Below are 72,089 nucleotides of genomic sequence, written 5' to 3'. Positions count from 1 at the left end.
TAATCTGTACATGGCAGATCATCCAGATTGCCTTGTACCTGTGCATGGTTGCTGCCCAAAACGAGGAGGGAAATAAATACCATGCTTAATCTATGCCGATGATCTCATGTTAATGAACTACACATACCTCGGAATTAAAGAAATGTTTGCAACACTCATCAAATATGCAAAAGAAAATAAGCTAAAGATAAATATGGGAAAAACTAAAATTATGGCATTCTCCACATCCAGATATGATCACAGAATTAGGACAGATAGAATATGTGAACTCTTATCCGTACCTTGGTTTAGATGTGAGCAATGATAGAGGTTATAAAAACATAATTGAAAATAAACAAATCAAAGCAAAAAAACGAATAGTTAATCGTAAAATGTGTGAGAGAAACGGTTGGGTTCACAATAGAAGGAATTAAAATTCTATACAAGCAATGCTTTAGCCCGATGATATTATTTGGGCTGGATGCTCTTGCTATGGAAAAACTAGAATGGTTAGACGTACTAGAAGGCCGGTTCTGGAAAAGACTCCTCAAACTGAACCCAAATACACCAATACAATATATCCCCCTAGAACTTGGACTAAAATCGTTAAAAAGTATGGTTTGGATAAAGAGTGGCTCATTTCATCTAAAAATCCATTAATCTCCGCAATGCATGCTGCTGGGCCTTTTAGATGATAGATCCAGCAAGAATGAAGTATTTGAAAATGTAAGCGAAACAGTATTCAATACAATACAATGGCATCCATTGTATCACAAAAAGACCTCATATGTAAAGTGAAAACAGATATATGCCAACAAGATCAAAGCGTGGGATTGGATTAAGAATTATGAGCACATTGAACAACTAAAGAATTATACCTTTGTTTTGATTGATTGATTGATATTTTATTTCTATCGCGCTCGTACACAAGTGTTTCAGAGCGCGACAAGGCAAGGGAGGGGAACAGGGGAGAACAAAACAGCGATCTTACTAGGCCCAGTGACATTGAGAACGCGCAAGTGCATGGGAGAGGGGGAGGGGAAAAGTGCATGGAAGGAGGGAGAAGTGGAAAGGGCAAAGCAGAGGAAAAACAGATAAATAACAATAAATAAATAATAAAGGCAACAAACAGTGGTAATGCAGCCAGCAATTTCCAAGTGCTAGGTTTAAGGCAGCAGACAGGGTAGGTCTGATAAGTGCAGGAAGAAAAAAAGGGGGGGGCTTTATGGGTACAGATACAGACCCCAGTGCAAGGGGTGGCCCGGAGGCAGTGCGGGAGGTTGGCAGGGTGAGCAGGTACCTGGGCCAGAAGGACAGAGGGTGGCCAGGTGCACAGTGCCAAGAGAGAACAGATCAGCAGGGGAGAGGGGGAGTGAAGGCAGAAGAAAAGAGGAAGGTCTTGAGGTGCTTCCGGAACCGGAGATGGTTCTCCTCAAGTTTTAGAGTGGCAGGGAGGCTGTTCCAGAGGGAGGCCCCAGCTGAAGACAGAGATCTATCGCCAGCTCGTTTCTTTGAAAAACGACTGACCCTGAGGGAGTTGAAGGTAGAGGAGCGAAGAGCTCGAGAGGGGAGGTATTTGCGGAGGGATAGCTGAAGGTATTTTGGACCCAGGTCCCAGAAAGCCTTGTGGACAATGCAGAGGGTTTTGAATGTAATCCTTGCATCCACTGGGAGCCAGCTGAGAGATTTCAGGGCTGTAGAGATACGATCCCAGGGCTTGAGGCCAAGGACAAGTCTTGCAGTCCTTTTCTGGATTCGTTGCAGAGGGCGGAGAGTAGAGGCAGGTAGATTTAGAAAGAGGCTATTACAATAGTCCAAGTTAGAGAGAACCAGAGCTTTGGATACCATGAGCTTCTGGGGGAAGGAAAGGAAAGGCAGAGTACCTCTGAGGAGGTGCAGTCGGAAATTTGACTTTTTAGAGACCTCAGAGATGTGGGCGGAGAAGGAAAGGGTGGAGTCAAAGATGACCCTGAGGTTCTTAACCTCGCAGGTGGGGGTAAGAGGAGGGCCAGGGGAGTCCGGCCAGAGAGTGAGGGGAAAGGATGGTGAAGGTGTGCCGATGAGGAGGATCTCCGTCTTGTTGGCATTCAGACAAAGATCATTGGCGGCACACCAATCTTGAATGGCAGTTAGGCAATCAGAGATGAGAGAGGGAGAGGAGGTGGAAGAGGGCAGCCTGGAAATGAGTTGAGTGGCATCAGTGTAGCACTCGTAATTTTAGCAGAAAATGGAAATGCAGTGGGCAAGTGTTGCCAGGTATTGGTTGAAACCCTGGGGAACACCACTGGTAGAGAGGAAGATAGATGAAAGGAAGGACCCAAGTTGGACCTGGGAGGGTCGATCTGAGAGGAAAGAGGTCAGCCAGGCCAGAGCCTGATCAGTGATACCCAGGTTTTCACAGAGACGGTTGAGCAGGATGGTATGGTTGACCGTGTCAAAGGCAGAAGAGAGATTGAGGAGGATGAGGACAGAGGGAATGTTAGAGTCCAGGTTGGAGAGCAGATCTTCACAGATGTTCAGGAGAGCAGTTTCCGTGCTTCTGGCAGCTCTGAAGCCAGACTGGTGGTCATGGAGACAGCCAACAGAATTGGAATGAAGGTTAAGCTGAGAGATGGCCAGCTTTTCCAGGAGTTTGCCAAGAAAGGGGGTAATGGAAATTGGGCGATAGTTAGCTGGACAAGAAGGATCAGCTGTGGGTTTCTTGAGAAGAGGGTGCACAAAGGAATGCTTCAGAGGGTAGGGTAAGGATCCCGAGGCAAAGGAGTGGTTGCAAAAATCAGCAAGGGCCAGAGCAAGGGTGTCATTGTGGTCCTTGATGGTTTTAGAGGAACAGGGATGAACCTGTTTTGACGAGGCTTTCATAGATCGGCTTGTCTGGCAACCTCGTCAGAGGTGAAAAGAGGAAAGGACGAGAAGGATGGTGGGAGGGTGGCTAAAGGAGAGTCAGCAAGCACAGATGACGAGGGGAGAGGAGAGGTGTGGGTGGAGATGTCCTGGGTTTTTTAAATGAAGTGAGAAGCAAGGGCATTGCAAAGAGCCTGGGAGGGAACAGGAGGGGTAGAGACTGCAGCAGGGTTAGCCAGTTCCCTGCAGATTTTAAAGAGTTCGGCCGAGTTGTTAGATGCTGCAGAGACACAGGCTTGAATGTGGACTCTCTTCTTGGTGAGGACAGAGAGTCGGTATTGCCTTTGTAGCAGGTGACAGGCCAGTTTGTCAGAGGATGAACAGGAAGTCCTTCATTTCCTCTCAGCTGCCCTACACTTACGTTTAAGTGTAGCTAGGTCAGAGTCATACCAGGAATTGCACTTGGCTTTGGACTTCAAACGGATCCTCATGACAGGGGCAAGAACATCAAGCGTATCACAAATTGAAGAGTAGAGCAGAGACAGCGCTGTGTCAGGATGTGAGACAGCCAAAGGTGGAGGGGTGGGGGAGAGAAGGTGGCAGCAAAAGCCTCAACTGACACACGCTTCATGGGCCAGATGTCCGAGAAGGTAGGTGGCAGTGTTGGGGTAGGCTTGGCTTGGAGGTAAGAGAGGGAGAGATGAGATGAGAGGAGGGAAGCATCGCTCTAGGAGAGAGGAGTGGTCAGAGGGATGGAGAGGGGGAGGTCATAGGATATCAAGACATCGAGTGTGTGCCCTGCAGAGTGAGTCGGGCCAGAGGGGAGGATGGACAGGGAGAGGGAGTCGCAGAGGTCATGGAAGAGTACAGAGGAGGAGCAAGGAGAGTCTAAATGTATATTTAGGTCACCGAGGAGGAGGAGTTGAGTGGTAGATGCCAGGAGGGAGGAGGAGAGGTCTGCCCCACTCAGAGAGAAATTAGGTGATTTGACCAGGAGGCCAGTAGATGGTAACCACAGTAAGAGAATGGGTAGGCAAGAGAGAATGCCTACAGACAAGGCATTCAAAAGACGAGTAGGTCTGAGTGGGAATGATAGAGGCAGGAATCCACTCAGGAAAGATCAGGGCTACCCCCCTCCAGACCGGGAGGATCTGGGTGCTGAGAGGATCTTGCAGCCATCAGGGAGGAGAGTGTCAAAGCTCGTGACAGAGATGGCCGTGAACCATGTCTCAGTAAGACCATGGACATCAAGGTCTAGTTCTTCAAGGAGGTGGCAGATGTCAGAGGAGTGTTTGACGGCAGAGCGAGAGTTTAAAGTGGCAATATGAAGAAGGTTGCCAGCCTTAAAGACCTTCCGGGGAGGGGTACAGATCAGAGGTATGCCCTGCCGAGGAGAAAGAGCCCTAGGAGGGGCTGAGGAGGAGGAGGAGAGAGAGGAGAGAGAGGGAAAGGTAGCAGGAGATGAGAGGAAATTGATGAGGCAAGGGAAGCGCCTATCAAAGAGGAGGAGAGTGGCCTGAGGGCCTGAGGGCCTTGGACCATGACAGTGCCATTTAGGTAGACATTAATGATGACTTTAGAGGGGTCGAAGGAAGCCATGAGAACTTCCCAGCGAGTGCCACCATTAATGGGAGAGGAGGATATAGGGCAGAGCACAAAGACCATATGAGGAGTCCATCGATCTGGCGAAGGAACGACAAAGAGGATGTCGGTAAGGATCTGTCTGTCTGGCGGAAGCATTGGAATAGGTGTTGGCTATAGGAAGACCAGGGTTAGAGGGCAGGATATCCTTTTTGAACTTCTTCCTACCAGACTTAGTGAGAAGGGAAGGATAGTCAATGGAGAAGCAATTTGAAAAGATAGGAGAAACAGAAAGCGCCATTGGGGTGGAAGTGAGGAGAGGATGGAGATACTGGGAGGGCTAAGGCAGGTAGGTGTGGGACAAAAGAGGGTGGTGAGGTCACTGGGCTGGCAAGTTACAGAGAAGAAACAGTATACAAGCAAAATACAGAGAATTTTGCAATGGGCAGCAAGATTTGACATTTAAGCACAAAGCAAAACAGCAAGATTTGACTTTTAAGCACAAAGCAAAGACAGCAAGATTTGACTTTTAACCACAAAACAAAAACAGCAAGATCTGACTTTTAAGCACAAAGCAAAAACAGCAAGATTTGACATTTAAGCACAAAAGCAAAAACAGCAAGATTTGACTTTTAAGCACAAAGCAAAGACAGCAAGATTTGGCTTTTTAGCGCAAAGCAAAAACAGCAGGATTTGACTTTTAAGCACAAAGCAAAAACAGCAAGATTTGACTTTTAAGCACAAAGCAGAAACAGCAAGATTTGACTTTTTCAATCTTGGAATCGGATATTATCAAAGGGTTTTAGGAAGCACTGCGCAGCAGGATGACAACATGGGAGTAACAAGCAGAAAGAACAGTGATAGTCAAAGGCAGTATGAGTGAGTCCATAAGGAGGGCACTAACCCATAGTTCTGGAGGTGGCAAAGTCAAAGCAGTCTGGATTTCTTAGAGGAGTGAGGTGGCAGCATCATTGTGGTTAAGGTGCAGGGAGGACCCCAATTAGTGTTCCGGAAACGGAAAGGGAGCAGACAGAGGCCTTGGAAGTGGGTCTTTGCTGAGAGGGCCGGCTGAAGCCTGCCGGTCCCTGATTAGATGGAAGAAAACACTCAGCAACCAATGGGAGTGCCACACAGGGAAAGGTGGTTCAGCACAGCCTGCCAACACAACAAAGAAAACCACAGCGGCCATCTTGGAAGGGCCAAAAACAGTCAAATAAGCAGCAATAGTAGGGGAAAACTTGTGCTTTCAAAATAGCAAGGGAGCTCCAGGTATTAAAAAGTTCAAAAAATGGTTGCACAATGAAAATGCCAAATAAAACAGTCCTTTCCAACAATGTTATGCACATTTCCTCTTTTTTTTTTCTTTATCTTCTTTTTTTTCAAATTTTGATTTTTTAGGTTCAATAATTCCCCTGGAGGTGTAGTAATGCACAGAAAGTGCACCTGCCTAATGGAATGGTCATCAGCCAGGCACAAACTCCACATGTGCAGGAGAACAACAGATGGCCAGGAGGGTGGAAACAGGACCTCACTCCCAGTGAGAAGCAGATGAAAGAATTCTGGGATAGTACACAAATGCCTACAATTAGAAACATACTTAATAAAATTCCCAAGCCCAGCTGTTAGATATTTTCAATTAAGGATGAGAACCAACCAACTTCCTTTATTGACATTGATGGGGGCACAACAAAACATATTGCAAGAGGAATGAACATGCAGAATATGCAAAAAATCTAACACTCTGGAATCCCCCCAACATGTCCTTCTACAATGCCCTGAATTGAGCACAGAATATATGATAAACCTAGGTCCCGTAGCACGCAACTATGACCATATCAAAAGTGATGCCTTTTGGGCATACTGCTTGAACACTGAGTCACAGACAGTGCACATCAGTTTGTATAATCTATGGAAGTGCATTAAAAGAAAGCTTGAAAATGAAAAGTCTGACAATAATGTGACAAACAAGTATGTCACTTAGATGATCTAATACAAAGGCAAAGACAATAAACGGTAAACAGATATGGAGTAACTCAGATCCAGTTGTAATATAATGGTATCTCAAAAATGTGAACATCAAAGAATTTTGACAATGGTGTATCGTAAGTTTGTAACCAATGATGATGTTTTTAACGATGCTATACATGTATGTACATGTGATTTTAGATATAAGAATTGTTTTTAAAATATAGAAATGTATGGATTTTTAGATGTAATATGTAATTTCCTGTAATTTTTCTATAAAATTTGTAAAGTTTTTCTAAAATTAAACAAAAAGATTAAATACATTTCAGAAATCAACCAATGTTTTCTCTTTATTACAGCTTCCCTTCCAGGGTCCTGGAAACAAATGATCTGGCCCCAAATGCGTGAAACCCACAATCTGATTCTAAACATGTGTGTTAGTGCCATCTACTGGGGCAGAGCAGTATTGTCACTAATTCTTTTTAATCACTTTCACCAGGGGGAATTCAAACTGGGGCAGACTTGCAGTTCTCCCAATCAGGGGAACATTTCGGACCCTGCTGAGGCAGAGATTCTACTAGAACCGACCCACTTAAAGCATTGGCTGAAACACAGAGAGCCTGCTCCAGCCTCTGTAACAAATGCCTCTCCCTCGATAAATGAAGATGGATGGCCGCTTAATAGCCGAGACCCCCACTTCTTGGTTTAACCTGGTAATTATTATCTATCTATCTTTTTATTATATTCTTATATTGAGCCAAACATCCATGGGCCTCAAGGCGCTCATTATGTCATTAACATATAGATGTGTCCCTACAATAAATTGCAACATGGAATGTATTCCTACTGTGTACACATGTAAGTAACCTTTGCCTCGGATGTATGGCAGGTGCCTGCAAAAGAGACGTATGTCCAGTAAAAGCTTGACAGACAAATGCTTTAGTCTACTAGAGGTATCATCTTTCAAGATTGGCCACTAATCTGGAGCAAAACAATGGCACAGTTTCCCTACAGGAAGCCCTGCTAAGAGTCATTTCCTTGTCTGCTTAATTGAGGGAAATGGCACCGCAGCCACAGTCGCGTTCTGTCTTTGGAGAATGGAGATTACTGACAGAAATAATATTGATTGTGACTTGGGCAGCGATTTTATTCCACTAAAACAACTCCCTCTCCTTCCCCTGTGTGCTACAGGAAGCCGGCATTGACAGCCTTTGACACAACCACCCACCTCCCATTTTTGAGACATGTTCCTCCATTTTATCCACCCAGATTTGCTTATAAAATGCTTACACTCGAGAACAGATAAGAGAACAGCGTGGACTATAGACAGACTAGTGATATCACGTTTTTATGTAGTGGTTCATTTTGGATCCCTCCTACTTTTAAGCACTGTAATCATACATTTTAATATTACCCTGTTGAATTGTACTCCTTTTTATGAGCCCCGACTAGATTCAATACCTGACCATGGGGTGCACAGAGAAATCTGAGGTGAGCGGTTAACTTGCCAAGCTATTTTACCAGCATGAGTATTCATCAAGATCTGATGGATTCTGGCCCCAAAGGGAAGTGGAATTGGCACGTTGCCTGCACTCAGGTAATGTTATGTTAATGGGCTTTTACACCGCACCAAATCACCACCATAGTAGTCTCAGAGTCTGCTGGAGGAAAATGACTGAATGAAGGGAAGACTGGAGGTTGGGAAAGCGGGAAACCGACACTTTGACCACAAGGTGTACATGGAACATCAGGGCACTGAGGTTCTGGCTGCCTGTTCGCTGCCTGTTTCTCTGCTTGTTGTGGGCTGAGCAGGGCTGAGCAGGGGACACCAGGCACTGACAAAAGCTCACATTAGACAGCTTTTGGCTAACAAATGTGCCACCTTTATTGCACCTTTATTGCACAGCAAACAACTTAAATGCAATATAAAATTCCATCATAACAAACATCTCCATCATGTACACCCATACATACACAAGCAGATCATTACCTGAATCCCTTACATGAAAGGTGACCCCCCAATCCTCTAGGCCGTGCATAGTGAGGTGATGTCACTGCCTTGCCCCATGCCCTTTTAGGAGTGGTACCAGGAGGCCGCAAGCCCATGATCTATTGCAACCGCCTCCTTATTCCACTCACCCGTCCCAGACCCCGTGACCCCTACTGACCCGCAGTCCCCCAGAGAGAGGCAACCAGCCTTAACCACCGGCCGAGCAGGCACTGGGGCTCCTCGGAGGAGCAAATCACTGTCCTATAAGGTGAGCACCAAAACACCACCACGCAGAGCTAGTCTGGGAGGCAAGGAGCTTGTCCGGGAAGCAAGGAGCGGGATGGCGACAGGATCACAGAGGGGGCAATGCTCACCTCCTCCTCAGCCACCCCTTGAATGGCGGCTTTCCACCACCAGACCGCCTACCCGTTCCCAAAAAGGCCCCCTCAAATTCCCCTCCCAACCCCGTGCACCAAGCCATTTCCGGCCTGATGGGCCACGTCACCACTGTGCACTGAGGAGAGAGGCAGGGCTGCGGGGGCGTGAATGACTGCCGCATACCCACTGCCCAACCCACCCCCACCCTCCCAGCCCAGTCACCCCTCCATTCGGTACGGGGTTTACCTCTGTAAGCTGTTGCTGGGTGTTTTCGTGCAGACTGTGCCCCTGGAGTGATGTAGGACAATGGCTAAGGATCTGCTAAGGTCCACATGGTGAATGGATTTTTAGTTGACCTTTTTAATGGTAGCCAAGTGGTACTTGGTTGTCATGAAGATGGTAATTCACTAGGGGGAGTTGGAGTAGTATAAATATAATGTCATGATTTATTGAGCAGTCACTCTCAACTCGAGGCATTCCCCCCCTCCACCCCCAAGCCAGGTGGCCCACAACAAAGCACTTTGCAGATTCAACTTTAGTGAGGCCTCCAACCTATGTCGTACCACCAGCAAATACCCTCTTTACCACCAATGAGCTAGGAAGCAGACCATTGTATAGTAAGAATATCTATTAATTTAAGGTTTGAGAAAGAATATTAGGACCATCAACAGGACATCAGCCACCAACGCTGTGGCACTACAAAATATCACAGTGTCAAATTACTTGCACCAATTGACTGACATATATGTCTAATGGACCTTAAAATACTACAACACACAGTTAACATTTAGAGATTGACATATTAATTGCTTTGGCATATTTCCATATTCAGCTGCTTCCACTTCAACAATATAACTCACAGAGTGATTGCTTAGTCTGTTATCAAGCTCTTTTCTCCCAGCAACCCCCCACACCCTCAGGCATCTGTTATATATATAACCTCTTATTTTGAAGGTAAGGTACTGGGAGTAAGAAAACAGTAGGACAATCGTTTTGGCTTTTGATTAGGAAGGCTGTGTTTGGGGAAATAAACACAATGGAAACATTGTTTTATTTGAAAGTCAAAGTTTGGGAATGGAACTCAATGGAAACTTGTTTTGGGCTTTTAATTTGAAAGGTAAAGTTTTGGAAAGGAAGTCAATGAGAAAATAATGTTGGGCTTTTTTTTATTTGAATAAAATGCAGAGGGCCTTGGGATTCAGATTTGGGATGCAAGTGAATAAATGGGAAATTTCATTTTGCACATTCTACATTAACTTGAAAGCCAGAGTTTTAAAGTTACTTATTTGGGAAGTATGGATACCCTCCTTTGATAAGGAAGACAGGGGTTTCAGAAAGGTAGAGTCCCCCAAATACTTTATTGTCTATGCCAGCTCTAACACACTGGTCATGACGATTGTTGATTTCGAACTATAACAGCACTCATCCAGTGATTTTCAATATGGAAATTAATTGATTTAACTTTATTTCAATGCGCTAAGGGTCTACACAGTGTCACCCCTCCCTCACAATTTAATGGAAAGGATTAAGGCAGTAAGTTCCCAGCCCAATTCATTTTAATGGATAGGGTGTTTTTCTATGGGGGCATTAATATGAGCTGTATTAAATAAAATGTGCCAAGGTTCTCCCCAGTTCCACCCCCACCCGCTTTGTGAGATGGAGATTAAGGCTGGCAGATTCCACCTCCCCCCCCCGACACTTTTGTTGGCATTTGGATTAATCTACTTACATGGGATCCCTTGGTAACAGGAAACAAAACAATAAGCAGGGCTCTTCTGAGTACAGCACAGATCTGCTCAAAGACTTTGGTCAAGGATAGTCCCCAGCATCCAGCCTTCTTCTGGCTCTTCAAATGGCAGGCCCAGGTAGCTTCTAGATGTCCCAGTCTCTTTCTCCTATGCAATGTTTAAGGCCTTAGTAGCTCTCCTTGTCCCTCTGATAGTTGTTCCTCACAAGAGTCCAGAAGTAGACTACCTCCAGCAATAGAGTGGGAATTCAATCCAAAAGTCCCTCTCAGATTGAAAACTGATCTCTTATAGGGCTGGTGAGACTCCATTATTATCATAATCCCCATGATATGGATTGACTAGCTCTCTCTCCCCCCCAATATGCCTATTGCCTACTGATAGGACATGGAGTTGGGAGGTGGGGATGATGGAGGCTGAGGCAAGAGAAAGATTTGAAAAAGAGAAAATTGGACGGATATGGCACACCCTATTAATGTGGGTAATAGTGTATTGGATTATTGTCTAAGTAGGACATTTAAGGGAAATAGAAAATAGATATGAGGTGCAGAGGAGAGATAGGCAACCTTGACACCTAGGTTGCACAAAGTAATAAGAAACAAGATACGTTCCCAATTAAGGAACTCACGTCCCCTGCACACTTTCCAATGTCTGGAAAACCAGACCAACAATTAATTTGTATTCTAAACAGTGTTTCTAATAATATCTTTTGAAACCTTTGCATTAAACCAAGCTCAAAAAGGTCAATTATTAAAGAAATCAACATTCAGGCAAAGTAGGTCACAAGAACCAAAATTCATATTTATTCTTGATGTGGAAACTGTGGATGGCCCAACGTGTTTCGAGTGGTACAACACTCTTCATCAGGGGAAAATCAAAAATTCTAAGGAAAGATATGTACAAAATTTACATTAGGGTGATATCTTCCATTAATAACAATTTTGCAAAACAAGTCGTTTCAACAAACGTCAACTGGTATATAGGCTAATTGAATGAGCATAATTAACTCTAGATATCCAAAGTTCTCGGTACATTGACGCAAAAAATAACATGTTTTAACTGGACAGCTACCATAATATTTCTATTAGAATAAAAGCAGTAGGTCGGTGTCGTGCGATTACTTTATAAACTGTGCTGTGCACAAGGTGGACTATATGATCATGGAATAGATATAACAAGTGTGGACTAAAGAGTAACAGCAGATAGAAGTAGCTCTAACCTTGTGAATTTAGTAAAATATCTTCAAGCAAAGAAGTAGTAGGTCTGGGAAGAGGATCCCAGGTAATCATTGAGACAGTACAAGATGAGTATTGTCAGCAGACTCATATCTGTAAAAGAGGAGTGAGTATCAGAAGCTAGTAAGAGGGTGCAGGAAGAAACAACTAAGGCTAAAAAATACAAAATAAACTTACGACTGATGGCGATCTATCTGGACTCTGAATAATTGTTTTAGCCATGGTATAGTTCCCAAGGTTCTTAGTGGTCCAAGGAGGTGGCTTGAAAAACCCAGATTGTAGCCAATAACTTTTTCAAATGTTCAGCAGGCATCCACTGTCACTAAAAGAAATAACAATGGGAGGAGTAGAAGAAAGGTACAAGACTTAGAGGGAAAAAATGGGAAGAGTGTAACTAAGGAGGTGAAGGACTTAGTGGGAAGGAGGTACTGCACAGAGAGGGCTCCTCTGCATATCAAGAATTCCCTTGGGTAGGGAAGATCTTATCTGTTTAACAATAGTGCTGCCAAATGGAGACCGGAGCTCAGAAGGAAAGCCGACGCCCTTTGAAACACTGTGCGTGTTTATATTGTGTTCTAAGGCATGACGTCATCACGCGGATGCGTGTGACGCGGCATACTCTAATTAGGGTATAATTAGAAGATATGCCATGAGCATTATCTGGGGAGGACATCACAATAGTGCAACTATTGTCACTGTCACAAAGTAAGTAATTGTTGCGGAAAAGTGTGAGGCAGAGTAACGGGTAGCCCGGGATGTTGATAACATGACGTCATCACGTTAGCGCGTGCATGACGTAATGTGTAAACAAACCCGAGCCGGCAAACTTGCAATCCCTAAAAGGCACTTGGGACCACATAGATTTGAGTATAAAGGCCCGTGAAAAAGGTGCAGATAAGCAAAGTACTTCTGATTGGGCTGAACAAAATGACAAGTGGGTCTAACTTTTAGTGTTCATAAAAATCTCACACCATCGCAGCTACCCTAATTTTTCCAATACTGCAGGCACATATATATATTTGAGTTCTATATTTTATGGTGAGTCGGAAAATACTCATCTTATTTCAGCACGCCCTTCCTGGGAGGACCTACCGTTTTTTTCTCAATTTGCTCCTGAGCTAAAATAGTTAAAAATCTTTTTTAAAAACTTCAAGATTCAAATATGAATATCCCCCTCTAGCACCACACCAACTTTCCATTTCCTCTGAATTTGTAATGCATCTGGACTCCTCGGGAGCGTAATACCTTCGTAGCCTGTGGACCTGATACCTTGGAGCCTTTAGGATTCTTTTTCTGTTTGAACAAACAAATAACAAAAATAGAAATGCTATTAACATCTATTATCTTTGATAATACTACAAGAGATGTTTATTCCCTTAAATCACTCCCTTCAACTCTAGGGCTGAATTCCCTTCTCACCTGTGTTTTATTATTGTGGAGCTCTCCATCCTGCTTTTCTACAGGGGTGCGTTGAGATGGAGAAACAATGGTAACTTGGGTTGTTGATGAACTCTTTAGCTTCTTGCCTTGAAATGTCTATTCTTTTAAAAATGAGTCTTTGGGTAAATAAGTAGGTGAAGATACTGTAATCTGTAAGGGCTTAAATTGATTCTTATGTTGGAGAGATCTCTCTTTCTAATTACTTTTGTCTTTTTTCTCTTTTTGGCAGGTTCTAGGAATTTGGGAAAATAATTATGGCTGCGGATGGCTGCAGAGTTACTCAGGATGTGAAAACATTTTAAAATGTAAGTTTGCCAATACGGAGTAACTGCAGCCTTCAAGCGGGAGCGCAGTAAAAACTTTGAGGTGAAAACTTGAAGAACCTTCAGGTACGTAAACTCTTAAAAAATGTCTCCTCTATTAAACTGTTAAGGTTGTTTTTTAATTATATACCTCTTGTATTGTTTGCAAGTTTTCGGAAAGCTGAGGAAAAAACCTTCGGAAGATGCAGTGGCTGTGGAAGAAACTTCTGACTGAAGATGCTGCGAATGCGAGAAAAATCTGCTGACTGAAGATGCTGCGGCTGTGAGTGAATCTTCTGATGGAAGATGTTGCGACTGCGAGCGAATAAATGTTCGTAACTGAAGATAACAGCGTCAGAGATAACTTCTGTCGGTAAGTCTCTTCTGTGAACTACGATACTCTGTAGCTTTTCATAAAACTAATGTCTCTATTATCTCCTTTTTCACAGGTACTGTGAAAAGAAACACCAGTAGCGTTACCCGCTGTCAGCGGAGAAGACGCGAAGCGCACGTTCCAGCAGAGGCGGGGTTTACGTAGCTCCCTCTGCAAATATGAATAGAACCGTGCTGCTACTTGTAAATGGGTTTTGCGGCGTCCATGTTAAGTGTATGAAATTATTGTTGAACATCACGCGCGGGACCCTATGTAAGTAGATGCTGCGAATGGTGTAAATGCCATATGTGCCAGGCTAGCACCCACCTTTGACCTGCTGATTGATATAATGTTCCCTGCCTAGCCTGAATGCCTGAATGAGGGCTATGCTCACTGACTGGGATCATGACAGAATTATGAGAAGACCAGAAACATAATTCTCTCCATAAGTCACATTGCATACATCACACAGAATTCATATTTACATGGTACTGACAGGCTTCTTATCCCCTTTAATTTGATATGGGATGAGCTCCCTGGGACACACGATGCTCTTTTAAGGAAATGTAATTCTATGTTAATCAGCCAATGTTTCACATGAGCCCCTCCGTTTTAAAATAGCCCCCACCTTTTCTTAAGTTTCATTTCACTTCTGTCACATGGCATGAACATCTGTAGAGGGTTTGATGATCCATTAATGGCTCTGCAGGCCATTTCTTGAGGTCGAGTCAGCCATAAAAAAGTAATTTCTGTTGGCCGCTAAAGCACAGTGAATGGGGAAGCCTGACCTTATAGGTCATTTCTGCTGGACGGCTTATCCACACTCCGCAATTCTGATCTAATTCTCTGTACTTCTTAGCATTTAACTGAACACCAGGCCTGATTTTCCTGGTGGGCCCAGCCAAAAGCCTCAAGGTCAGAGTTTCAGTTCAGTGGGGAAAACAAGCTACATACACATTTCTAAAAGGATAGCATTTTAAATTGAAAAGATGTGTTCAGCATGACATTTATGTATCGCATCTAGTCCTGCTGTTTGTATCTACAATACAATATTTAAACAGATATAAGTTCACTTTTGGTATTATTCCCCCATAGGCCACAGTGAACATGGGAAACTAGTGTTCACTTCTACAACAAGTAGGCCTTTTCATGTAAATGGAAGTTTGTTTAAAGTGTCTTTCTCCAATATATGTCACTTGGATTAACTTTTTAAATGTAAGGCCAAATTCCCCATTTGTATTTTTCAAATGTACAGCATTTCAATGTACCTTTTCCCATATGCACTTTTGCAGTTTTGAATCTGTCAAAAAGTGTGTTTTCCCAATTTACACAAAGTCAGCACCTGCAGCGCCGCCTGTTTATTGGAATCCATTGGACAGAGTTTGCACTATTACCGTTCTGAGGCACACTCTCCTTCAGCTGAGTGTCTTTCCATTTTTGACAAAGTTGAGGGAGGCCCATTTTTCTTCCTTCTATAGGCCTTATCTCGGAAATTAAAGTTTGGAACTGGCCTGCATTTTCCAATGGGTCCCAACATCAGCCAGCTAGTCTCTCACAATAGGGGCCTAGCATGGCCTTTCAATCTCTGCCATCATGGGGCTGTATTTTCACCCAGCAAGTCTATCATTCTCAGGTCCCTTGCCCTTTGCATTGAGTTTGAGACTGTACTCACAGTCTGCCCCCCTACAAAACAAGAATCAACTTTGGCGTTCAGCAGCCACTTTCCACCAGGGACGACAACTATCCTACGTTGAAGGATTCCCATTTTTTCAGGCAAGGGAAATAAGGCATAGCTTTCAATCCATAGCAGACTGGATCGTGAACACCCCATCATTGACTTAGGGAGCAAGCCCCACTAGTCACGGAACAGTCTGCTTCAAAGTCTATAACTCATGAGCCAATCAAAACAAGGACAGACTTCCACCAAAACACTACACATAAGGTGGATACGTGCGTTGAAGGCCTTGTAGGTGACATGTGGAGCTACACAAAACACGTACATACAAAATAATAAATTACAAATGTGCATAGCAATGTGTTAGGACATACATGTACCTGCATTCCGCTGATCTGAAATGAAAGGCTCCCCAATTTTGCTAAGAGCCATTCCACAGTGCAGAGTCCTAAATGGGTAGCAGTACCTTGAATTTCAGAGCAGAACTTGCAAAAGAGGATACTCACTCTGATTAGATTTTGTAATTAGCCAATCGGGTGCGAGTAATATAATGTTGTGATTCTCAGGTTCTGCCATTGTGAACCCTAGCGACCGAGGCTGTATCCTGCAACAGGCCTAAGTCACTTATTTCATAGGTGTTTCTGAAGCTTCTGGAGAAACCTTGGGAGTCAACAATGACAGTAGGGTTGCGCCCCGAGACTATGTGCAAAAAGGGGGATTTGTTCTCAAAACCAATGCCACTGGGACTCTTTACCTTGGACACGTCTCTCTACCGTCTACACCCTTCCAATGGCACACCTTTAACTCTCACGTTGACTAATAACTATAAAGAACTGATGAACCACCAAGATCGTGTCCCCCAAAGGGTCTTCATGGCAAAGTAGGCTGCAAGCGCAAAGTAATGCATATTTCAACAAGCGCAGGACACAATCTAATGGACAATGCTACACGCCACTCTGGGTATGTGCAGTGACGCCTAGTGGCAGGTTCTGCAAGGTGTTTTTCTGCAACTCCATTTGTATAATGTAATGCAGTCTTTTGGTGATGGTTTGTACATCATTCTCCTATTTATAGAAAGTCAAAATAAAAGAAAAAATAGAAAGAAAAGTGTAAAGAAAAGAGAAAGAGACAAGAAAACGGAAAAGAGGAAGATAGGGAGAAAAGAAAAGAGGAACAGAAAAGAAGAGCAGGAAAAAGAGAACAAGAAAAGAAAAAAGAGGAAAAGAAAAGAGGAAGAGAAAAAAGAGAAACAGAAAAGAAGTTGGTAAGTGAAAAGAGGAAGCGAAACGAAAAGAAAAAAGAGGAAGAGAAAAGAAAAATTAAAGGAGAAAGATAGAAGAAAATAGGAACAGTTAAGAGAGAAAAGATTAGAAAAAAAGAGGAAGGGAAAACAAAAAGAAAAGATAAAGAAAAGAGATGGGAACAGAAACGAGGAAAAGAAAGGAAAAGAATAAAGAGGAAAAGAAAAGAGGAGCAGAAAAAGAGAAACGGAAAAGAATAGAAAAAAGAGGAAGAGAAAATAAAACGAAAAGAGGAAGAGCAAAGACGAGAAGAGAAAAGAAACTAATAAAGAGAAACAGAAAAGAAAACAGAAACGAGGAAGAGAAAAGGAAAAACCAAAGAGGAAGAGAAAGAGAAAAGAAAACAGGGACAGAAAAGAATACGGACTGAGAAAAGAGGCAAATAAAAGAAAAAAACGAGGAAAAGAAAAGAGGAAAGGAACAAAAACGTACAAACAATAAATAGAAAACGATAAGAAAGAACACAGAAAAGAAAACAGAAAAGGTTGACACGCGCGTGACTCGACCCCAGCCCTGCTGGCTTTTCATTGACACATCATCAAAACTCGCACATGTCCTGTGGGCAGATCCAACACTGCCCTGCCAGCACACAGGCAAGCTCTCCGTTCTCTGCGCCCCCTTGCTTCGCATGAACAGGCAGAGTCAGAACAGTTAATCCTGCTTGGAAGCGAGCGCTGGGTCCTTATTGGTCCCCAGTGGCGCTCCCTGCAGCGCTCCTGCTTAAGAGCTGGCAAGCGCCCCCCGCAGACTCGGAGCCTCCCAGAGTCATTAGTCCTGTTGACTTTGCCTATAAGCTCTGCTGATGCATTTCTCAAAGGCTAGGCACAGCCATTTGAACCTCGGCCGCCCTCTCTCTCTTTCGCTCTTGCTGTGCATTTTTCCCTTGATGATTCAAGTGCACGGAGGAATGGGAGATTAATAATAACGCGCCTGTGGCTGGGGGCTGGGGCAGGAGGGGGGACTGGCATGCTCCACTGAGCTCAGAGCACTGATTCACCTAACAAGTGATCATAGCAGGATGGCCCCTGGGAGGCTCCCAGCGTGCGTGCGCTGTGAGAATCTATGGATGTGATGGGGAATGTGAGCAGCTGACATATATCGGTGTGTGGGTGTTCATGTCTTTACATCGGTTGGGTGTTTCTCTGTGTGTGAGATCTGTGGCTATGGGGGAATGTGTGCGTATGTGGCCAGCACACTGTGGCTCTTTGCTTCTGGAGTGGCTAGCTTTCTCGTTCAGGCCCCTTTTAAAAAAGAGCATTAAGAACAGGAGTGCCTAAAGTCTAACACTTTCAGCAGTGACCCTAAATAGGAAAGAATAGGAATACCAAATAATGAGTCTTTCTGGAATTCTACACAATAATGTCTAGACTCATTAAAGGTTTATTTCAGGCACACTTCAGGGGGTGAGTCACGGATTTCATCTGTTCTTAAACCCCTCAACTCATCCTTCTGGGGTCGATAAATGAGTACCAACCCAGGTTGGGTGATATTGGGTGTATATGTTTTCTATATAAAGCGTAAGTGCTATATAATAACACATCATTATTATTTGGTCATGGACGCCTGCTTGCATTCACAGTAATTTGGTAATATGGGCCTATACGCACTGATCTTAACGATATATATGGTGATCCATTCTTGTATGACATGTACATCACATTATAGTGATATTGTAACCATATTTTTCGTAGTGTACAATACTATGTGATGCCACTTCCTGTTTTGTCAGCGGGTGAAAGGTTGTGTTCCATCGCTTCCCGCGATATCACTTCGGGGTGGGGTCAAATTTCATCACTTCCAGTGATGTCATCAGGGGGGTCAAGGGTCGTGTGATGTCACTTCCGCTACCCCTGGCATTTTGGTGAAATGACGTCCATGCTTTTCATGGGTGCCGACTTTTGGTTTTTAGTATGGGGGCAAGATTGTTTTTCTTTTGCAATCCTGAAAACGTAACCCTAATGTTGCTGAGGTTGGCACGATTTGCACCAAGTTGTAAACACCTTAAAATCGAAGGTTAAAACAAAGAATTCTCTTATACTGTGTCTAAACCAGCATAGCATAATGTTTTGTGTTTCTATCAGGAGGCAAGCACAACGCACTCAGAATGTACAACACAGTTGAAATTGCAGCTGTTAGTGCCAATCCTTCAATACACGTGTGTTTCCACCTACAGTTGGATCCGATCATTTCATCCATAATGATGTCTTGTCCAAAAGGTGCAGTATATCAGAATGGAATGAACATTTTAAGTCAAGGAATGCTGACGACCCAAAATCTGCCAAAAAGTGGTTGTCAGTGACGTAGGCCATAATGCATGTCCATTCGCGACAGCTAACAATGAGGTTTTGGTCGGCACCAGTGTGCCGTGATGTGATATAAAGCACAGGCCTGCCCGCTGAGAATGGAATCTTGTGTCACACATGGAACCATTCCTAAATGTCTATCACACCTACATCAATCAGTGTCAAACCATTGACTATGGGTTGTAAGTGCGGAAGGGTTCGGAGAAGGAAGCTGCAGGGCGAGCTGAAAATGTGTCAGGACTAGTGGGGGCCCATTTCAAAATCCTATTCTGGAGCCCCTTTCACTACAGATGGGAAAAAACAGTGCAAAGCACCGGTGGGGGTGCTTAAACTAAAACAGAGTCAAAAGAATGCATTGATACCTGCAGATTACCATGGACAGGTACGCCAACGGGGAGCTGAAACACTAAATGTCCACTCTAAAGCTATTAATCACTCTTGGACAGCAGGGTCTAATGTAGAAGAAACAAGTAAAAATGAAACAAGTTGAGAAGGTTGCTTGACATTGCAAGAGGCCTGAGGAAGATGATGTCCAGAATTCACCAGCACATGCAGTCTGTAGCATATGCACTGCAAAGCACACATTTAATTTCACAAATTAAAGGGGCATGTTGCTATATCATAAGACTGCCCATATGGGACAGCTTCTTGGGAGCCCCCTGAGTTTAGGGCCCATTTACCCTGAAAAGGGTGAAAGGACCTCACGTTGTCACTGGGAAATGTACAAGAACCTCTGTCTGTCAGGGTTACATTCGAGAGATTATTATAATAATAATTGGGTTTTTTTTACGCACTTAATACCGAAGTGGTTTCTAAGCAGGGACGCAGGATTCCAACCTGTGTTGCTCTGCGTTGTCCTGCTTCCAAGACTAGTATGTTGCCACCGAGCTATACTACCCGTGATGGGGCAAACACTACAAGGGCTGCTTGGCGTCTTCTCAACACTGTTACAAGGAGGGGCTCAGGGTGACCTTGCGCTTCAAATATCCTGTGATTCTGCTGCACCAGTTGGAGTATGGCAAATCTCTTCTTGAATCCCTCCGGCTTCTGTGATATGATATGATAGGTTATTTATAACACGCTTAATACCCAGAGGTTTCTAAGCGCGGACCCGGGGATCGAACTTGTGTTGCTGAGTGTCATCTTGCTTCCAAGGCGAGCATGTTGCCCCTTAGCTATCCTCCCGTGAGGGTATTGATTATTTTTCTGCTTTATCCCTGTCTAGCTCAGTTTTTCCCCCTGCCTGTAAATGACTGGGGACAGAGGTCCTGAACCATGAAGAGCCTCTTTGCATATCTACACAATCCCTGCATCCACATCTCTGCACTTGAATTCCCTTAACTCCTCCAATCTCACTCCTCCTTCCAATGTCCCTCCATCCTCCCATCGACCTACGCTCTACCTGCACGCCCTCTATTATTTCCAATATGTCACTACCTCCTCTTCTCCTTCCTCTCTCCTTCCCTAATGCTTACTTTTGCTTCTTCCTTCTCACATTCCCCCAATCTCACTCCCTCTCATCTTTCCTCCTCTCACTCGGATACCCCCATAATTCTTCCTTCCTTGCTCACCCCTTCCCAAACTTAGGTACCCACACTCCTTCTCCTCAAACCTCACTCCCTCCTCAACTCTCCACATTTCTAACCCTAGACTACTCCATGCCTCTTTCTCTCCACATCTTTACCTTCCTTCCTCTCTTTACTTTTTTCCATTCCTTCTCTCCCTATCTTTAATTTTCTTCAAGTCTCTTAGGTAGTTGGACTCTCTGGTTCCACATAGCGTTCCACGGTAGGTGCATTTGCAGGTCGAGCTATCTAATTGGAATATGAATCTGTAGATTCTGGTTTAAAACAGCCAGGGACATGTGGCCCAGCTTAGGGTGGGGGCTGACTCACAGCTTAAGAGAGGGAGAAAGAGAGATAACAGCAAAATCATTGGGGAGAGGAGCCGGATGCAGATGAAATAGACAAACACATGGATGGAAAAAAGGATTCAGAAAGAAAGAGAAATTCAGGGAAGGATGAATGGAAGTAAATTTAAATGCAAAAGGCCACTCACCATTCCCAACTACAAACTCCAGAAAGCAAGATACTCACCATTCCCAACTACAAACTCCAGAAAGCAAGATACTCACCATTCCCAACTACAAACTCCAGAAAGCAAGATACTCACCATTCCCAAATACAAACTCCAGAAAGCAAGATACTCACCATTCCCAACTACAAACTCCAGAAAGCAAGATACTCACCATTCCCAACTACAAACTCCAGAAAGCAAGATACTCACCATTCCCAACTACAAACTCCAGAAAGCAAGATACTCACCATTCCCAACTACAAACTCCAGAAAGCAAGTTTCTCACCATTCCCAACTACAAACTCCAGAAAGCACGATACTCACCATTCCCATATACAAACTCCAGAAAGCACGATACTCACCATTCCCAACTACAAACTCCAGAAAGCAAGATACTCACCATTCCCAACTACAAACTCCAGAAAGCAAGATACTCACCATTCCCAAATACAAACTCCAGAAAGCGTGTTACTCACCATTCCCAAATACAAACTCCAGAAAGCAAGATACTCACCATTCCCAACTACAAACTCCAGAAAGCAAGATAATCACCATTCCTAAATACAAACTCCAGAAAGCAAGATACTCACCATTCCCAACTACAAACTCCAGAAAGCAAGATACTCACCATTCCTAAATACAAACACCAGAAAGCAAGATACTCACCATTCCCAACTACAAACTCCAGAAAGCAAGATACTCACCATTCCCAACTACAAACTCCAGAAAGCAAGATACTCACCATTCCCAACTACAAACTCCAGAAAGCACGATACTCACCATTCCCAAATACAAACTCCAGAAAGCACGATACTCACCATTCCCAACTACAAACTCCAGAAAGCAAGATACTCACCATTCCCAACTACAAACTCCAGAAAGCAAGATACTCACCATTCCCAAATACAAACTCCAGAAAGCGTGTTACTCACCATTCCCAAATACAAACTCCAGAAAGCAAGATACTCACCATTCCCAACTACAAACTCCAGAAAGCAAGATACTCACCATTCCTAAATACAAACTCCAGAAAGCAAGATACTCACCATTCCCAACTACAAACTCCAGAAAGCATGATACTCACCATTCCCAAATACAAACTCCAGAAAGCAAGATACTCACCATTCCCAACTACAAACTCCAGAAAGCAAGATACTCACCATTCCCAACTACAAACTCCAGAAAGCAAGATACTCACCATTCCCAACTACAAACTCCAGAAAGCAAGATACTCACCATTCCCAACTACAAACTCCAGAAAGCACGATACTCACCATTCCCAAATGCAAACTCCAGAAAGCACAATACTCACCATTCCCAACTACAAACTCCAGAAAGCAAGATACTCACCATTCCCAACTACAAACTCCAGAAAGCAAGATACTCACCATTCCCAAATACAAACTCCAGAAAGCGTGTTACTCACCATTCCCAAATACAAACTCCAGAAAGCAAGATACTCACCATTCCCAACTACAAACTCCAGAAAGCAAGATACTCACCATTCCTAAATACAAACTCCAGAAAGCAAGATACTCACCATTCCCAACTACAAACTCCAGAAAGCAAGATACTCACCATTCCCAAATACAAACTCCAGAAAGCAAGATACTCACCATTCCCAAATACAAACTCCAGAAAGCAAGATACTCACCATTCCCAACTACAAACTCCAGAAAGCAAGATACTCACCATTCCCAACTACAAACTCCAGAAAGCAAGATACTCACCATTCCCAAATACAATCTCCAGAAAGCGGGAAGAAACAGCTTCCCAGTACTAGCAGCTAAACATTGGAAAGCTGAGATCTGAATCCTCCTTCTGGATATTCCGCAAAAATCTGAAACCCTGACTATTCACTTCAGAGCAACTTATCTAACCCAACCACATATCTGATACAGCCCACCCGCCATACTTGTCAACCCCCTTATCTGCACGCTCTCTCAACGGCTGTTCCACAAAAAGCATGGCTTCTACCGACCTATATTGTCTACGAATATTGTGCCACAAAAATATAACCTAATGTTCGCAAATGTATAACCTGCTTGTGACCTCATCCTATACCTACTCTCCGCATGTCTATGTATGACTATGTATATCACCTATGCTAACGCAACTGCTATTGATAACATGTATGTACCTCCTAAGAATTTCAGCGCCCAGATGCCTTAGGGTTAGTGCACTTTAGAAATGGCCAAATAAACAAACAAACAAACAAACAAACAAACAAACAAACAAACAAACAAATAAATAAATAAATAAATAATAAATAAATAAATAAATACAGCAAGGCAAATTAAAGAGAAAAAGTAATACAAATTAAAAATGTAACACAGCCTGGTATGCCCAACTGCTTTGGCCTGTCATCCCAATCTAGACTGAGATGATAATCTTGTGACAGTCCCAATTTGAAGTGAGCAGCACTTGCTAATTTTGCAACATGCCTTCTAACACTTCACCAAGCTAGAGCCCAGCAGGAGCCTGAAGCCCTGCCATGCCCAATACGGCTTGACTCTAGATAATCACAGTTTGCCTGTCTTCTGAGACACTTATTTTGGTTTTTGGCTGCACTTGCACAGATCTTGCATGCAAACACTTAAATAATCACCACGGGAGCAAAACGACACTTCTCTCCATTTGTTCAAGGAGAACGGGACCAAGTGCCCTCTTTGCCCCCATGTTCTCGGCACCTATGTGCCTCTTGGTGAAATACATATTACTGAACACCACGAAAATCGAAATGGCATGATACGGTATTTATCTGGGGACCATTATTCCATTGATTTTTGGAACAGAGAGATGGAATGAGAGCTTGCTCTGTCCACTCCATGCATCAACTTGGTATTGCAGTACCTCCAGAAAAAACAAAAATAGAGAGAATCCAAATGGCGAACATTTGAACATTGTAACCTAGACCGGTACAGTCAAACCAGGGGAGTATCCAGCATTGCAAGAGTGGGGGGTGGGAGGGGCGAGCCATAAAAATCGTCCTGCTACTTTTCCCCAAATGCATTGCACTCAATTCCATATGGTCTCATTCGCACCCAAAAACCGCCCATATCTGCCCCAATCTACTGTTTTTGGTAACATTAGTGGGAGATGGCATTTTAACACATAACAAAAATAAATAAAAGTGTAGAATCATTACAAATGCAGGAAACCCATCTGTTGCAGCTCTGTCCAGGCGCTCCGGGGAAAAATGCATGCAAAACTCTTAATTTGCATATGGATTGTACCAACAGAAGTGACTTCACAGAAATTGACATTTCAAAGAGTGTCATCAGTCTTTGATACTTGAGGGCACCATGGAAGTGACTTTAGAATAATTTGCCATACGTAAGGCAAGTGGCAAATAACTTTGCAGTGCAAAATACCTAAATTGCACTATTGTTATATATGGAGCAACTCTATAGTAAGGCTTTTTTAAAAATAACAGCATGATATAATAACATAAGCTCTGAAGTGAACCAGAGCTGCAGATAAGACACAGTTTGATTGAATGATCTGCCCAGGATCACACACTTTGGTTAAATGGCGAAAACGGGATGTGGACTATTTAAGCAACTCAGCACATCTTAACAGGTTTAGTTGATATAGATATGCATTCAGGTTTCATTTATCATTTTATGTGCTTCAAATAATACTTTATTTATAGCAATGCCTTGGAAGCAAAGCACATTACACAATAAACTATCCTTTCATAATTAACTTTACACTATATCATCATCATAAAAACATGTTGAGCAATAAGAGGATGGCTTTTAGTTTTCCCATTCTGCATGCAAGGCCACAGTAGCATCATGCAGATTAATGTGAGCCTACCAAATCCCCCCTGGGTAAAGCCATAGTCATTATTACATAAAGCCGGCAGCATTATGCACCCTTCTCACTGCTGATCACTCTCTCACATGCACATTTCCAAAGGGACAAAAGTCCCTGCTTATAGTCCCCCCTCCATCCTATTAGTGCGTAATAGCTCACATTCCAATACTCTGTTTACACAGAACAACGTGTAAGAGCGCCTCTGCTGTCTAGAGCCCGTTGGGGCATTGTCCTAGAAGCAGCATACCTCTACCATTCAGAAAGGGTAACGTCTCTTGCTGCCAGGATCAATGTGTGTGCTGAGCAGGAATTGCTCAGCACACATTGTTCTTCCAGCGGGACACCTTTCCCGTTGGGCACCCTCATTGAGGTGCTGAACGGGAGAGGTGTTCCGCTGATAGAAGTCCCGGTCAGGCTCTCAAAAGAGCCTGTGTGGGGGCAACTTGCCTCCCCTGCCTCCCGATCGGTACATCACTGAGTCAAACGCATGCCTTATATGTTCGTATCTTTGTGAGCATTAGATCCTCATTAGTAGGTTTTGTGTTGTGGTTCCTCCAAGTATAGTAATGTCATGAATAACTCTTCATTTTTCACTTTGTCTCCTACTAAAACTGGTCCTTACGTGACTTGTGGGGCTCATTGCAAAGTCCTCAAAAGTCTTGCAGTACTATGGTCTGTGCATGTGTGTGTAGTGAAGTCCCTTTCACATGAATGGTAGGAATTTAAACAATGAAACAAGAATGGCCACGTGGAAAGAGGCCTACCTGTCATTACCAATGGATAAGCAGCATTTTAATTTACAAAAAAAGGAGGAATCAAAGATCTGTGTCACATGGAAAACAGGATTTTTACATATTGAGAAAAAAACGGGCTGCACAGGTGTGTGGAAAAAAACGTTTTTAAAAAGTAAAAGTGAAAAAATATATCACTGCTCACAGAGAAATGTCAGGAAAACAATACATGATGTGCGGGTTGACATAAAGCCATGTATATTATGTTTCACCTACATTGAAATTTGAAGAGCCACGTTGTCATCATGGAAAATATCACCTCAAGGCAGACCCTTTTGCTGACTATGGGCAAAACCTCAGAAGGAAAACTCCTACACTCAGCCTGGATGTCACATCTCCCATCTAATGTCCATCAACAATAAAATGTCCTGCTAAAGGTGTCGAAATTCAGCGTTCTCCAGACCTGCTGGCTCCGAAAGCATTGACTTCAAGAAAAGGTACTGTTTGACTGGAGCATGACTAATATGTGTCAAAATATGGGCACCCACCTCAAAGAGCAAGCTTCCAGCACAGAGTAGACTGGTAACAAAAACTGTGGCCACAATGAAAACAAATGACCGGAAGGCAGGAACCAGGGCCATTTGCCCCACATGAAGATTCACAATTAATTTAAAAGGACTATTATCATTTAGGCATTTTTCTCAGCCATCAGAAGGCGGATGGATTACATCTATGCACCATTTTCTATGTAATTTCCAGGCGATTTTGGGGATATCCAATTCATCCACAAACTAATCATGGAACTGTAATGGCTATCTAAGATATGTGTCTGGCTGATCTGAACATGTACCAAATTTGAGAGTTGGTGAGCGGGTGGAAAATAAAATTTGGGATAAGCTTAACTTACATAATCAAGACTGTTGTGCTTTTTGTGGAAACAGCAGAAAGGTGCCACATGGCGGTGCTACATGATACAGATTTGGTGGTCAGTTTATTTAATTTCCCATTACTAGCTGAAACAGAAAATAGGATTTGTCTGGCAGTTGCAAGTAAAATTAGTAAATTGTGATACATAACTAGTTTTTGGTCTAAACGTTGAGAGGAGAACAAAGGATGATGACAAATGGGAATTGCCATATGTTGCTCCAGACCCCTAAACAAATCCTGACTTGGGGGCTGGGTTTGGGAGGAGAGAGAATGGTAACTGTCCAATCCTGGTGGCAGGAATTATTGCAGGCTACCTCCCCAAGACTGTAAAATTGGTGGTGTCATCACTGCTATATAGGGGGGACTGTACTAGGACAGGGGACAGAAAAGGGAGAAAGACAGGAGGTCAGAGAGAAGAGACAGAAAATCATAAAGGCTGCTGAAACTTTCCAGCACAAAAAATTGGAATACTACTCCAAAATCCTTTTGAACTCAAAAGCAACAAAAAAGTTCACACTAAAGTAAGGATCATCGCTAGTTAAACTGATGGGATACTCAAACTGGATGGGGTGCATACAAAGGGGGACAAAAGGAAAGATGTGAATTCTAACTATCCCGGCCTAAGTATCCAGTCTTACTAGAAACGCCTGGTATACCGCTTATCTAACAGTGACAGAAAATGGAATGGAATATCTAACCAATTCTAGTATACACCTACCACCAGTTGGTGTAGAGTCTCACAACAGAATAGGTTCACTGCTATAATTATAAAGTGTCCTATGACTAAGCAATACAAATTGGGCTAAAGGGTATAGCACAATTATATTCCTTATGTCAGTCTACTGATGGTGAAAACATGTTTTATTAACCTGTAGAGGTGACTAGGAGTGTGTAGGTATTCATAAGCGATGGCCTACATCATCAGTTTGATAAAACCGGGCAGAAAAGATCTATACAACCATTAAATATTGTCCCATAGAGAATGTGTATACAGGAATTTCAAAAAATGAATTGAAGATAGAAAACAATACTTCCGCAAAAGGTGGAAAACCAAACAGGCACCCACCCAAATGAGGAAGTTAGAACCAGTAATTCCTTAAGGTTCTATGTCTACGGGTTTCAGTGGTTTTTACTAGAGTTTACCCACTTTCTTCAGGACAGTTTTCTTTAAATACAAGAAACAAACTGGCAGTGAACAAGGGGAAAAGATGGTTGCTTGAATCCTCCTTCCTGTTACTGCTGTGCAGTCTGCGAGAAAACGTGGTGGCCCTGTAAAGAAAAAACAATACCAGGGTCACACCAGTTGCTGAGGCTAAATCAATTAGAAAGGACAAAAGTACACATTAGTATGTCCATCAACCACACCTAAGATAAAGTGGCTATCACTTCTCCGAATTGGATCAAATGCAATTGCAAAATACTTGATGGTTGTCCCAGTCCATCTCTGTCTATTTATCATATGGTATGTCCTGCTACAAAATAATCATTGCTGTCAGCTTTCCCACACGCTATGAGGTTTGTGACACATTATGTATTAACCATTTATTCTGTTGACTTAAATCACCTGCGCATTATTGCCCACTTGAAATAGTTCTTCTCAGGCGCCTCGGTGGATGTCCACGTGCTGTTCCTGTGAAGTGCGGTGCGGCCCATTAAGTCATAGCCACGGCTGTGTTTTTGATATTTCCACCAACTACAACAAATGCGGTTGTCCCGGAGTGCCTTGCATAAGGTGGCAAACATTTCTAATTACTATGCACAAGGATTCGGCATGATTATTATATACACCAGTAAATACCTGCAAAGACTGCTGTCGGAGAGAACCGCCGGAATATCTGCACTACTGCAGCACAATCCAATCAGAAACAGACGTCTTTATATGACTATAGCCGCAAAACTGCGTCGTGTCTCTGTAATGGCAACAGGCATTGTGTAAGGTCACGATTGTGATCTGCTTCCTAGAATAGTGAATCTGTGAGTTATCATAGACTGAAAAGTACCTTAATGCGAATGCTCCACCGAATGGTACCAAGTCCAGCCGTATTCCCATGAAAGACTGGCTTTTTTCACTACGCGCAATCTTTTTACCATCAACCTGATGCTGTAAGGAAATACCACAGGAGATTGTCGAGAGTGCATCTGGGTGGAGCTGTCTATCTCTAGAAAGGCCTCAAAGCTGACCTGGTCCTATGGTGGAGAGTGGGAGGCCATCTTTGAGAGTGGAGTGTCCAGACCCCTGCCCTATCTTTCCAGAGTGTCCTGAGATGCGGCTGGCTTTCCTGAACCTTAAACAGATGCTTGCTACGTAAGTAGAACTGAGCCCTGGGAAACCAAAAGGTGGGGGAGTCTGCTTGCCTTGAATCAGCTCCCTTTATAGTTGGTTGGGGGGCAAAACTGTGTAGATCTTTAGCCTATGTAACCAAAAAAGTTCATTTAATTAATTCCCCATTTTGGAGAACACTAAGGGTTGAATATTTTTAAATTCGAAATTAACAAAGCTCACTTCCTAGTGTGCGTTGAAAACCATAGCCTATAATTTAATTGGGCAATCCTTGTTGTCCAGCTGATCCCAACTTCTTTAAGGAAGAGGGGTGTCTTTCTTGAATCAGTCCAACCTTTATATCCAGCTTCCCCAACACAGGCCTTTCAGTAAAGGGGGGTCTGAAATCCAAAATTTCCCAAAGTCCCAAAGCATTCCCATTTTTCTGTCTGACTTCCCAACGTAGACCAAAGCGGGAAGGGTCTGAAAAACAAAGCGATACATCACCCTGTGCTTATTTGAAACCAAAAGTGTGGGCACAATTATAATTGCCATATGCATTTTTACCAATCTTTAAATCCTACTGCTAGCCTTTTAAGCCTGCAGGAAAATCAAAATCGCACAACATTACATAAGTGCCTTTGTTATTGATCAGTGTAATTATTTTGTGAATTGAAATTCGCAAAACTTGAATAATTGTGATTGTGTTCTTTTTAATTTTACTTTTGGTGATTTCTTTATCCTGAGAGAAGTTGATTGTGTTGTGCCACGGATAAAGTGGTGTTTTGACATGTTTGTGCTAATTTCTAATAGTATTAATGTAAATGAATGCCTATGTGGGGTATAGGTGATGTGCTTCTGTTCATATATACTTCTTCATGTGGGTATGTCATATCTATATATGTTGGCCTCTGTATAATGGGAACACATGTTCATGTGGGTGTGTCAAACCTCTGTATATCTCTGCATTTTGATATGTTTGTATGTTTATAGCAGGGCGTATGTGCTGATGACCTTTGTATAGCACGTCATGTAGGTGTGCTCGTCTATGCTTAGCTCTGTGTGTGCGCCTGTCTACAGGGGTGTATTTATACACGTGTCATTGCATAGCTGTAAATGGGGGACGGGGGTGCGGGCTTGCTTTATGGTTCTGCTTGCATCTGTATATGTGGGTCTGCATATATGTATTGCTGGCTGTGATCATGTCTCGATGTATCTGGTGCACAGTTTCATTAAATTGAATTACTTCGTGGGGAGGCAATGCATATAGGTATATATCTGGGTTTATGGGGTGTCAATGTGGGTGTAGCAATATATTGGGGATGCCCCCATTATAAACAATAAACGAGATCATGGAAGTAAATGCATCGAAGTCAATTACAAAGAAGTCATTCACTTTCATGATGCAATGTCTGTTCATCAGTGCTGTTTTGTGTTGTTCTTTGTGTGCATGTGCTTGTGTTTGCCTCTGTGAATGAACGTATGGATGGCGTGTGTGTGTGTGTGTGCGTGTGTGTGTGCGTGTGTGTGTGCGTGTGTGTGAGAGATACATCGGTGTACTGGGAGATATATGAATTTCTTTATAGGCAGGTGTGTGCGTTTAATGTTCTCTCTGTCTATGCATGTGTGTCCATCTTCTTGTGTGTTTGTGTCTGTCATTCTTCGGTGATGTGTTTCCACATACGTTTAGGCATGTGCTCTAAAGCATCTTTCTCACAGTAAAACCTGTGACGCTGTCGTCTGTGACACCCGGGTTTAGCAGTCCTAGGACTGAGCTCTGGTTTCCCCTGGAAAGGTAAAATGTAACCTAACTTTTGCAAACAAGCCGGCATGTTTCAAGGGAGCGCTTGAGCAGGGTCTGATCCCAATGATGAACCATACACTCATTACACATACTACCTGATGAGCACCAAGGCACTACCCTCAAAGCAACTTTGACTCATGTTATTAAGCAGGTATACTGTGCCCGTCGCCACCTGAGGGGTCTTATGGCCCTGACGCTTACCCGTAGATGCGGCATGTTGTGTCCCCACCAGGGCTGAACCAGACTTTGCTTTGTGGGAAAAGTTGATAGTTCGGTAGAGAAGGAACAGGGAAGACTAAAGACGTACAGACTGAGGGAAACATGAGACAATGGGAATGTGGGAAATGAGGGATACATCTATGGACATATGAGTGCACAATTAGTCCTGCAAGTGGCTCTTAAGAATCTGACAGATGTGTGAGGAACCTGAGGGTATTCTCCTGAGTCGACCTCGAGAATCCCTTATTTAGGTGGCCAGGGAAGGGCTGGCACTCTCAGATTCCAACGTTGAGGGTGGATGAGCGAGGGAGGATCACCTGGGTAGGGGAGCTCAGGTTTATGCTTTTGGAAATGCCCCATGTGAGACGCGGTATTTTACCCGGGAAGAAAGTGAGGAGGACGGACTCCCTGAGGCTTTTGTAAGCTGTATCGCACATACCTCCCTTCCTCCCAATGAATCTCCCTTGTCCAAATCCAATGACCCCTCCATATATGGTAAAACCCCTAGGAACCCAAACGCCATTGCACTCGGAAAATGCATCTCCCAGAATCCCTCTTTTCCTGTGTCCTACCGAGTACTCCCAGTCATTCTCCTTCCCATCCCTCTGATTATTATTTCCCAAACTCCCAACCTGCTCTGACAAAATATCATCGTCCCCCTATTCATTTCACAAACCCTACCAAACTCACCCTTCTGAATGTACCCATGCCCCTAGAATGAAAATATAAATCCTCATGACACCTCTTACCCAACCTAGCCAGTAGGATACTTAGAAACTCTACCCCCCCCCCTTAAGACACAAACACTTTTTCACACCATAGAAAACCACAGACTAAAACTTGAGTCGTTTACCTGGCATGTCCCTACACAAGGGTCAGGCAGAGTCAGGCAATTGACAAGAGTCCCAGCAAGGCCTATGCGAGTCACTGCCTCTGATACTCGGCCCCAAAAACTGCTCCATCTTATGTTGCGAGCTATTGAATCTGCTGGCAAGGGACCCATTTTCTGGTCTAGTGCACTGAGGGTACGCTTCATATCTAACATGATAATACGTAGATCAGAAGCCTGTTGGTCTATGTGGCATCCAGCGGTAGCAATGGGCAAGCCCATCGCAACTGTGTCCTTTGTGTTGGAAGAGCTCCTAGCAAACAGCAGCCAGTTCTGATTTTTAGAATTAGTTCCAGGTATTGCATTGTCCCCCAACTTGCCAGGAAAGAGTACTGAGAGAGTCAGGGTTTCAGAAGGCGTGCCATGAAAGATCAGTAGCAGAACACCCCACACTCCCAGACCGACATATCATGAAAGTGGCGGGAAGCCCAAGCTAGTAGGAACAGCCCATCAATAGTTTCCTATTGGTAATATTTGGGAAAGGCAGTTCGTACATAAAGTCTCCGCCTATCAGCAGGGCCCAATGGAGCCCAGGGCTGCAACAGCCGCGAAAGCACTACAGACATCACTCATGACTCCTATTAATAATGAGTTTATTTATATTGCGCCTTAATCCAAAGCATTTTACAGAGCCCATATTTACATGTTGACCTTGCGGGATTCGAACCTGCAATCTGCAGATCACGCTCAGATAGCAGTAGTAAGCCCTCAACCCACTGAGTTATCTTACCAGCTACTGCAGCAGTTCAATGTACTTATAAGTACTGCAGGTTCCCCAAACGTAGAGGCATGAAGGTGTAAAAGGAGGCCCAAATGATCTCAGAAAGCTACAGGAGTCCCCATAGAGCTCCCCTAGCTAAACACCAAAGCAATCAAAATGCCCTTCCAGTAGTTATTATAGTGAGATAAGCTTATCTCTCACCATCCCAGAATCCTTGCTATTGAACATGTCCCGCAGGATTCCAAGTAGCGTGACAGCAGTCCCCACCTCGAATGCTGTCACCCGCATGGACCGAGCCAAGTTCTCTCCTGGCAGAGAGGGTATCTGGACATTGCATCGAACGACTTTCCATCGAATGCAATTTGCATCGAGGGGTTTGTATTAAAAAAAGAGTAGAGTAAAAAAATACAAATAATTTGATGGAAATGTCCCTCGATGGAAAAGAATTCGATGGAAAGACCATAAACCGGCAAAGACCGTCACTAGACCACACACAGCATTCAGAAGACCTCCAACAAATATTGGATAACAGCGCCAACAAAGAAACACTAGCACAATGGACCCCCTCCTCACCGTTCCTCGTCTCCCCCGTTACCGAGGAGCCGCAGCAAGGGCCGCTGTAGTGCTACCTCATCAGACACTGCCAGCACCACAGAGACTCCAATGGTGATTCACATCAAGCGGGCGACACCTGTGCGCGCCATTTTCTCTCCCTTTTCTCTCCCGGTGCGCTCAGCGTCTTACAACAGCCGAGTTCCAGACATTTTCAACTGTGAGATTAGATCCTCCGATACCCTGGAGCTTCCTGCCTCACGTGCAGTTAGAATTGCTGGTAAAAATCAGTCACCAGCTCAGATATTTGTCAGGATTGCAGGTTCTCTAGGCGGAGCTTGCTGTTTGGGCAGCCATCACTGGTGGCGCCCTCTAGCTCCTCCCCAGGACTTGCATTCATATTTCATTCGGTCTGTTAGTAGTACATGAGTACACTTTTGGCATTGTAAGCAAGGTTACACATTATTGTGTTTAGGTGGCAGAACACAAGCGTGCTGGTAAATAATGCTTTGGTGTGGGGCATTTCTTTCTCCATTATGACTGCAAACGTATAATTCAAAATGGAGTTTCTGGGCAACACTAGTCCTGGCTGCTGAATATAGGGGCCTTCTCTTTCTTGAATAAACATGCTCTTCTCATGTTAATTTAAATTCACTTGCAGTTTCGTTTCCCACCAACATTCTTTAGGTAATCAGTTACATACATCTCCATTCTTCTTCCGCATATGTGTCTATATTTAGTATTTGATTTGTTTTATAACGCACTTTCGCCTAAGAAACCAATCGAATTTTCTGCTACAAGGGAACGATGCAATCATTTATCCTGCCTCTTCCTCACACAAGAGACCACACAGGTGCCAACAGTGGGCCTCATTACGAGGCATGCCGGTAGCCATGCCACTATTGGCGGCATGCCTGCCGGCAAAACCGCATCCGTGTCCTCGGAATGAGGACTTACCGGACCATTCCGAGTTCGGATGGCCCGGTAATTCCTCACTCGAGGACACCGACACGGTTCATCCCCATTCCCATTTCAGCCCCCATAGGGCTGAATGGGAATGGGAGAGGGAGTAAACTACGGGCCATTACGAGATGGCCCGTTGTTTGCTCCCTCTTCCCCTCGCGGGAGCCGGTATGCACGCCTGGTTTTCCCAGGCGTGCTTAACGTGTCTTGCGAGGGGACCTCGTAATGTGGCGGAACGGGTTGAACGGCGCCGCAGCCTTTTACGGTGCCGTTTAACCTGTTCCGCCAGGGTCGTAATGAGGCCCAGTGTGTAGTATAAGAACCTTTAAAATACCATAACATAAAACAAGGCATGCCCTTTAGCTATCATTTTTATTACCATCATTATTATTATTATTTTTTGTATTAATATTATTATTATTATTTTGTGTATTATTGTTATTATTATTATTATTTGTATTATTATTATTATTATTATTGTATTTATTGAGCACAGACCCAGCTTCGAGAAGCAACAAAGCGCTTTACAGAGGTACACAACAGTATCGATGCATAACACATCGCTTTTCCGAGGCAACAACAGAACAGATATACAGCAGGGGTAGGATAAAAAGCCGTACAAAGGAGGGGTACAGCTGTACTGGTTGGCAGGGAGGAGAGGGGTGACGGCATCTAGCAAATCAGGAGATGACATGATTGCCTCTGTGCTGAGGAGGAGAGACTCCTTGAAGAGGTGGGTATTGAGTCCTTTTCTGAATTGTACTAGGGAGGGGATGAGTCTGATGCTGACAGGGAGGAGGTTCAATAGTCCTGGGGCGTAGGCAGCGAAAACTTGTTTTCTGGTCCCTTTTGCAGTGGCAGATTTCAAGTGTGCACATGTCCTAGCTTCTGGTGGTGTGCTATTCGAAGAGTTGCTGAGTTTCTCAGTGAGGTAGCTGGGTGACTTGAGGGTGACTGCCATATATATGATGCAGAAAGACTTGAAGGTGATTTGTGCGTGGAGTGGGAGCCAGTGAAGGTCGATGAGGGCCGGGGTGATGTGGTCGTATCTGTGCAGACCCTTGATGAGGAGTGCGGCCACGTGTAGGAAACTGCTCTGGGGCACAAGGGATGATGACGGGAAGCCTTTGAGGAGGGAATTACGCTCATCCAGGTGGGATAGGACCAGTGCTTGATCAGTGGGTCTAAAACTACTGTCCAAAGGGAAGGAGGGCTTGACTTTCCACAGGAGGGAGAGCTGATACCAAGCTGTCTGGGTTTTCTTAGCTATATGTGTCTTGAAGGAGAGGTGTTTGTCGATGTGGAACCTGAAGGACTTGGCGCAGGAGGTGAGCTCAGGTGTGAAGGCCTCAGGGTTCATGGTTGATAGACAGGTCTGTAGGTCTGGGTGTTCGGTGTTGGTGGTGCGGAGTAGGAGTTCGGTCTTGGAGGGGTTGTGCTTCAAGTATGCACGAGACGTCCAAGACTGGATCAGCGAGAGGCAGTTTTTGAGCCTGTGGGTGTCCTATATGGAGTTGATCTTAACGCATAGCTGTGTGTCGTTGATGTATTGGTGGATGTGGATGTTGTGTGCGGCTAAATGGCTCCCAGCAGAACCATGTATAGATTGAAGATCACTGGAGAGAGGATGGACCCCTGCGGGACTCCACAGGTGATGGTTAGCATTGGGGTTCAAGAGTAGTCAATCTGAAAAAACTGCTGGCTGTTTGTGAGATTGGACTTGATCCAGCAGAGGACAAGGTTGCTGATCCCCATGCACCAATGTAAGGTGTCCATGAGCGCTTGGTGGTGTACTCTGTCGAAACCGTCTGTGAAGTTGAGTAGAACTAGGAGGTAGGGGTGGCCGTCATCAAGGATGTTGAAGGCTTCGTCAACCACCTGCATGGTTGCCGTCTCTGTGCTGCATCTGGGTCTGAACCCAGATTGTTAGGTTTGGAGAAGATTGTTGGTGTTGATGTGTTGCTGCAGTTGCGCGGCTACAGCTTTCCTGATGAGCTAACCTAGGAAGGAAAAATGGGTGTTGTGGTGATAGTTACCTAAATTGCCGTGATGCAGAGTGTTTTTTTTAGAAGAGGGAGGATCTGTCCTGTCTTTAGGATTGATAAGAAGCTGCCTTGAGTTAGGGAACTGTTGATGATCTCCAGGTAGGGAAGGAGAGCTTCTGTTGGGAAGGTCTTGAAGATGGATTCTGGGAGGATATTGTCTGTATACAATGGGGCTTTGAGTGTGGCCAGGGTTTCTTCCAGGTCCTCTGTAGATAGTGGCTTGTATGTTGTCCAGGGTGTGGAAATTTGGCGAGAAGGGTTGTGAGATAGATCTGTGGATGCAGAGCTGGTGTCTATGTGCTGGTGAATCTTGCTGATTTTATCGATGAAGAAGTGGTTGATGGCAGTGGATTTTTCGATGGAGGGTGGTATTGCAGGGTCAGGTAGCAGGTGGACGCAGTGGCTGACCACTTTGAAGAGGGCTCTGCGTTTGTTGTGAGCTTCTGCTATGGTGTTCTGGTAGTAGGATGTCTTGGCTGTGTTGATTAGTTGTCAGCGGGTTGCTCAGAGTACCGTGAAGAGTGCCAGGTGGGATGCAGTCCTGGAGCAACGCCAGGTTTTCTCTTGTTTCCTGATGACTCTTTCGATGAGATTGAGTTCTTCGTGTAGCAGGGTGCTGATAGTTTTGGTTTGCATGTGCGTTGTTTAAGAGCATGTTTTGGGTGATGTAGGCTGAGCGGATGGCATTGAGTGCTTCCAGTAGAGAGCCACAATTTGTTTGTGTTTGTTCGGTCCATGTGAGGTGGAGGTTGACAAGGTCTTTTGTGAGGGCTTCCACCAGGAAATTCTTGACGGACCTGAAGGTTTGTCTGATGGGTTTCTGCTGGGAGTGCTTAACTGGGATGGTGTGCAGGATGTTGAAAGGCACGGCCAGGTGGTCAGACCAGTCAAGCAGGAGAGGAGAGCTGAAGTGGAGGGAAGGCAGTAGAGTGATGATTCGGTCGAGGATGTTACCTTTCTCGTGCATTGGGTCTTTCATGTGCTGTGTGTGGCTGAGAGTGTCAAGAAGGCCAAGGAGAGCTTCCTTCATCGGTTTGGTGGCCTTGTTGCCTGGGAGGTTGAAGTTGCCTAGGCAGATGTTGTTGGTGTGTGTGAGGGACATGGTGGTGACCAAGTCGGTGAAGTTTCTGAAGAAGGTGGTGTTGGGTTTGGGTGGTCTGTAGATGAGATGGAAGGTAACTGTGCCCATCGGAGATCGTGAAGTGGCAGGAGAGGATTTTAAAGAAGCCAATGTTGTTGATGCAAAGTTTGGTGTAGTGTCACAGGATCTTGTGGATCACTGCAAGGTCTCTGCTTGCCTTGTTTGGCCAGTCTCTGTGTTGGATGCTGTAGCCATCGGGGACAAGGACATCTAAGAAATGGGTGGAAGTGCGTGTCAGCCAGGTCTCGGGGATGAGATGACATCAAGGTTGTGTGTAGTGATGAGGTTAGCATTGTCTACTGCATGGGTGATAGATGAACAGAGAGACTTTGTACTCTCATTAAGTGCTAAAACACAACCTATGACTAAAAACCTCATGTCCCATTTAGGTGATGCCAAGTCTCAATCTATCAGCCAAGGCTAATTGTGGGCACAATTAATGAGCCCAAACTAGGTGTCCCAAGGCAGGGTAGGAAACAGGCCGTCACAAGACCAGGAGTTCTGTCGTGAAGACTAACACCCCCAGGGCTAGGATAGCCCAGTCGTTCCCATACACAGGCAGGTTTCAGGAGACGAGACTGGATTCCGAACTTGGGAGCTCTGTGCAGACACAGCCCAAGCATCACATCCGGTGGATAAGCATGCCCTGCGGTTCACAGAAATCTTTTCGGTCACAGTGATTATTGAAACAAATGAAAAGAACAGAGCAATTGGCATCATTCGATCAGAGGGCTTTCACGCTGCACCCCTACCACAGGCAGAGCCAGCCTTAGGGCAGGGTGGGGCGGGCGACCGCCCGGGGCGCCATGCCCCCCGAGGGCACCATTAGCCCCCACCACGCCAGCTCGGGGGAGTCTTTTAAGGGCTCCCTCCAGCTGGCATAGTGGGAGAAGGCGAGGCAGGCGCCGTTATGTTATTAAATGCGCACGCGACGGCGGGGCGCATTTAATAACAATAGGTTCACATGATAATTACCTCCCTGTTCCGACGCGGGAGCGAGGAGGTTTTCATTAGCATGCATGAGCGTCCTATTCCAGTGATTAACACCCTGTCAGGCACCGGAGCAGGCAGAGACAAAACAAATGTGGTGCTCCAGACCCCACCCCAAACTCTTCCGCCCCCTCCCCCTGTTGACCAGGGGTGCATGGGGAGAGGGGGAGGGGCACCAATTCGCCCAGGGCACTGCTGCCTCTATGGCCGGCCCTGACCACAGGAGGTGTATTTCAGATGCAAAATGTGGTCCTCCTTAGGTTCCCAAAATGCTCTTTGCTTTTATGCAAATTGCCAGGATTGGGTTGCTTTAAGAGATGGGGTGCTGCTTCGCCGCACATAAGACCCCGAATTCCCTGAACGAAGATGGGGTGGGGCGTAATTTGCAGCACTGGCCTAAGGACACTCACTCGCTCTGCCTCTGCTATGTCGCCCCTCTATAGCCATATTTTGGCCTCTCTACGTTTTCTTCTGGTCTTCACTATGGTGAATGTCTCTTGAGCAGAATACAGCATAGACCTCCCCTTAACTCTAAATGTTTGGTGGTTCAGTGCCACAGTAACGAACCTCCTCTTCCTGAGCGTTACCATCCACCGTTAATGGGGAACTCAGTACTGCGATTCTGGTTCTGATTCTCAGCAAATCAAATACATCCTGTAAACAAACAGGCCCCGATGAACGCTGCCAAGAGAGACAACTCTGCTCCTCAAATGCCTGCGGTCCCCTCTCTCCCCTCCACTCCTCCCGCCCAGCCGAGGCTAAGCCTTGTTACTCTCAGCAGCGCACTCCAGAGTGCACCGGTTTAACAAGATAAACCATGATCTGTGGTTAATGTGCTTACCACAGGCAGGCGCGCGGCCGGGCCTGCTTCCCCCAGAGCCGCCCAGCCAGGAGCAGTTGCGTGTTTGCTGAACTCATTTAACCGAGCCCTGTGTCTCTCTGCAGTGGCAGAGGAGGGACTGCGAGAACACTGTCTCTGAAGCCTGGGTGATCGTCTCGACATCTCCCCAGGCTGCCACAGGTGTTGAAGAGAGATACACTGGTCCCTGCAAAATAATATTGAAGTGACCCCAATTGGCAACAGAGCTGGCTAGAATGACACTAAAAACAACAGTAGGAAATTGACCTTGACAATCTAGACTGTTAAAATATTCACACAATCCCTGCTGCTACAAGAAGGCAATTACAAACAGCTGCCTGGGGGATCTTGGAACAGTCAGCTGGCCTGGATGACAGCACTAAGCTGAGATCCTTTCTCTTGTCCATTCTTTTCTGAGGCTTGTTGTCCTTATTGTCCTATAAAAATCCAGGACTACGAGTCCCAGAAGGCAAGGTTAAAACCAAGGCTGAATCCAGTACTTCCTGAAGGGAATGGATAATGTTGACATGTATGTACTCTCTCCGGCTTCCTGATTCAGCATCTACTGGGAACCTTAGATATAATGCCCAGCAACAGCAAACTCTCCAACCCAAGGAGACCTGGGAGGCCAACAGGACCAACGAGGAGGGTGGTGACCTGAAGGCTGCAGAGGAAAGTGGTGACCTGAAGGCTGCAGAAGGGGGCAGTGACCTGAAGGCTGCAGAGGAGGGCGGTGACCTGAAGGCTGCAGAGGAGGGCGGTGACCTGAAGGCTGCAGAGGAGGGCGGTGACCTGAAGGCTGCAGAGGAAAGTGGTGACCTGAAGGCTGCAGAGGAGGGCGGTGACCTGAAGGCTGCAGAGGAAAGTGGTGACCTGAAGGCTGCAGAGGAGGGCCGTGACCTGAAGGCTGCAGAGGAGGGTGGTGACCTAAAGGCTGCAGAGGAAAGTGGTGACCTGAAGTCTGCAGAGGAGGGTGGTGACCTGAAGGCTGCAGAGGAAAGTGGTGACCTGAAGGCTGCAGAGGAGGGTGGTGACCTGAAGGCTGCAGAGGAGCGTGGTGACCTGAAGGCTGCAAAGGAAAGTGATGACCAGAAGGCTGCAGAGGAGGGTGGTGACCTGAAGGCTGTAGAGGAAAGTGGTGACCTGAAGGTTGCAGAGGAGAGTGGTGACCTGAAGGCTGCAGAGGAGGGCGGTGAACAAAAGGCTGCAGAGGAGGACGGTGACCTGAAGGCTGCAGAGGAGGGTGGTGACCTGAAAGCTGCAGAGGAGGGTGGTGACCTGAAGGCTGCAGAGGAAAGTGGTGACCTGAAGAAGGCTGCAGAGGAGGGTGGTGACCTGAAGGCTGCAGAGAAAAGTGGTGACCTGAAGGCTGCAGAGGAGGGCGGTGACCTGAAGGCTGCAGAGGAGTGTGGTGACCTGAAGTCTGCAGAGGAGGGCGGTGACCTGAAGGCTGCAGAGGAAAGTGGTGACCTGAAGGCTGCAGAGGAGGGTGGTGACCTGAAGGCTGCAGAGGAAAGTGGTGACCTGAAGGCTCCAGAAGAGGGCGGTGACCTGAAAGCTGCAGAGGAGCGTGGTGACCTGAAGGCTGCAGAGGAAAGTGGTGACCTGAAGGCTGCAGAGGAGGGCGGTGACCTGAAGGCTGTAGAGGAAAGTGGTGACCTGAAGGCTGCAGAGGAGGGTGGTGACCTGAAGGCTGCAGAGGAGGGTGGTGACCAGAAGGCTGCAGAGAAGGGCGGTGACCTGAGGGCTGCAGAGGAGGGTGGTGACATGAAGGCTGCAGAGGAGGGCAGTGACCTGAAGGCTGCAGAGGAAAGTGGTGACCTGAAGAAGGCTGCAGAGGAGGGTGGTGACCTGAAGGCTGCAGAGGAGCGCGGTGACCAGAAGGCTGCAGAGGAGGGTGGTGACCTGAAGGCTGCATAGGAAAGTGGTGACCTGAAGGCTGCAGAGGAGGACGGTGACCTGAAGGCTGCAGAGGAGCGCGGTGACCAGAAGGCTGCAGAGGAGGGTGGTGACCTGAAGGCTGCAGAGGAGCGCGGTGACCAGAAGGCTGCAGAGGAGTGCAGTGACCTGAAGGCTGCATAGGAAAGTGGTGACCTGAAGGCTGCAGAGGAGGACGGTGACCTGAAGGCTGCAGAGGAAAGTGGTGACCTGAAGGCTGCAGAGGAGGGCAGTGACCTGAAGGCTGCAGAGGAAGGTGGTGACCTGAAGGCTGCAGAGGAGGGTGGTGACCTGAAGGCTGCAGAGGAGGGCGGTGACCTGAAGGCTGCAGAGTAAGGTGGTGACCTGAAGGCTGCAGAGGAGGGTGGTGACCTGAAGGCTGTAGAGCAGGGTGGTGAGCTGAAGGCTGCAGAGGAGGGTGGTGACCTGAAGGCTGCAGAGGAAAGTGGTGACCTGTAGAATGCTGCAGAGGAGGTTGGTGACCTGACGGCTGCAGAGGAGGGTGGTGATCTGAAGGTTGCAGAGGAAGGTGGTGACCTGAAGGCTGCAGGCACTGCTACTGTTGATGAGGGTGGAGAGGACAAGCTCTCTGTGATGATGTTGTCTCTGCTCACACAAGACGTGGGGCTGCTGAAAGACCCAATGGTCAGACTTGGGGAAGCCCAGTTGAGGGTACAAATTGTTGAACTGAAGTCAGGCAGATTAAAAGTGAAGATCAGCGCCAGGGCCTAGAGGCAAAACTGGGGCAGCTGTCACAAGATCTTGCAGAGGTAAAACTGAGGATCTCTTGCACTGTTAGGGTGGCACTTTGGGCCAACTATAAGGCACAACTATTGCATTAAAGAAAAGATAGGGAGAAATGGCATATGAGGAGGGACACAAAACATGTTGGGGTTGTTTTGCTATTTGCCCACCAACTGACTGCCCATGGCGATGCTAATCCCTATGTTCATTCCCACCAAGTCCCTGCCCATGCCCGCCAAAAACACTGCCTCATGGAAATTCTTTCAGCACGCTTTAATCAAGCCTAACCATCAAACTGTCCACTCGAAGTGCCAGCCAGTGCTTTCTAAAAGCAGTCCCCTGAGAGGTAATGACTTAATGTGAGCATTAAACCCACTACTTGTGTAATAAAAAGGTCTTAACCAGGTCTGACTGCAACAAATCAACTTCGAGGGCACCAGTGGTCCAGGGAGAAATATTGGTTCCTAAAGCATCAATCAGCCCCACACCTCTAGTACAAAAGAAGGGATCCAAACAGATTGGAAGCACAAGCAAATTATAAACCTCCTTGTCCAATTTTGGTGACATGGACAGAACAACAAACTTAACCCCGCAAGGTCGTGAATCGTTGGTTAGTTGCAACACAGTGAAAATACAATTATTACCCAATGATAAAAGGCACTGTCCAGTCAAGGGTGTATGAAAATATCTATGTTACTATTATAACAACAGACAGTTCTAGCACACTACACAATGCAACCCACCCTGAAAAGGAATGCAAAGGACAGGCAGTTTCATAGATGGAAAAGGGATTCACTCTCGATATTGACAGATGGGTAGTCCTTAAAGTAATTAATCACAACAGTTCAAGTATACAAAGGGAGCAATGGGCCATAAAATATCACTAGGGGCCTTCGGAGAAGGACCAGGGAGACTGAACCAGAATGTACCTTGTGCTTGTATAATTTCTTGGCGCTCGACTGGGTCATGTCAGTTTCAAGGATCTTTGCAGCTTCTGTGACAGAGTTAAAGATGGGAGACAGCTGCAGCTATCAGGCAGCGGGCAGTTTGGCAAGCGAGGCTGGACGGATGGCTGTAGGCTGGCCTACACAGCGGCTCAGACTCAGAATTAGTCTCAGTGCTGGTGGGCAGGTCTGAAGCACTGGTTGAGGTATCTCGGACGACATTAGCGACTGCGGCTTGACAACAGTCAATGGTGCAGTCGGTTATAGCTCGAGGGGCTTGAATGGCTCGAAAATGTCCTTTAAGGTGGACACTGGTTGATGCTTATCGATGCACTCCTTCTAGCTTCTTCAGTGGGCGTGTGTCGTCCTTTAAGGCGGACGGGCCAAAGCTGAGAGTGTTGCAGACAACTGCCTTGTCCTTGATTTGGTTCAGAGACTCTCTGGCACTTCCCACCTAGGAATTTTGCTTGCAGAGAATAGCAGGGCACACCGTGTGCTGGCTGGGTAAACTGCTGGAGGGTCCTCTGGATTCAGTATCTCCCCCTATTCCCTGGGAGCTGTGTAGGGGAGGGGTCTTGCTTCCCTCTTTGGAAATCCTGGCCTTCCTTCACTGACAGAAGCTGTAAGGCAGACTGCACCTTCAGCCAGGGTGCAATTAGTTATTATTGTTACTCCTTGCAAAGTCTTCTTGATGATCTCCTCAAAAGAGTGTCTCAACCCTCTTTTAAAGCCAAATGGGCCACAGTGATTGGTGTAGACTAAGCCTACCTTAATGACCCAATCCTGGGTCCCCGTCAACAATCTCTGTGTACTTTGCAACAGGTAAAGGGGCGAAAACATGTAATACTAAGATGCACCCATCTTCCTGTCTGTTGTGGATCCAAATATCTCTCTGGTTAATAGAGCTATCGGTGGTTCCTGATTAAAGAGCTAGGACTCCCTTGAAGCTGAGTTGAGAACTCACTTTCGGTCTCCAGCAATGCACATACTCGTACCTTCTGAATGGGGTCACCCTACAGGGGTTGTCTACTATAAACACATAGTCCCAGAAATGACAGGTCTCTGCCCAGGAGCTGGCTTCAGATTGACACAGCGCATATAAAAGGTTGTTGGGGTTTTTCTGTCTTTTGTTAGACCTCTGCAACCAATCCCCATGTGGGCCTCTTTGAAGTATCCTCTAGTAGTATGTTAATAATGTTAATTGCTGCCACCATCTGCAGAGGGTAAACAAACAGACAGGGTGGATCCATGGATCCTTTGATAGTTCATTGGGCTGGCAGGAGGAATGTTTTGTCCCTCCCTCTTCTCAGATGCATCATGTACTCCACCTGTGAGATCACAACTAAATATGACAGGGAGGACTGTGCCTGTAAGCTGTGTGCACCCAGATTACACAGGTCTATGTGTATGTTGTGGAGTGAGCATAGGCACATGTGTGCAGATTACCCCTACAAATTTACCAGAGGTTGATCTACCATCAATCAATTTCATTTAAAATTTCAAAAAAGCCCAGGCAAGCGCACACCCACCGCGCGAATGGCCGAATTCCTCACACCGACTTCAGCCACTCAGTTTATAAGCACAATGGGTGTCCTTTAGTGAAGTCTTGTTAAAAACTATTTTGGGTTGTGTATAAGCAGTAGACATTTGCCAGAAACTGCTATAGATGCCAGGTACTCGCACCATGTTGCACCTACTACCATCAATAGCCACCACTATACATTGCCTGGCAAGTGCCTTCCCCATGCCTACACAAAAGCCCAAACTGTTGGCTCTGCCAATGCTTGTTTACTTTTGTTTTGCATGCTGAGTGTATTCACACTCCTGATCGTTCTACAGGTCATGCTGGACTGCACAACCCTCTCGGTGGAGTGCGCCGTATGCCTGGACTCTGCAGGGACCGTGTGGCAATCAGATGCTTCTGGCACAGCCTCGTGGGGACGGGGATGGAATGCTACCTGGACCCTGCAGGGCTGCCCGCACAATCTCTTTGGTTGCCATGCCCCTGCCAAGAAGACACGCTATGTTACCCAGTCACTGTGCAGATTTCACTGATGGCACTGAGGCTAGACTTGATAGGAGCAGCACAAGCTGGTGGTGGTCCTGTGGCGATCCTCCCTACCCCCACTTACACCTGACCTCGCAATTGACTCATATAGTGGACTAAAGTAAATTAGCCAATAGGAAGAAGGACATTCTGGATTTTGTCACCCCTCTCTGCTTTGCAGCCCAGGGGCAAACCAGGCTACATCCTCTATCCATTGACATCCAAGCCACACATTCTGGGCTATATAAGCTATTGTTCAGAGGACATCTGGACTTTGAGCCAGGATTGCACAAGGGTCACACTGGTTATTCATTTGTGATCTGGGCACCACCAGAGGTCTTTGGTCAGTCCAGGTGGGAAGCCTTATAGATAGAAACATACTTATCTCGTTCCTTCTATTTCCCTACTTTGGTACCTGGGTAACTGATGCTTCCAGTGTGTTAGGGTAGTGAGCTTTAATATGAGAAGTTAAGCATGCAATACAGATAGCATGGCTAGAAGGAAGACATTGGTTCAGTTTACACAAAACAGAGGCAATTATGCTTATCCCTATGTTTGGGCCTGTGTGGTACAGGGTGCTAAGCCATGCTGGACTGGATTATCTCAGCATATAGGCACTGCACATGATACTCTCAGGCATGATGAAAGACAGCAGGGCCTCTGCACACAGTGTTGCTTCTGATGGGCTGTGAATGCACACCATTGCAACATTGAACTCGATGGCCAAGGTAGACAAACTCATGCCACCCTACAAGGTCAGAGTTATCAAAAAGAAATAAAAATAGGGTCTGGGTAGACGTATTTCCTACAATGTAACTAGGAGGGGTCACAACCAGATTGCAATACCCTACTGCAGGGGTGTAGACTATCACTCCCCTCGTCCCAAATTGACCTTTTACAATTGACCTTTTTCACAATTGACCTAATTATAGTGGTCCTAATTGACCTTCTGCACAATTGACCTTTATATTATTTTAGTTATTTTATATATGTATTGGGTTGGTTTTGGATTATAAATAATACAATGGATTTGGTGGGGGGTTGCAAGTGGTTTTGGATTGGGTGGGTGATTGCGAGGGGTTTCCCCCCCGCATACATGTCCTAATTGACCTTCTAAATTAGGTCAATTCTCCCGAGGTCAATTCTCCCGACTTCAATTGTGAAAAGGTCAATTAGTATACAACCCTAGTGGGTGATGAGGGTTGTAGTCCAAAACATATGGAGAGCAAAATGTGCCAGACCTTTGACGAGCTGCGTGTGAATTGGCAAGAGTTCAGCATGTAGAATGAGGCGCTGCAGTCTCTTGACAATCAACCGTTCCTTTCACGAATATTAACGCTAGTGCTGTTTTCCCCCTTTGGTTGTTTACCAGATCCTTATTAGAGTTATATAGGAGGTGATCAAGACTCATTGATTGGTGGTTGCTCGTCTACCTCCCCAGCCATTGGACAATCATTGTTAATGCAATCCTGATGATAGTAGTTGATGTGAGGAGCATGTGACCAGGATGCTGTGTCACTTGAATTAACCCTAACTGGGGGAATGTGCTGCACAGCCTCTCTGCCTGCGCTCATCTCAGGCGTAGTGGAGTGGTCAGCCTACATCAACCAGTCGAGGTGTCTAGATGAGGGATAAGCCTTCACCAGACTGTCTATTTTACATAGTGTTTTAAGTCGGGTGAGAAATCGAGGGGGGCATGCAACGAGGGGGTGTGGCCTAAATAATGGGTGCGGCCTGAAGTGTCCCAAGCACGGGACAATAAAAAGGAAAAATTGTCAGGTTACTTTTTTTTTGTCCTGGCCTGGAGATTCAAACCTGAGCCCCGCCAGTGACACGCCAGTCAAGGTCTACCTGCACACATGATGATTCTCCTGAAGTCGCATATTCTCCAGACTACAGCACCCATACACATGCATGCTCGACATGGGTGCCTAGCATCGACTTGTGCACCCCTACCTACCTTCATTTTGGCTAAAATGCACACATACATTCTAAACTCCTATTACAAATTTCCCATACCTGGATTTCGGTTTCCCGAGGGCGTTCAACCTATGGTGCGTTGAGACCATACCTATAGTGAAAGGCGCTATACAAATGACAAATACAATACAATTACAATACAGTTTGCAGTGAGAGGCCTTGGCCTTCTGTCTGACCTGAGCTTTCACTTGTGGGTGAAGGGAGGGGTATTGGTTTGTGTTGATATCGGCGGTGGTTTCAACGCCTCTTTGTCACTTCCTATCAGCGAGTCCACAAACAGGAAGTGAGTTCACACTGGCTGTGGGCTTTGGGGTGAGGCCAAGATGGCCGACATGACCCTTTATTTCTTTATGTGCGACAGGAATGGCAGTTGCTGTGCTTTTACAACATAAAAGTGATCCATGGCCACACGGATCATGAAGAATGGCCATGGGAACTAAATACTCATTCAGGGAGGTTACACCCAATATTTGCTGTCAGGCATAACCCACGGCAGAGCAGGCCAGTGTAGGCATTGTAGCCAGGTAAACTGTGTGGCAGTTGTGTTGTAGAACATGGGATAAGTGGCAATGGAAGAGAGAGACTTGAGGGAGCTGAGCAAACTACCATGGTGATGAAAGAAAGACCTCAGGCTCTGGCTGGCCTAAAGGGCAATAGACTGATGCCTGAAGAGCAGGCGCAACATGCCAGGGTGGGACAGTTTTTCATTTGTTAGAGTGGAACAGTTTCAGGTCAAAGTGGGCCAATTGAATAAGTTATTTCTTTGTGTAACTAGTAGTTTTGACTAGTGTAACTGAACAAATGTTGTTTCAAATGCACAATGTTCAACACTTTTTAGCAAAAATCTCCCCCTTTTGCACTATTCAAACAGTGTGTCACTAAATAAGCTGATTGCCATTTGCAAATGAAGGCCACTTTTTCATTGGTAGCCGAGCCAATTTTAGTGTCAACCGGATAGCCAGCATAGTGTCAGGCTGCACTGAATACAGCTAAAGTTAATAGTACAACAATTCCCTACCACTCAATTGCATAACAACCAAGCAGAACCATTTCCCAGAGGGAAAGGGGGAAGTGGGAAGAGAAAAAGAAACAATCCAGCACTGTGACCCAACAAGCCGGGTGGATAGCTCAGGGGCAACATGTTTGTCTTGGAAGCAATTGTCGGATCCAGGTCTCGCTCTTAAACTGGTCTCCGGTATTAAGCGTGTTCTATTACGAGCCAACACAAAATAAATGTTGGGCTTGTGCTTGGAATCCATCAATGTGTTCAAGGAATGCTACACCTGGAAATCCATGGTGGGGTCCTGCCAGCGGCGGCTCGTCCATAATGGGCAAAGTGGCATTGACATGCCCCTTAAGTAGGAGCTGCGGGTTTAGCTCGCCTCCTTACAGGGTGGCATCTGATAGACCTGTGTCAGGGGACTGTTAAGAAGGACATTATGAAGATCCTATGGTGGGTGACCTCTTAAATATGCACCTTGTTACTGGTAAGTTCTGTTTCTCGCCTCTGGGGAAATGCCTGTTTTATGTGCCCAAGGCCGCAGTTGGTGTTTTGGGGGTTTCTCCTGATGTATAAAGTATGTCCTCGTGTTGTGAGACCTGTCTGGAATGAGAAACTCTACCTGTGTTTGCATGGTTTTCTGGTATATTTGTTGAGTACAAACTAAGTTGTGACAACTGAGCTAATGCTCTTGTGGCCTGGTCTGTTGTTCAAGGCAGTCTGTCTCTGTGTTTTGTGGTATACCTGGTGTGAGCAATTGCACCTGGGTTTTTTCAATTGTGTTCGTGGTTTGTGGTGCATACAAATGAAACAGTGAAAGGGTAGGAGACTTTTTATTTGCTATATATTTTAACACTCTTAGTTGTATTGCAAATCAAAGTAGTGGACAATAACCAGAAGGGCTGAGTCCTGGAGAGAAAGAAAGAACAATGCAACTCAGATGCTTTCTAAAGCTGGTATACAGTGGCATAGAAAAAGCCGTGAAAAATGTGGGCGGAGTTGCTTAATGACTGGCCTACTTTGGGGACTTCTGGGGCATTCGCTTAGAAGAAGGCATGAAAAATGTGGGAGGAGTTGCTTAATGACCTGCCCCTTTGGGGACTGCATGGGCAGTTGCATAGAAAATGGTGCGAAAAATGTGGGCGGAGTTGCTTAATGGCTTGCCCCTTTGGGGACTACAGGGGCAGTTGCATAGAAAATGGTGCGTAAAATGTAGGAGGAGTTGCTTAATGACTTGCCTACTTTGGGGACCTCTTGGGCATTCGTTTAGAAGAAGGCATGAACAATGTGGAAGGAGTTTCTTAATGAATTGCCATTTTCGGGGTCTTCTGTGATCATGATAAGGGAACAGACTTTACTTTTTCTATCACAGCAGAGGAGGGTAAAGGGGTGAAAGTGGTGATGAATATCTGTAGTGGACTCCACTGATCAGTCAGGGGGTCACAGTGTGTGAAACTCACATAAACCTAGCTTCAATTGGAGCCCGTCTGGAGATCCACCAACCAAACAGGATCTGCCTTCCCTCCCCAAGCTGCATCCTTTGCCTGTAACCCTCAATATCCCTCCTCCCTAAGATGGTCCAAGTGTACCCTGAATAGGCTCTCCACCTAGTTGAATCCATATTAGTATGTCATTTCACTGTACCCAGTGCTTCATTTGTGGGGGTGCTTACCCGGCCTCAGTCCTGGCACTTATTTCTGAGCCTCAGCAATTATTGTCTCAGGCTCAGTTTGATTATGAAGTAATGATGGCCAGAGCATCCATCAACCCCAATGAGGTGTGAGCTGTAGTTTAGCCCCAAATGTGTGGACACTGTGGGGAGCAGCTGTAGGTGGTGGCAGCAATGGTGGGTAACTGCCCACCCGCAGTGTCACAAGCATGCTAGAAAATATTTGGGCCCTGGCACTTTTTTTCTTACAAATTAAGCACTAACTGTATCACTTGTTGTACAGCAATCCCATGCTACACAGCTAGGTTCATGCAATATAAACCCTGGCCCATACAAAGACTGAGTCCCCCTTACATGAGGCAAGTTCATGCCGAGACAATGCAATACAGGCCTGACCTCAATGCAAGCACTAAGCGACACGCAGCAGTGGTGGGAACCAGGCTAGCCTGCCGGAAGTCAGCAGGATGCTGCAGATCAAATGGCGGGTGGAGCAGAAACAGTAGAGAAGGCTTCAGAAGGCCAAATGGAAAACTCTGCAGGTTGAATGGTTCTGGCACAGCAATGGAACATCACCTGATCACACACAGCATCTTGGACATGCACCACGCAAAGCATCTTAAAAACCCCCAAGCTCAAATGGGGCTCCCCTTTCAGCTGTGCACTTCAATCAAGAGATGCAAGCATGATGAGGCGTAAGAGAGTGCCTGCATGCTTAGAAGGAAGAGTAGGCATGAAATCCTACTTGACAGGAGAACAAGTGGGGCATAAGACAAAATCTGGGTCTGGATTCTGGGCTATTGGAATTGGGTAGGTCTCATTAATTCCCTCGGCTGTAATGGGGCTTTTCCCCCTTCAGCTGAGCCCCTACAATGCCCTATACAGGGGGCATACTCCTTTTGGTTCTGGGGTCATGCTGCTAGACAGGCATGCATTTGACCAGGCTGCAGTGGGGAACATTTCAGCACCAGGGAATACATGACTGCAGGGGCCAGGTAGACAAGCACATCATGACCCCACCCCAGCATAAAGAGGGATCAGATTAAACGCGGAAAGAAAACACACTGGGGTAATCGTGGCATAGGTGTTCCACATCGGCACAAACCTGACAGCATCCACCGTCGTCCTTTTTCTAATGACTCTAATTGAGTGGATCTAATTTTCACCACTCATTGAACCCTTTCCCCTTCTGTATCGTCGCGTGACGTCGCCCCGCTGGGATACACCGACCCTACATGTGACCACAATTAATGTGCGTGCACACCGCGCATGCGAATAAAGCAGTTCCTGCTTGTGATCCAACTTGTCCGGTCCGACCCAATACAGGATGGTGACAATACAGTGGAGTGAGATGCAATTAGGATGAGGAAAAGGCGTGATATGGGTGGAGCAAGAGAGGCTGATAGGATCGTCCCAGCCATTGGTAGCTCCCCACTCCCTTGTACTGATCCCTTGTGATTTGCTTCCCATGCCGTGAACTTGCCCCTATGACTTATAAAGTGCTCAGTTGCTTCCCAGAGCTAGGTCCCCGGTCAATAAATCCCCTAATATTAATAATAATAATTATGGTTCTGAGGTCTGTAATTGGTCAACAAGAGGAGAGAAGTTGGAAAGATGTAGCGGAGCCGGGAAGAATAGCAGACGGAAAACATTAGCCGGGCGCTCTGCCTTCTCAGCGCTGGTTGAGGCCAACACAATATTTTTCCTGATTACCTAAGACTTTGCTTTTTCAATAGAGTAAAATCCAGAGGGAGTTGAGCGGTTTACCCCAGCAAGATCTAATTTAGGCCAGCTAAGCTCGTAAAGCTCCTGCCGGTGCTAAGCTCTCGGTTGTCAGCCAGGGCAGGCAACTCTGGAAAGCAGGCCAGGCCTTCATCTCAATAGTTTTGCTTGATTGACCGAGCCTTGGACTGGCGCCCACTCCTGGCTATTATAGTGTAAACAATGGCATTCTGTTCTGAAGAGCCGAACAGCGCCCGTATTGTTGCAGGAGGAAATCGTGATTGGATGCGCGCCTACGTTCAAGAGCGTGGCACAGTAGCGTGGTGGATCGAGTACGTAAGGCCGCACATCACCTCCCTGGCGTCGAAAGTGACAACGTGGTTGAATGATACAAACTGGCCAGTTTCCAGATTAGACATGTCTCTGTGCCGCCAAAGACTACAAAGCCGGACTGTGCTGCTAGGAATTAACAAAGTAGAACACTGCTCCGAGTCTGCAAACAAGCTCAAGCCAGGCTTAACACTGTTGTATAAAGCCACCTGGCAGGTCATGAGGGCCATGGTAGCTGAGAGAATTTTAGAGATGACACACAAGGAAAGCTGGAGGAACTATATATGCACACATTAGGGTATGTTTAAAGTCAGCTTTAAATCTCATTGTGCCATGGTGGGGCAGAGGGGCAGCGCACAGGTGCAACTTGCATGATTGCCAAGCTACAGATGCACACAAATGAAGTACCCAATGAAAGAATAGGTTGCATCGATTCACAACGGTTTTTAAGTGGTAATTTGTATTTCTTCCTGGAGAAAGTAGTAACCTATTCTTGCGTAAATTAATACGGCTTTCACCCCCGCATTGGGGTATGGCCATGGCCGGTAACAGCCCACCAGCCCAAGCCAAGGTAGGCCAGAGCGAGGCAAGGGCCTCAGCCAGGGTTGTGGGCTGTTATCGGCCATGGCAGCCCCCAGTGCGGTGAAAGCCATTCTCACCCTGTGGTTTATCCCGGTGGCAAATGTTTTTATTTCTCCCTCAGAAGATTGGCACCATTTGCGCTGCCAATCTCCTGAGGAAAAGAAATGAAAAAAAGATGGCCACCGCTAAAAGGGTCTACGTCCCTTTTCCATTTCTATGGCTGCCAGCAGACAGGAGGAGCACTGGGACCAGAGAACAAAGCTTTGGTCCAGCAGATAAATAGAGAGGGAGGAATGGGGTGGGAAAGGGATTGCTGTTATTTTGGAGGGGGGGATAGGAGGTGGTGAGGCAACAGGGAGATGGTCTCTGTTGCCACCCCACATTAAAAACAAAACAAAAAATGGCACCACCCGGGGATGAGCCTCGGGTGGCTGGAACAGTGGACGAGAATTTAAATTCTCGCCCTCTGTTCCAGCCACTTGATTGGCTAATCTATCTTCCACAGGTGCGAATCTGAATTGATAAAATGACTCCACATTCATTCATATTTCTAAAGACTCACTGCAAGACCAACAACAGTGGGTGTCACCAGGGGCTGGTGTGCAAGATGTGAGTATGTAAAGGGGGGGTTTGTGCAAGAAACACATGCCCACAAAAGTGTGACTTTACATGTATTCACAAAACATTGAAGTTGTTTCAGTCTTCTGTGACAACATTAAAGTTACACCTGCACGTCCTAGATGTATTAGATGTGAGTTGTGAAAGTGAGTGAAAGTGTATTTAAACGTGTGTCAGAAGTGTAGCGCAAGAAGGCATATGTGGTGGAACATATTTGTTCATACCTTTTTTTGTCACATTTTAACTTTCTGTCGGACATGGAGTCATTTTCTTCAGACCTGGGAACTCTGTGAAGAACATCAGAGCTGGGTGCAAGTGGGAATTTTCTTGGGTCTCAGGTGCAACTTCCGCAGATTTTTTCACAGTAATAAGGTACACCCGATTCCTTTGTGAATACCATTTTTAGGTGTACGGTAATCGCCCACTTACCCGCACGTGTGGTAAGTTACAGCAGAACAGCATTTATTTGCGAATCGCCCCCTGGTGTTTAGAGGAACTGCAGAATGATTTACAAAGTGCAATTTCACAAAGTAAATTAAGTCAATTAAAACTATTCATAATTTCCGTTGCATGTTTCCTCTCTACCTTCCTCCTTTGTGGGGGACCCCCCCCCGCAATGTCTGCTATCTCCCTTGCCCCTCCCCTCACTCCTTAAACTTTATTTTGCGTGGGACACCCCCGGCCTACTCTCCGTCCCCTTTCCGTTCTCCCTCCTCCCCACCTCCCTTCCCCCATCACTCTGGCACATGCATACATACACGCACACAGACACACAGTTAACCCCAGTCTCCCTCCTTACCTTGCTCGCCCGTCTACCTCCACTTCCGCGTACGTGCGACAATCGACGGGAACGGAAAAAAACGGGTGCATTGAACTGCACAGTAGCGGTGCAACGGTGAGTTTGCTGTGAGTAACACTGCCCTGTTGATGCCTGCTCTATAGAACTCACTACATACATATTTGGCCTGTTAACCAGGTATGTGTGCTTGCTGCAAGCTGAACAAATACGCCTTCATCAGTAGGATCATGAAACCTTTTTTGGACACATGGTCCTTTTGACAGACTCCTGGGTTCATTTTCATCAATATTCTCCATGCGCACTTGCCCCTTAATTTCTTTCAGGCACCTACCACAGTTTTAATTATGTTTTAAAGTACTCATCGGAACAACTAAAAAGAAGGACAATATTTGGTTCAATGTGATTACAGCGAATAAATAACAGAGAATGCTTTTTCAGCAAAAACAATAACAATGAAAAAATATCGAAATTATTATTATAATTTTTTTGGAGGGCCCACCCCTCAAAACCCCCATTTCTCTATGTGCTTAAACCATCCCCAACCCCATTCCCACACATTTCACCCCCTTACCCCACCCCGATATCTATTTTTAGAAATGTTTGTTGTTTTCCTCTGTTTTTGTTTCTCTGATGTAGCATGCTCTGTAATTGTGTTCTCTATAATCACTGGATACCTTCTCCTCAAATTAAATTCTGGACTTTATTTCAAACACTCTGTTGTTCTTACAGACTTTGGATCCAATTTCGTCATCTTAACTCTTCACGCGAACCTGCATGCTATAATTGTTCATATACTTGCATTAGGTTTAGCTCTACTTCCAACACACTCTTAGAAATATTGTGTTACTCACGATCATAACTTATAGCTTACACATGTGTTTCTGTATTCACAGGAACATTTCAGAACCTGAGATCACCTGGTCTCCACTCTAATTTTCCAGATTGGTGCACTTATGTGTCTTGCCTCACTGTAGGTTAGTAACTACTAGCACTAATCGCTACAAGTGTAATCAAACAATATAAGTACTACACAGTGAATAATCCTGTCTCAAATTCACACAGTTCTCTGGTTCAATTATAGATTGGGTTGACGGCCACGTGTCTGGAATTTCCATTTGGAATATCCTCAACAATTTTCGGGTAAGATTGCCTTTCCAAATGGTGCATGATTGTGTACTATCATGGTTCCAATGAAATATCACTAATGTTTATTTTTTTCTTTTTCCTTATTTTCTCCTCTTCCTCCCTGTGTTCTGATATTTGTGACATATTCTATAATGGATTATGAACTTAAATTGGTGTATTAACGTGACATTGTTGATTACAATTGATTGTCACTTGTTGTTGCTCTGTTCTGCCAGGGATCCATATTTCGGGTGAATATTTTTGCAATACTATATTCTAACCATTTGCTTCTATGTTCCACCTTGATAAAGGCCCGGGAAGGGTCGATACACGTGTTGCCTGACATTCTTTTCAGACTGCTGTGTCTTGCATTTTTGACAATATTATATAACTATGATGGAGCTTGAATAACCAAATTGTGAATACTCATGTCGTTTCTATGAACCATTTCTGCCCTCAAACGCAGTTTCACTTTGCCCCGGCGCAGTTGTGTTAAGGTACACTGTCCAGTCATTACATTCATACAATGCCACTGTTTGTTTCCCAGGGCAAATGACCACCTGATGTGTTCTGGATACAACCTATGCAGCAGGGATTGGAACAGGCCAATTCTTCCCAGGTTCAGAAGCTATGTAGCCTGCAGCATCATGTCCATGGGAGAGGAGTAGAATAAGGCATCATGCTGGCTAACTCCCAGAGGCTTGTAGAAGGTCTACAAGATGGCACAGCTGCTCAAGGGTGGCACTCGGGATCCTAATGGATAGGGGTCACCCTACTATCTTGTGCTTTGGAAGCTGCCCTTCTACCTCCCATATTGACGCCATACTCTTAACTGGACAGGACCTGGTCTTCTCTACTATCTATGCTGAGCCCTGCAACGATGAAGGGAGAAAACACCTCTTGCTGGCCTGAGATCAGCGTCTTCAGCTGTGCTTTGCTCATTAAATGCAATCACACCGTCCGGGAGGAGAGGTCACCGAATGAGCCAGCCTGGACTTCACAAATTATAATCCCAACATGGCCAACTCAACCTGTCAATCTGCAGGGGCCGATACATTGAGATCCATTACAACGGGTAACAATAACAACTTTGTTGCAGTGCCTAAAAGTGAGTGAAATCCATCATGAAGCACTAAATAAAATCCTGACATTATTGAAGTAACGCGCAGCCTACATGCACTGACCCGGGGTTTAAAGACTACAGTGGTCAGCATTTGGTACAGGTGTGAATGGTGGGTGATTGCAATTGGGAAAGACGCATATATCGATGTGCTGTCGGAAAGAATGACTACAAGCAGGTGATCATATCCACGATTCACTCCAGAGGAGATTTCCTTTATGTGTCCATTATTTTGCATGCTGATATTTGTAGGTTTCTTTTTTGAATGGGAACTATAAAGAGCTATTTATAACCGTTTAACTCAACTATGGCATCGGTTTGCTTTGTTATGTGATTTGTGCATGTTTGAAGTCTTCCATATAAAACATCATTTCATTTTAGTATTTCGTTTTTTTACTGGTGTATTGCTTGCCAACCATGACCCCACCTCCCCAGGAACCTTCCTCACGTGGAATCCCATATTTGTTTGTTTTCCACAGTTGCCATTACCACATAACTTAAAGGAGTGTCATTCTGTGCAGCGTGTTAACACTGTGTCAGCAGTGCAAAGTCACTTTTATTAAAGTGCAAATTCACTTTGAACCGGGCAAATATTCCATGAATCGGGCCATTTATGTATTCCTATGTGCAACAATCGTAGGCTAGATATGGGAGGGGCATTGCACCAGCAGGTCTGGGCCTGGTTTCGGATTAGTACATTGCTCTCTGGTGCTTGGGGCTGCTGCCCAACAGGGAGTGAATGCACATCAGAGTTTTACTTCACGGAAGAAAGGGAGAAAGAAGTGATTTACAAATCCATTCTGAGAGCGAAAAGACTCCTTTCAGAACTGGACATGAAAATACTCAAACCGTCTAGTGTATGCTGATTAAAAAAGCAATTGTGATGCAGGCCGCAGCCTAGGACGACTTCCTTGAATGATAACAGATATGATTTTTCATTTATCTATGCTACGTTTTCTTACGTGGGCCAAACTGCCTGTTATTAGAGCTTATGTACCCAAAATACTGTCCAAGAAATTAGTTGAGCTATCCTTCCATCCTAAGACTCCCAGACTAGGGGTAAGATATGGGTACCCCAAAATAAGGGGTATTGTGTCCTTTTGCCGACACCCGTTTTTCCGATGGGTGTTTTGCCATGGGAGTTTGGTCGAAAATGTCCATCGGAAATGTTTTGGGGGTATGGGGGCGGGAAAAGGTAAATAACAGGTTGGGGGAAGGGAAATTAAAAGAAAATATTAAATTAGGGTAGGCTTGGGGGAGGAACCCCCCAAAAATAATTTTAAAAAAATGTCAGTGAACTTTTTCGGCAAAACTCCTGCACCAAAACACCTGTCGGAAAAAAAGGGGTCGGCGAAATGACATGGAACCAAAGAAGGACACGTTCCTGTGGAGCATGGCATCTCATCCGAGTCCCCATGTTTTAGTGGGAGTGGGAGTCGACTGTCCGAAGTCCTGGCAAGTAGTGTTCGGAGGAGTCAGTGACTTTGGGACATGAGGCTCCAATTTTCTGATGATGACAGTGGACTAGTTCCGATTTTGGGCACTGTAAGATATTTAGTCTTATTGGGGTAAATTGGGGATTTTACAGTATTTTCTTACTGTGAAAATATTGGCAGTAATTTGGTGGTAAATTTAATCTTGCATTTGGATTGGGTTTGGCCTCATATTATTTTAGTGACCATACCTTGTTAGCTTATATTGGTGGTAATTTAGTGGTATTTTGTTTTGCGGTATTTAGTGGTGAGCATGGTTTTCTTCCTTATACTATAACCCCACATAAAACAAACTTTCCTTTCTATTAGAATACCTCGTAGTTGTCTGTAGAGAGCTCAAGACATATACATTTGATAGAAACCCAATGATTTTGTTTAGAGCGCCACCTATAGGTTGTGGCTGGTATCACTGGCTTATATACATCCAGTAATCTATGTCATAAAGTATCACTGGTTTATTTACATCCAGTAATCTATGTCATAAATGATCACTGGCTTATTTACATCCAGTAAGCAATGTCTTTCCCGTCAGCATGCAAGAAAGGGGCATTCACCATACTGCACACAAACCTTTGCTTATCTGTTACTTTACTTGCATTGGTAAATTGGTAGATGCACTACTGCACTAATATGAGTCTCCAATTTAGATATCATCTATTGAAGATAATTCACAGATGCATGAATGACACAAACTCATATTTGTTTTCATAGGTACTTATTATATTGATTTAAATTACATGCCATCAAGTCTTACCATGGTTATTTACAGCAGCCTCTGGAATACAAAAGAAAACAAAACAGAACAAGCAGGTCTATTGAAACGTGGATTAATGTTCCCACACTCTGAAATTGACAAAAATAACATGCAGTGATATTGTAACCTTTCTACACTATATAAATTGTAGCCAAACATACAACGTTCAAATGATCCTCACTTGGCACAAATCTTACCCAGATTAGCACGTCTTTGAAGTTCTCAGCACAACCTTGCTCCACTCACAAAGGCAGGCCCAGTCAGCACGAAATGCTTCTATAAATCTTTTGTCGGGAGCATGGCGAGATAATGCTCTCAGCCAGCGCTCTAACCCTTTTGGAATTCTGTCAGCATTCACAGCTCAGCCCGAACTAACTCCTCTTCGCTGTTTTTGCCATTAGCAAAACTCGGATCCTTCCCATTTTTACGTGGCATGTCTGCCTATACTTTTCACCCAATCATGTTAACAAGAATGCATACTGTATCAACTCTCATGTTTAGAACAATGAGGGCTTTAGGCATCATGAATACATGTATCATTCTGTTTCCTGCCGCCTCTTTCCCTCTGACATTGTGGAGACAAGCTAACACAGAAGAGGAAAAAAAATGTCAGTGTGCATTTTAAATGCATTTCAGTAGTGTCACCAAAACATGTATTTTCACACCATTTTGCACATGAGACTACACTATAATGTTATGGAGGTTAGAATTAGTATTTATATATGTTAATTGAGTTAGTCAGTCAGTTATATGATTAATGTAGTCTCCATGTATAAGGCATCAAAGAAAAAATAAAAGAATAGGTGCAATTCAATATTTGGTCTGGCAGAACTAAGCTTTTCTATGCGTGCATTTAATTCTCTGCAATTTCAAGTTGGGCTTGGCTGTGTTGTAGAACCCTGTACCTTGCATGCCACCAACAACATATTTACATGTTATATTGGCAACAAACAAAAATATATATATATATATATGTGCCATATTACTGCTGGCAATAAAATGCCACTACATTTTGCAATAAAATATATATAAATATGCCCTTGCAGCACTTCAGTGATAAGTATGGAGTCGTAGAAAGAGGGACTGACCAATCAGGTCAAACATCTGTGTGTTTCTGGGGAAACGTCAATGGGGAATCGAGTGGGCAGTACTGATAGTTCAGTTTTCTCTTTGACTATGGCAATACATGCCCCTATGAAAAGCATGGAGGACGTTATTTGGGAAGGTCTTGTACAGTCGTCTTTGGATAAGACAGAGATGGATGATGAATGAATTAATGTAGGGAGATTGCAACCTATTAAGGAGCATATTAAACCCGATCTTGATCTATGTACATATGCTGCAGAATTGTATTCATGGGTTGACTCATCGAACACAAGGGTACCACGAGTACATCCTGACAGGGATAATAACCTCTGCCAAACTGATCAGAATTATGACAGGGTTAACCAACACTGTCACACTAATCTATATGAAACCAGTGGTATGGGAAGCTCTAGTAAGGAAACAGCTGAACATAAGGTAGACCCAGCACTTCCAGCCTTTAGTTCAGTGGTACGGGAACCTCTAGTAAGGAAACTGCTGAACATAAGGTAGAGCCAGCATGTTCAGTCTTTAGTCCTGTGTTACGGGAAGCTCTAGTAAGGAAACTGCTGAACATCAGGTAGAGCCAGCACGTCCAGCCTTTAGTCCTGTGTTACGGGAGCCTCTAGTAAGGAAACTGCTGAACATCAGGTAGAGCCAGCATGCCCAGCCTTTAGTGCAGTAGTACGGAAAACTCTAGTGAGGAAACAGCTGAACATAAGGTAGAGCCAGCATTTCCAACCTTTAGTCCAGTGGTACGAGAACCTCTAGTAAGGAAACCGCTGAACATCACATAGAGCCAGCATGTCTGACCTTAAGTCCAGTGGTACAGGAACCTCTAATAAGGAAACTACTCAACATCAGGTAGAGCCAGCATGTCCAGCCTTTAATCCAGTGGTACGGGAACCTCTAGTAAGGAAACTGCTGAACATCAGGTAGAGCCAGCATGTCCAGCCTTTAATCCAGTGGTACGGGAACCTCTAGTAAGGAAACTGCTGAACATCAGGTAGAGCCAGCATAACCAGCTTTAAGTCCAGTGGTACGGGACCCTAAAGTAAGGAAATGGCTGAACATCAGGTAGAGCCAGCATGTACAGCCTTTAGTGCAATGGTACGGGAAGCTCTAGTAAGGAAACTGCTGCACAACATGTAGAACTGACATGTCCAGCCTTTGGTCCAGTAGTACAGAACCCTCTAGTAAGGAAATGGCTGAACAAAAGGTACAGCCAGTATGTCCAGCCTTTAGTCCAGTTGTACAGGAACCTCTAATAAGGAAACCACTGAACAGCACGTAGAGCCAGCATGTCTGACCTTAAATCCAGTGGTACAGGAACCTCTAATAAGGAAACGACTCAACATCAGGTAGAGCCAGCATGTCCAGCCTTTAATCCAGTGGTACGGGAACCTCTAGTAAGGAAACTGTTGAACATCAGGTAGAGCCAGCATAACCAGCTTTAAGTCCAGTGGTATGGGACCCTAAAGTAAGGAAATGGCTGAACATCAGGTAGAGCCAGCATGTCCAGCCTTTAGTGCAATGGTATGGGAAGCGCTAGTAAGGAAACTGCTGCACAACATGTAGAACTGGCATGTCCAGCCTTTGGTCCAGTAGTACAGAACCCTCTAGTAAGGAAACGGCTGAACAAAAGGTACAGCCAGTATGTCCAGCCTTTAGTCCAGTTGTACAGGAACCTCTAGTAAGGAAACGGCTGAACATAAGGTAGAGCCGGCATGCCCAGCCTTTAGTCCAGTGGTACGGGAACCTCTAGTAAGGAAACGGCTGAACATCAGGTAGTGCCAGCGCATCCAGCCTTTAGTCCAGTCGTATGGGAGCCTCTAGTAGGGAAAACACTGAACATCAGGTAGAGCCAGCATGCCCAGCCTTTAGTCTAGTGGTACGGGAACCTCTATTAAGGAAACTGCTGAACGTAAGGTACAGCCAGCACGCCCAGCCTTTAGTGCAGTGGTACGGGAAGCTCTAGTAAGAAAACTGCTGAACATAAGGTGGAGCCAGCATGTTCAGTCTTTAGTCCTGTGGTACGGGGGCCTCTAGTAAGGAAACTGCTGAACATAAGGTAGAGCCAGCATGTCTACCCTTAAGTCCAGTGTTATGGGAAACTCTAGTAAGGAAACAGCTGAACGTAAGGTAGAGCCAGCATGTTCAGCCTTTAGTCCAGTGGTATGGGAACCTCTAGTAAGGAAAATGCTGAACATCAGGTAGAGCCAGCATGTCCAGCCTTTAGTCCTGTGGTACGGGAACCTCTAGTAACGAAACGGCTGAACATCAGGTAAAGCCAGCATGTCCAGCCTTTAGTCCAGTGGTACGGGAACCTCTAGTAAGGAAACGGCTGAACATTAGGTAGACCCAGCACGTCTAGCCTTAAGGTCAATGGTACGGAAACCTCTAGTAAGGAGACGGCTGAACTTAAGGTAGAGCCAGCATGCCCAGCCTTTAGTCCGGTGGTACGGGAACCTCTAGTAAGGAAATGGCTGAACATAAGGTAGAGCCAGCATGTGTACCCTTAAGGCCAATGGTACGGGAACCTCTAGTAAGGAAACGGCTGAACATAAGGTAGAGCCAGCACGCCCAGCCGTTAGTCCAGTGGTAGAATCTTCTCATGGTGTTACATCATCATGTTCGAAGCTTGCTGGAACTATGGTCACTTCACACACCACAACTAATGTTTTACCTTTGAAGGACATTCGCATCAGAACATCCCAAATGCCGAACATTACCGATATGAACCTAAGGGGGTTTATTATGGATCCACGGGATATCACAATTACTAATGCGGAGAAGCTTGGGAACCCTGAGCCGAGAGAGGCGCTCGGGAATACAGTTCTGGCCTGGTTACATCAAAGAGTGGGTTAAAGCTGTTTAGGGCACAGGACCCGAGAGTTCTCTGCGGGTTGCAAATTAATTAATAATATAATAATAATAATAATAATAAAAATAATAATAAAAATAATATAGGACTTAATATGACTCGAATGCCTTTAGAGCTGTAAGCGATGTGTTGGTTGGGGGAAGGTGGAGGGGCTAGGAGAGTTAAAAGAGACAGCACTGAGGTGCTGTACGTACACTGAGTGCTTGTATTGCACCCAGACAACTGCAAAGATATTTTAAAATGTGGCAATGGGTGGGGCTTACAATGATTTCATACGGAACTCAGGATAATGGTGTGTAGGCAAGGAAAAGTAGGGGTGAGAGAGCGGGATTGAGAGAGCAGTAGATTGGGAGGTTTGAGAGGCGGTCAGAGACAAGTCAGGCCACACGATTAACCTCAGTATTGACCTTGTGCCCGCTCTTGTGGGCAAAAAGGGGCTGTACTGGGCTATGGCGATTCCCTGGAGAGGGTACATTCAAACCCCCTCACCCCAGGCGTTCTAAGCTGCAAAAGAGAAAATCAGAGAGGCCTCGGGAACTTTGTAAGACACAGTGGAGTAAATTTACTGAAAATGTTGTGGGATGACATCTAAAGGAAAGGGGGCCTCTGCCAAATGAGGGGGACAAAATGATGCGTCATGAAAGTTGGAGCAGACAAACACCCTTTCCCACTCAAAATTACGCCCATGGTCAGATATTGTAAATCTTAGGAAACTAATCGCACTCATGGTTAGAGAGGAGCAATGTCTCTTTAGATCCTCCATAACTTGCGAGATACTGCATCTAAAAAATGACCTCCTCTCCACACTGTACCAACATTATTCTGGTATACCGGCTGCCAAAAGAGATGCCGACTTTAATGACTAACTCATGGGCATCTTAATAGGGTTAAACAAAGCTAATTCCTCTGTCCTCCAGGTGGAGAGGAAATGATGCAGATAAAGAGGTTCTCTCACTCGAACACGCATTACAAAATATCCAGACTGTTATCCACAAGAGTGAGCCTACACATATTACTGGTAACATTGTGGACTGGGTCGCCTCCAGAAATCTTCAGATTGGCCCCATAACCACCGAAACTTGTGTTTGGTCCGACCATTCTTTTATCAACTTTCAGATTATTCTTCCAGGAAAGCAGAGACCGGAAGATCTTGACAAATGTCTGCAAAGTATTATAGTAAACACACCAGATCTTCATCTTGCATATATCTTGGCAGTCAGGTACGATGATAATTTGGGGAGAGTGCTAAATTGCATAGCAGCGACGAGGTGTAAGATGGTCAGGGACCAGCTGGACCATCATAATTGGTTTTCCCCAGAGCCAACCAAGCTCAAACAGGAGAAGAGGACTGCAGAACGCTGGAGTAAAAATAAAGGCAAGGAAATAAAACTATTTGGAAAAACATTGAAAAACAATACAAAAAAGGAGTTATACGAAGCAAAGAAAGATCACTTCAAATACGAAATTGAACATTCCTGTAACAATACAAAAAAATATTTTTAAACCCTGAGAAGACTGGAAAAGTCCCATGTAAAGGTTGACATTCTTTCTCCTACGACAGAGGACCGTAAAAACATACAGAAAGCTTTTGCTAACACATTTATTAAGGCACATGTCATAGAAAAGGTCTGAGATGTGTTACCTGAGAAAGATACAAAAACCACAGTGGACAACAATTTACTCTTTAGTTTCTGGTCTATTTCGGTGTCCGACATGGAGAAAACACTACAAAAAATGTGTCAACATCATAGACGGGTGACATTATTGCTTCTAAACAATATTTGCTCTTTTGCACCTTTTTTAACACGTATTACTAACCCCACCGTCCTTCATAAAACTATTCCGATAGTATTAAGAAAGTAGCTGTCACCCCATTATTAAAAAAAGCAGGACAAGACCTGAAAGATGTCAACAATTTTAGACCTATCACGAACGTCCATTTTCTTCAAAACATTGGAGACAAAGTAGCCACTATACAGTTAGAAATGTATCTGGACCAGGCTGAACTTCTGCATCCCACACAGTCCGGGTTCAGATCTAACCATGAAACCGAACATTTGTTACTGGACCTTCAGACGCAGATGCTGGATATTTTTGACAAGAGTAAAATGGTATCCTGTGATTTTACCGAAAATGTTTTTTTCTCAATGGATTTTGTAACCGAAACAAATCGATTGAAAAAATACAATTTGAAAATATATATATATGTATGGGAATAAGGGGTCAAAATAGGTTGGGAGAGGGTTGGTGTGGGATTCAAAACATAGGGAAACGGTAGGGGGATCTGGAGGGATGACCCCCGAATAACAAAATAAAACTTTTTTTAATGGATTATTTTTGGTAAAAAATCCACCGAAAACATTGTTCTTGGCAAAATCACTGTGAACGAGTAAAACATGGGTGTTGATGCTGCTGGACCTTCTGGCAGATTTTGATCTTCTTTATCACAAAAAGCTCCTGGCCACACTCGCTTCGGTAGGGCAATGTTCAATTGCGGTTACTGAGTGGTGCGAGGAATTCCTTTCTAATAAGATGTCCGGTAGCAATGTACTGACACCCTTTCCAGACCGCCATACACCGAGAATGCTGGTAGGGGCCACGGACCCCCGAGCAGGCCTGACCTGCTGCAAAATCAGGCCCCTACCAGCATGTCTCTCACTGAAGCACCGGCACAATTAGCTACGGTGCCGGTGCTTCAGTCTCCCCATTCCCATGAATTCCTACGGCACTCCATGGAAATGGGGATTTACTAGTCAGCTGCAGATTGTGATAGCCCAGTGGTACCGGAATATCAGGCGGTGGAATCAGTGTTACAGGGTTGGTGGCAACCCGCCGGTAGCACCAGCGGGTTACAGCTCACCTTGTAATGAGGTCCAGTGTGTAGAATACTTGCTGCACTCCTTAGATATCCTGATAGATGTATTTTGAAGGGCAGACATTGAGTTGTTCTTGTGGCATTTTGGGGGTGGGCAGTGGGTTGCACCTACTTCTATTTGGGGTGGCAGGAAATATGTTACACTTAGATGTATTTGGGGACAGGAAAAGTGTTGCACTTAGATGTATTTTGGGGGCAGGGTGTGCATTGCATATGATGTATTGGGGAAGGAATTGTGTTGAACTTAAATGTATTTGGGGGCAGGAAACGTATTGCACTTAGATGTATGTTGGGGCAGAACATGTGTTGCGCGTAAATATTTTGTGGGGCAGGAAATGTGTTGCACTTAAATGTATTGTAAGGAAACAAATGTCTTGCACTTAGATGCATTTGGGGCCTGCAATTGTGTTAGAATTAGATGTATTTGGGAGGCAGGACAAGTGTTGCACTATGTAGGCAGAAGCTGGCCCCTTACAGGAAGGCCCTGTGCCTGAGGCTCCTATCTGAGCCTGTCCATCACTCTTCTTCATTCAGCTGTGTCTGCTGCAATGGGATCGAACTGGAGCTCTCCCCGCCACACTGAGGCTTCCATTGCACAAGGTAAGCCATTATGCTAATTTATTGCTCTGTACAATCTCACACCTGATTTTAGCATCTTCTATGCAAATTACAAATATCTGATGTGTTGCTTTACATATCATTGCAATCGTGATATAACAGCAGTTTGCAACATTTGAAGCACACTGCCCAGCAACCACTGTATCCAAAACATTTACAGAGAGCCTACAATGTCTCTCCAAGAAGGCCTCCATATTCAAATGCACCGGGCAGTCTTTTCAAAATCAGTAGCCCTTGTTGATTGACTACTACCACTTACTTCCAGCCTACTACAGGACGGGTAGGCAGAAGCAGCCCCTTACTGGAAGGCCCCGTGTGTTAGGCTCCTGTCCAAGCCTGACAGAGCACAGCACAGTGGCCCCACACGCTGCCAGTATCCTGTGATCCTAACAACTAACCTAATGACACAGCATCAAGTAAGTCGCTAACCTAAGAAAAAAAAAGGAAACACTACAATTAATATACATCACAGGCCTGCAATGAGTAGTGAACAACAATATGCTTATTCCAATTATTGCCATCATTTCCATACCCCTGCCATTGTAGCAGTCCATCTTCCCCTCCACTATGTGTTTGCCGCATCTAGAGGCCGCTGCACTCGCCTCTTGTAGTGCGCTACATATGTATAACACACCATTAGAAGTTGTCTAATTTGCTTAAAACAGGGCTAATTGTAGATCTAGCCATCTCACTATTCCTGTATATTCTTGATCCTGTCGCCACTAGCTACCCATTGACTGCTCTCAGACCTTTGCCCTTCGTGTTACCATTACCAGCTTGTGCCACAGTCACTGACTCTCACTGTTCCAGAGAACTCAGCTGCCAAACTGGCAGGGTGACCTACTGTGGAATCACCCTCCACCGAACTTTGGCATTTGCCTGCTAACCATGCACGGGCATCTTAAAGCCTAAATATTCACCTGCCAAGTGCTTATGCAACCTGTTCCACTTCAGTAACATGGAACACCCTATGCGACATTACCTGCCACAGTGATTCTTGCATTATTAGAGATTATGCTACCGTTATTTCTATCTGATAATATGTGCTACAGTGAATTTGCATTATTAGGAATTATGTTACCGTGATTTGCATGCGATAACTGTGCGACAGTGATTCTGCTTTATCAGGAATTTTGCTACCATGAGTTGTATGCTATACTATGCGCTACAGTGATTTTGCAACATGTGGGATTATACTAAAATTACTCTTTAAGACTCTATGCAATACTACGTTACACAATGATTTTGAATCCCATGGCTTATGCCACCGCAATACTTTGTGTTACTATGTGCCACACTTGCATGTGCCTCTGTATCATTACCTGCTCCCCCTGGCCCAATTTACCAGACTATACCGCCTGTAATTTAATCTCTCCGACTAGGATTGCCAGCCACTGACAAAGCACCTTATCTAGTCACTGTCATGCTACCTTCCCTATTATAGGTGTCTGATTTATTTTCTCAAACAGGCTACACCACTAGATGGAAAGCCACAGCCATGCGCTCAAGAACCACTTGCCACAAGTCCCCTACATGCCTAAAGTGCATATATCAACACTAACCATGTCCCCCTTACTACCGCAAAGACACAACATACCACCTACAAGCTTACTACCTACACTACAACTCTCTAATCCCACTTCCAAATTTGAGAAGGGGACTGTACCCAACATGGATTGCCCACTCACCCCCACTCAATGGATTATTGTATACGCATGTCGGCTCACCCCTAACCAACCCAGCTCAGTGAACATTAGAAACACCAGACTTAGATACCGACTGCCAAAACCCAAGCCAGCCAATGCATTTAAAAAAACTTAGACCTAAAGATCTAACTAATTATAAACCTACTCACACAAACAGGTTCAGCACCAAGACTCTGCCCAACTTAACTAATTTGAACTACCACAACCACCCTAAATCAGAAATCAAGGAGTAACACCGCACTGAACAATAATGATAAGGACACACCATTTGATTTAAAAGATCCTAGTACCCCAGGGCAATTGGGGACAGCTTACCCACAAACCCACCTTCGGCCACTGAGTCACCTATAACCCTATCTAAAATTCATTCAAATACACCCTCTATCCAGGGTGCCCTTATAAACACCTGATCGCTTGCAGCCCATGCTTTTGATGTTGTGGACCTCATCCTCATGAACAATCTGGATTTCCTGGCGATTACAGTGCTATAGCTTCACGCTGCGGCAGGATCTGCCCTTTCACTGGCCATTATCAATAACTACACCATCCCTGCAACTGACAGAGAGAATGCAAGGCATAGAGGAGTAGCCATCATTGTAAAAAAACAACTTGGACTAAGAGAAATCCCCAACCAATTGTTCCCATCGGGAGAACTTCTATCTATCGAACTTCCCCTTCCCGCCTTCTGCACCTTAACGTTCCACCTTATTTATAGACCTCCTGGTCCTACAACTTCCTTTGAGTACGATATCACACACCTCCTCACTCAGGACACTAAACCAGGCTCCCAAATTATGATGTTGGGTGACTTAAACCTAGGTTGAAACGACAGCAACAATGCCTCAGCCTTAGCCAAGACCCTATCTGAACTTGGCTTCTCACACAGGATCACTAACTCTACTCATAGTAAAGGCAGAACTCTAAAATGGCTGTTTGATCTTAACTGTGGCAGCAAGATTCTCTCCAACACGCTGTGTGCTTGGTCGGACCATCATGTCATCTGTATCACAATCCAGGATAAACCCCTCTTAGACACCGGTTATAGTAAAGCACCACCAGTAGCTAACAGGAGTAGACACAACATCACAGCCGAGAGGTTACTGCCACTATTGCTGCCAATTACTAGCAACACCAACTGAAATAGGTTGGATCCATCCGCCATGGATGAGCTCTATAATCGCACCTTTCTACAAGCTGTAGACGAAGTAGCTCCACTTAAAGTGCAGAAAGCCAAACCGCTCACCCATCTAAATACGTGGTACACTACCAGTCTTAAAACCTTGCGCTGTGAAAAAAGAGCAGCAGAAATGCATTGGGAAAGAAGCCCAACTGTCTTGGACAAAATTACAAAACAGCCATCTTAAAAACCAAAAGCTCCACATATAATGAAAGAATTCTGAATGCCAACGCTGGCATGAAGGTACTGTTCACCATCCTTGGCGAATTAGAATCGCCTGTGACACCACAAGAATCCTGCACCAAAAATGCAACCTGGTGCACAGACATTCAGAATGCCCTGCTGGGAAAAATCAAACTTCTTCAAACAAAATTGAATCTAAAAGTTTGAGCCTACCACCTAATACTCAACTCGCCAAACCAACAGAAAGTCCCTCTGAAACAGATTACCCCATTTGAATTCACCTCTGTTCCTGTAACAGATGTAAAAAAAAACATCTCTGGCCTCAAGCCATCCAGATGTCAAGGAGATATCTGCCCAGCAACAGCTATCAGAGAAGCAGTGGAAGAACTTGCCCCTTTCATCACGTCATTAATAAATGCCTCCTTCGAACCAAGTACTGTCCCGACCAACCTCAAAGGTGCCTGGGTCCTCCTCCTACTAAAAAAAAACAACAACATTGGACCTTAACATTCCCACAAACTACTGACCCATCACAACTGTACCATTCTTACTCAAAATACTGGACAGAGCTGCCTACCTGCAAATACAAATTGGTCTAGAATCAAACAATCTTCTAGGTCTTTGCCAATCAGGCTTCAGACCAGGACATGGGACTGAATGAGCCTTGATAGACCTTAAAGTTCAAATGGATGAAATTAAAGATAATGATAATCTATCTCTCCTACTCCTGCTAGACTTATCAGCGACCTTTGACCTGGTCGACCATAAAGTTTTGTGTAATCATTTGACCTTGGCTGCCCATTTCTCCAACAAAGTTTATGAATGGATTCAATCCTTACCATCCAACAGGACAATGAGGATCTTCGCACCATTGGCATCAGCCGAGCTTGCCCCAGTAGACTGCAGTGGTCCACAAGGTTCCTGTGTGTTCTCTTCCTTATATATCATCTTTACAAAGCCACTATTTGACAACTTGGGTGTCACCTACACTAATTATGCAGTTGACACCCAAATCCTCATCTCCATTTCTGACTCCTATGACGATGAGTCCAAGAGACTTAACGAAACGTACCAAATTATTTAGGCATGGATGGATATCCATGGCCTTTGTCTTAATGATGATAAAACGGAGTTACTCCGTATTGGCTCACAGAATGAATTAAAGAAATAAGACAACCAATTTAAATCATTTATCATTGACAACATAACCATCAAGGTTTCTAAAGAAGTTGAAATGCAAAGCGTCTACCTGGGCTGACAAGACAAGTAAACACAACTGCCTTGGCAGCCGCCTACACCTCAAAACTCATAAATGCCTGCCGACCCTTCCTCTCATCAGACAATTGCATTACCTTGGCCAGGTCCATCATAGTATACAGACTTGATTATTGCAATGCTTTGTACGTTGGGACTAACAACCGTAACCTGAAAAAACTCCAGGTTCTACAGAACAATGTGCTGAGAGTGGCTCTCAACATCTCTAAAACTAACCACATCTCAGCCGTTAGATGCAACGCCCACTGGCTCCGGTTCAGGACAGGATTGTGTTCAAAACACTACCACTAAGCCACAAGTGCCTATCCAATGTAGCGCCAAAATGTCTAATTAACACATTTACAAAACATATCAGCCTTAGACCTACCCGGTCCCCCCATCCTCACCTCCTGAATATACCTAGATTCAAACTACAAAAATCCGGAGGCAACAGTTTCCCAGTCCAAGCAGCGAAACTCTGAAACTCCTGGCCTTGACATTAAGAGCAGACCCGTCCTACTGGACTTTTAGAAAAACACCTGGATCTTCGTGCAAGAGCGGTAAGTCACTTAAGGTCCATGCCTACATCACCATATGAACTGCCATGTATTGCCTATCACATTATGTAATTCTATGTATTGTGTACCATATTATGTAATTCTATGTTCCCACTGTACTGTAATGCCTTTGTAACTCTTTACCCCTCCCATATCATAATGCCTAATTCCCTTCAACCTACCTGTACTCAATAATATATTGGAAACTCATTCTTTAATGTAACTGCTGATATTAAGAATGCGCCCAGATAATCTTGGTTGAGGTGAGCTATATAAATAAATAAATAAATAAATACATAAATAAATATGTATTTGATGGGGTTCAGAAATTGTGTTGCACTTAGATGTATTTTGGGGCAGGAAATGTGTTGTACTTTGATGTATTTGGGAGTGGGAATTGTTCTGCACTTATATGTACTTGGGTGCGAGGAAAGGTGTTGCACTTAGATGTATTTGGGGGATTCAAGAATTGTGTTGCACTTAGATGTATTTTGGGGGTAGGATATGTGTTGTACTTAGAAGTATTCAGGGGCAGGAAATTTTTGCGGGAAGGAAAAGTTTTGCACTGAGATGTATTTGCGGTGGAAATGTGTTGCACTTAGTTGTATTTTGGGGCAGGACATGTGTTGCACGTAGATGTAGTTGGGGGCAGGAAAAGTGTTGCACTGAGATGTATTTGGGGGTTCAGGAAATGTGTTGTGCTTATATGCATTTGGAGGGCAGGAATTGTGCTGCACTGTGATTTATTTTGGGGCAGGAAATGTGTTGCACTTAGATATATTTGGGGTGTTCAGTAATTGTGTTGCACTTAAATGTATTTGGGGCAGGAAATGTGTTGCACTTAGATATATTTGGGGTGTTCAGTAATTGTGTTGCACTTAAATGTATTTGGGGCAGGAAATGTGTTGCACTTAGATATATTTGGGGTGTTCAGTAATTGTGTTGAACTTAGATGTATTTGGAGGCAGGAAATGTGTTGCACTTAGATATATTTGGAGGTTCAGGAATTGTGCTGCACTTAGATGTATTTGGGGGCAGGAAATGTGTCGCAGTGAAATATGTTTTGGGGCAGGAAATGTGTTGCACTTAGATGTATTTTGGGGCAGGAAATGTGTTGCAGCTAACTGTATTTTCGGGTGGGAAAGGTGTTAAACGTAGATGTATTTTGGGGCAATAAATGTTCTGCACTTGGATGTATGTTTTGATGGGAAATGTGTTGCACTTAGATATATTTTGGGAGGCAGGATATGTGCTGCACTTAGATGTTTTTGGGGGCAGGATTTGGGCTGCACTTAGATGTATTTTGGGGGCAGGAAAGGGGTTGCACTTAGATGTATTTAAGGTGGAAATGTGTTGGACTCTCTGACACAGACAACCTGATCAAACAGTGGCGTCAATAACAAAGCTCCATCCGAGTCTCAAGGTATGCATAAATGCATCTGCAGCAGACATGAATACACACACGCACGCGCGCATCAGAATACATGGACGACCTATGACAAATTCAGTCTAGCTGGACACATAAAGAGTCTCTTGCACTTTCACACTCTCCTGACCTCCCTCAGCACCTGTCCACATGCCTGATCTCGTGGGTTGCTTACTGATGCCCGGCCAGACCACTTCATTCCTTAGCTTGGCCAATGGCACACAAACATTCTAAGCCTTTTCTGAGAATTTCCCCATCTCTGGACTGTGGTCCCTCGGGGCATTCCCATCACAAGTGCATTGAGACCACAGTAATGGGAAAAGGCACTATACAAATGACTACTCCAATACAATA

This window comes from Ambystoma mexicanum, chromosome 10, assembly GCF_040938575.1.
Source record: "Ambystoma mexicanum isolate Mex_15411 chromosome 10, UKY_AmexF1_1, whole genome shotgun sequence".
Classification (NCBI taxonomy): Eukaryota; Metazoa; Chordata; class Amphibia; order Caudata; family Ambystomatidae; genus Ambystoma; species Ambystoma mexicanum.
This window is presented reverse-complemented; position numbering follows the sequence as displayed.